This window comes from Diceros bicornis, chromosome 31, assembly GCF_020826845.1.
Source record: "Diceros bicornis minor isolate mBicDic1 chromosome 31, mDicBic1.mat.cur, whole genome shotgun sequence".
NCBI classification, from domain to species: domain Eukaryota; kingdom Metazoa; phylum Chordata; class Mammalia; order Perissodactyla; family Rhinocerotidae; genus Diceros; species Diceros bicornis.
In genome coordinates this window covers 19,116,164-19,188,252 of record NC_080770.1, presented here as the reverse complement: position 1 = coordinate 19,188,252, position 72,089 = coordinate 19,116,164, and the positions used below count along the sequence as shown (strand labels likewise).

At 35.5% G+C, this 72,089-nt stretch overlaps 4 protein-coding genes and 1 pseudogene across 4 annotated transcripts; all 5 read right to left on the bottom strand.

Annotated features, from left to right (window-relative positions):
• Positions 1 to 12,487: 12,487 nt before the first annotated feature.
• LOC131395697 (olfactory receptor 4A15-like) lies at positions 12,488 to 13,471 on the bottom strand. Its single transcript, XM_058527537.1, has one exon. The coding sequence runs from the start codon at positions 13,439 to 13,441 to the stop codon at positions 12,488 to 12,490; it is 954 nt and encodes a 317-aa protein (XP_058383520.1). The 5' UTR covers positions 13,442 to 13,471.
• A 14,914-nt stretch (positions 13,472 to 28,385) lies between these two features.
• On the bottom strand, positions 28,386 to 29,333 carry LOC131395696 (olfactory receptor 4A5-like). The gene has a single exon (XM_058527536.1). The coding sequence runs from the start codon at positions 29,331 to 29,333 to the stop codon at positions 28,386 to 28,388; it is 948 nt and encodes a 315-aa protein (XP_058383519.1).
• A 13,113-nt stretch (positions 29,334 to 42,446) lies between these two features.
• Positions 42,447 to 43,378, bottom strand: LOC131395695 (olfactory receptor 4A47-like; annotated as a pseudogene).
• Positions 43,379 to 60,280: 16,902 nt separating this feature from the next.
• LOC131395694 (olfactory receptor 4A47-like) lies at positions 60,281 to 61,225 on the bottom strand. The gene has a single exon (XM_058527535.1). It carries the CDS (start codon positions 61,208 to 61,210, stop codon positions 60,281 to 60,283), a length of 930 nt encoding a protein of 309 aa, XP_058383518.1. The 5' UTR covers positions 61,211 to 61,225.
• Positions 61,226 to 69,548: 8,323 nt separating this feature from the next.
• LOC131395693 (olfactory receptor 4A47-like) lies at positions 69,549 to 70,472 on the bottom strand. The gene has a single exon (XM_058527534.1). The coding sequence runs from the start codon at positions 70,470 to 70,472 to the stop codon at positions 69,549 to 69,551; it is 924 nt and encodes a 307-aa protein (XP_058383517.1).
• Positions 70,473 to 72,089: the final 1,617 nt, after the last annotated feature.

Sequence of the window (72,089 nt, the reverse complement as noted above, 5' to 3'; positions counted from 1 at the left end):
CTTTCTGTCAAAGGAGGAAGCTATAAACCCATCTATGACATGCATATGTATTTGTCTTTTGTTAACAAACTTAATTTTTGAAAAAAGCCCAAATTAATTCACAACAATGTCTTCTAATTTAGGTCAGTTGTTTAGCTAAGAAATACTTTCTTTGGTCAACTATGGAGTAATGATTTCTGTTTTTTTTAATATCCCTTATAAATGATCTTCTAAAGCAGTTTCAAAGAAGATTCCAGATTCAAGGAACTAAGTATAAAGCCAACTTTTTAATGGAAAATTATTTTTCAGATATTTTTACCATATGCTCTTGAAAAATACTTTAATTTAATTGCCACTAATGATCTTTAATCTAATAAATTGTCACTTCCTGTGGCATATAATCAATTTTGTGTGTGTGTGTGGGAGGACGATCAGCCCTGAGCTAACATCCATGACAATCCTCCTCTTTTTGCTGAGGAAGACCAGCCCTGAGCTAACATCTATTACCAATCCTCCTCCTTTTTTCCCTTTTTCTCCCCAAAGCCCCAGTAGGTAGTTGTATGTCATAGTTGCACATCCTTCTAATTGCTGTATGTGGGACGCTGCCTCAGCATGGGTGGACAAGCGGTGCGTCAGTGCACGCCCGGGATCTGAACCTGGGCCGCCAGTAGTGGAGTGTGCACACTTAACTGCTAAGCCATGGGCTGGCCCCTCTAAAAATATTTTTACTTGCCAAGCCTTGACCAAATATTAGTCCCAAGGAATTCTGTATAATGAAAAGGTCATAGGATGTAGAGTAAGAATATTTGAGTTCAAGACTGACTTACGTCTTCTATGACCTAGTTATTTAACCATTCTGATCCTTTATTTTTTCTGTAAAATAAGAACACTAAATTTCAATTTTACAAGATTGTGGTGACTATCTGAGAACACTTTAAAAAGTTCTCATTGGTTTAAATACAATTAATTTTTATAATCACTGACAATTTTTACTCAACAGAATGAGAAACCTAATATAATTTTTAGCATTAGGTATATCAAGTGTGTGCCAAGAGGGTATTGGCAAGTATCTTTTTCTTAATTATATTCCACACTGTCCCAGGTAGCAGGAAGCAAAACAGCTTTCTGAATACCAACATGCAGGCACATTATACAACTCTGTAATTAGAAAAGAAAGTGTTTCAATTTGCTGCAAAACAAGAGAGGTTTTGATATAAATGCTGCTTTTTTTTCTGATAACATTTGAAATGGTGGAAAGAGCATCAAATTTGGATTTAGAAGAACATAGACCTGAATACTAGCTTTGTCTCTGACATTAGGCTGGTTATTTAACTTTCTTGAACTTCATTTTCTTTCATCTGTAAAATAGGAATAATCATAATAACACCTACCTTGCAAAGGTGTTGTAAGTGTCAAATGAGAGGTATGGGAAGGGCTTTAAAGTAATAAAACATAAAAATCATGGTCGAAAAAAAATCATCTTGGGTCAGTGTCAGTTATTGTCTGAAATTGTATTTCCGTTTACTTACCTTCTAAAAATGGCATTTTTTACCTCTGCATTCCTTAGTGTGTAGATAACTGGGTTTAACATGGGAGTAACAAGAGGATAGAATACTGCTATGGCCTTATCCAGGGGAAAGGTAGCTGCTGGTCACAGGTACATAAAAGTATAGGGCATGAAGAACAAGACAAGTGTGATGTGGGAGCCACAGGTAGAGAGAGCCTTTTTCCTCCCAGCAGAGCTGTGAGTCCTCAAGGAGCACTGGATGATCACATAGGGTACAAATAGCATTACAAATGTGATCACAGGAATTACCCACCATTGGTAGCAACCAAGGAACCAACCAGGAAAGTGTCAGTATAGGCAAGTTGTATCAGGGGGATAATGTCACACATGAAGTGATCCATAATGTTGGGGCCGCAGAATAGAAGCCTGAAAGTAACTACAATCTCTACAATAGAGTGGAAAAAACCCACTGCCCAACACACCCCCACCAGGAGGCAGCATATGTGGTGGCTCATGTGATCACTATGTGGTCACATAGTGCAGAGGTCAACAGATGGCCATGTAGTGGTTGTAGGCCATGACCACAAGAAGGACAAGCTCTGAAACGCCTAAGAAATGTTCAATAAAGAGCTGTGTCATGCAGCCATGGAAAGAGACATTTTGAATCCAAGAGCAAATCAGCTGGCATTTTAGGGATTATGGGAGAGGAATAGCATACATCTCTCAAAGACAAGAAGGCAAGGAGGAAATACACTGGGGAGTCCAAAGTCTGGCTGCAGATTCCAGTAACCACAATAAGCAGGTTGCCCAGGACAGTGACAGTGTAGGTGATAAGTAACACCAAAACTAGGATTCTCATTAGAGAATCTCATTAGTAAGTCTCATTAGAATGAATTCAGTCACATTCATCCTGTCTTCTTTCATTTCAATGCTGATGATGAATTCAGAAGTAGGGAATTAACCTGTCAAGACAATATTTTCAACAGCAAGATGATGATAACTTTATATTTTGGGTTTTCAGATAAATCCAAAGCATTTCAATAACATAAGCAATTTTCTTTCACAGTGTGCCAGAGGAGAAGAAACATGTTACTTTATTTTTACTTTATAAAAAGAGTGGACTTTTGAAGCTGCCTAATTCAGTTTCTTACAAGGATGCTGAAATCCTTCTTCAACACCTTCTGACAGGTTGTCACTGGGCCTTTGCTAGAGGACATCCAGGCACAGGGAGCTCACCATACAATAAACCGGATTGCTTCTCAGGCAGTAATAAATGTTAAAAACTCTTCCTTAAATATATATAAAAAAAAAAGAAAACAAAACTCTACAACTATTGGCTGTGGTTTTGCACGCTGTTGATACACAGGTTAAGTCTAATTCACCCCCCTCTTCCATTTCAAAGTCCTTTAAATAAGTCACAGAAAAATAGGGCTGTGTCTGTCTTGTTCACCTCTTTATCCCCAGCACTTGGTTCAATATCTGACTGACTTATTTGTTCAATACATGAAGTGAATAAATAAATTGAATGACTCCTTACTTATTTCCTTTGTGTTTTCTTTTTTCCAGCTAAATCCAAAAAAAGTGTTCACTGTCTTACGTAGAAAAAAACTGACAATCTGTTGGAATGTGAACTACGTGTGCTCCTTTCACCCCTTCAGATCTGCTCTCACTCTCTCCACCTTGAGCAGCTGCCATCCCTAGTCGGCTCCCCTTACCTTCTGGCCAACAGGTAGTACCAGCTGAATGTTAGAGGGCCGATGAGAAGAAAAGAATGTCAGGGTGTTTATTGTCCTGGTTCCCTTCTGTGGTCTGTCAAAGGCTGGGCGCCTTTAACTGAGGCTGCACTCTTCCAGGAGGACCCTCTGGCTTCCTGTGACCACTCTCTCCCGTTCTCTCTCAGCCCCAGTTGTGGGAATGGCTCTCTACTGTTATCGGCACTGGGGTGCATTATTATCCTCTATTAGCTTCCCTTAACCCTCTCCATACCTTGATAAGTAATCATAATTACACTCTTTTTAATCTCTCTTGTTAAGTATGCTGTTTCAAGACTCCTATGCATGCAGAAAGTTCATATTTTTTTCCTTTGTAAATAAATAAAAATAAATGAGAAAATAGTTTTCACCTTGCATAAGTTTATTTTATTTAAAAAGCATCTGTACCTCTTTTGATGTTTGGCTACTAAATAAACTTAAATTTGTCAGGAAAAAATATTGCATAGGACTTTGAAAAGTAACATAAAGATATTGGGTGTCTTTAATGAAAATGTGTACATTATCTATAGCACTCTATTGGGGGTTTTACGATTCTATAGGCTTTGTACCTTTCACTACCTTTAAACTATTTTACAGCTCTCTCAGTTGTATAAAACTGATAACTCAAATAATCCTTGACCATAGGAATGCATATATTGTCTGGTAGAAATTCAATTGGTTTCTCTGACCATTACAGATACAACCAGTTTTGCATTTATTTCTAAATTAATTACGCGTCCCTGATTGAACAATGTAAGTGTGGTAGGTTGAATTATCCTTTAGACTAATTATAATATCTTATTAGTTCCCTCCTTAATTAATGGGCTAAAAAAATATTTGTCGTGTTCACTTTAGATTTGTATGAGAGTCATGATTTTACTTTTTAAAAAATTCTTTTCCCTTTGCATATTAGAAAAGAGATCATTATATTTTAGAGAGAGAAACTAAAAGACTTATAAAAATCCAGATATTCTTACACTGTGTATTATTTCACCATGGGTTTTCTGTTTTATTTTGTTTGAGACTTTTTTCCATTTATCAATTTATTAAAAATCTCCTTTAAAACTTGCTTTGAAATCAAATGGAAATAAAGTACTTTATTAGAAAGCATTTTCATTAACCTCCCAATTCCACTGCCACCCAGATTTTGCTAATAGGAGATCCTGATCAATCAAAATGAAACCAGGCTGTTGAACGAATTACGTCAATATGGCCATGGTGTGTGTATGTAAGTGTGTGTGCCAGTGTGTATATGTGTGTAGGGGAAGGATTATGTAATGGAGTACAGTTTTAAGCTCTATTTAGTCATTCATTTATAAGTTCATTTTCAAATATTTATTGATTATCTACTATGTGCTCAGTGGTCTAAGAAATGGAGATATAGAAGTACAAATAAAAAAAGAAAATTAAAAAAAAGATAAAGTGTCTACTTCAGGGAGCTTACATTCTAATAGATGAGACAGAAAATAACAAATAAAAAAGGAATTATATAGTATGTCAAACTGTAATCTCTGCTATGGGAACAATAAAGCAGGGTGAAGGATACATCAAGTCTGGGAAGAAGGATTATTTTCTATAGGTAGTTGGTGACGGCTTCTTTGAGAAGGGAATGCATAAGCCAAACTCGAAGGATGTGAGGAAGGAGCCACAAAGATATCTAAGGAAAGAAAGTTCCAGATAGGAGGATGAGCAAGTGAAAAGTCCCCGAGGAGGGAGCATGGCTGGTATAATTGGACAAAGCAGGCCAGTGTAGCTGGAGTGGAAAGAACAAGGACTAGTTGAGTAGATCTTGTAGAGCCTGGTAGAGCATTGCAAGAGAGATGATTTTATTCCAAGTGACAAGTAAAGCCATTGGAAGGTTTTCCACAGAAGAATGGCGTGTTCTGACTCAAACGTCAAGTGGATAAATCTGGCTGCTCTGTGGGGCGTATGCTATAAAGGAGCAGGCGTAGAAGGCAGACTAATCAGGAGGTTACTGTGACCATCGAGCTGAAAAGTAATGGAGGTCTGCACCAGGATGGCAGCAGAGGTGGATGTACTAGGAAGGTGGAGCCAATAGAATTTGCCAATGGACTTGACATGGAGGTAAAGAGATAAAAGAGTAAAAAGTACACCAAAGCTTAGGACAACATCATCTGAAGACAGTGCTTTCATTTGCTGAGGCAATTTCACATCTAGATTTCACAACTAACATGGTCAATATTTGCTTGAATGTTTATCAAGTGCCAGACACATTTAATCCTTATATCAACATTGAGTCAGACATTGTATCATCCTTATTTAACAGGTGAAATAACTAAGACTTGGAGAGGGTAAGGAAGCTGTTCAGTGTAAGTCAGTAGAGTAGGCTGCAATCCTTGCCTTATGTTGAAATAAAGAGCACAAAAATTCTATAAACTGTATTTAACTTTTGAAACTCTTGACCGTTTACTGTAAAATGAAGATAATTGGCTCAGAGTGTCTGAGAGTGAGAGGGCTAGTAGCTTAGTAACTGGCATAAAGTAGATACAAAGTAAGAAGCTGGCAGTATCAGCTATTTTAATTCTTTTTGAATATTTTTAGAAGAGTAGGTTATCATTACTGACTATGAAAATGGATGACATTTGACTATGACTATTAATATTATAGTGTTCTTTCTATAAGGTTCTATATGCCATCCAAAGCAATGAATATTAAAAAGAATGAGAACATGTTTGTCTATCATTTATCTGCATGGTTTTTAAACACCCAGCATGAGTCTTTTTTCTTCTTAACCAACATGACTATTTGTAAGCTATTTAACACACACACACACACACACACACACACACACACATTCTGCATGCATCAGAATTATTAGTTAATTGTGGTATTAGACAGATAGAGACAGTGTTTGTCACACATGATTACAGTTTTAATATGAATGTCAAGTGTAATATTCTAACATAAAGAAATAGATTTACTTACAAGTGTTGTCATTCACTGATACTCTCTGCTTCAAACCCATTTTTTCTATTTTTTTGCTCAACACCCTCTCTCCTCTACAAAAAAGATCTCTACTTGTTCACTCTTTCCATCCCCTTCTCATACCTCTAGATTTTGTTTTCCTAGAGTTACTTAACCTATAACAATGTGTACTCGACAAGTAAATAATATTTCTTCCCTTAGAGCCCTAGAAAACATCGCTTCAGTACCTTCTGGATAAAGCCTGGGGAGAATAATCTGAGAAGCCTCTAGTAGAGGCATAGCTACCAAGAGGGCAAGGAAATGTGAAGATCCTATACATGCCCATCAGCGACGCGTATAATAATATAGAAACTAAGATGGCTATACAGCTAGGACTCCAACTAGCCTCTTTTTTTCAGCCCCCAAGCTGAAAAATAAAGATATATTAAAAGGCAATATCACCATTGATTAGATAAGGCAAGATAACAATTTTTTTCTGTGTGATTCTGTGTGAGCCAGAGAGAGAGAACCCAGTTTAAAAAATTCAATGTTTTCTCTCTTGAAAACAGAGTTGCTTTGGTCTCTGGCTTTCACTTGCAGTGATATCATCTAAATATTCTGGAGAATTAATAGAGAAGTTAGCAAATAAGACATGGTTGCAGTATTATCACAACCAGATAAAAACCACTTGTTCCTTTTACGAAAAACACTCCTTTATTTTTCAGAACCCATTATTCGTTCATTCATCCATTGATTCAATTTCTTACTGTCCAAACTTTCATTGATTCGCATGCTAATTCAATAACCATTTATTAAGCCCTAATACGTGTAAGGTGCTGGAAGATTTCTACAAGGAAGGATGCAGAGACATGACCCTGCTCTCAAAGAGCTGCTGGTCTGTTATATGTACAACGTACATTCCAACGAAAAAGAGAGAAAACATTAAAAGAGTCAGAGACATGTACTCAAGTCCTGTCGAGAGGCCGTATAACCAAATGCAGACGCCCAGGATGATGCAGCACTGGATCACGTCCTTGCGACTAGCGTGCTAAGATAGGCACTTTAACATTTTGCACTGAAGATTAAGTGAACACTTAAAGTAGGGACTAGAATTCCAAATGCCTAATCTTGAAAGAACGACCCGAGTTTCCCATCACTTCAGAAAGCAAATGACTGCAATTTCTTGTGCAAAGGGATTAAGAATTTGGAAGCGATGAGGCTCCAATTATTTCCTATATTTTATCAAGTAAGATCATCTCAATTCTTGGAGAGAGGGACATCCTTAGGTTTGATTGTTTTCAAAAGTGGTACCAGAAACCACATATTCCACCAATAACCATGGTGTTTCACTAACCTCTCTCGTACAATAACACGTGGAACAACCAAGAGCACCTCACCCAGCAATGCTCTCTTTCATTAAGAACCAAACTACCTGTGACTCAAGAAAGAAAAGGCCTACTGAACAGTCTATTAGTACAAAGGCTATAAGTCATTTCAGCACATTTAGATAAGGCATCCCTTTTTGCCTTCACAAATTAAAGAAACATTTCTCCAAAATCTTTTAGCTTGATAGAAATAAACTGATTTACTACATTTTTAAATGTTATACATTTTTTGGAATAATATAAGCACAATTGCATAAATGTCTGCATGAAAAAATACAGAAAGTAAATAGGGCAAAACTATCATTTTCTAGGTTTATTGTAATGCTGAAACTAACATTTTTCTCTTTTTTTACTTCTCTGTATATTATATTTTTATTTGATGATTATTTACTATTCTAATTTTAGAAAAGACACTTTTGAAAGAAATTTTAGTACCCTTGTGAATGTTCCAACAGCTCTTTCTCACCTCTATTTGATTTTTGTGGTGTCAGAAATATTAAAATTATCTCAGGATAATTAAGGAAATTAAGCTTACTTTCATCTTAAGAGATGTGAATTATTTTGTAAATTATAGAGTTCTGTGGGAAGGTTAACCATTATTATTATAACTAATGATCAAAAACTAATATTGACTGTTTCATATATGCTAGGCATTGTGCAAAATAATTTACACAAATTATCTCATTTAATATATTTTAAAAAGAGTTATATGTGGTTGGAAGTTTCCTCCTATTTTACAGACATGAAAATTGAGATGAGTAGAGGTTAAAACTTGTACCCCAGGACATACAGTTAGTGAGGAGCAGACTAGAAGATATGATTCAAGTCTGCCTGGCCTCAAGTCTTGATCTTGATGTTGGTCCCACCTTACCTCCTATGTAAAAACTTACAAAGATGGTTAGCATGCTCCTTCTTTAATATCCATCTTTCAACAAAGGCTTTAAAAAGACATTTTCTCATTCTACCTTGTGGAGGCATTCAAAAATGGATTCACAAAACACTTGGGAATTTGAAATATGTCAACTTCTTCCTCTGAGAATTTCCCATCTTCCCTCTCAGGAGAATTTAGAATTATTATTACTTATTTATTTACTTCATTAAGTCAGTTAATAACATAATACTATGCCTGTTCACTTCTAATCTGCCCTAAATTTGCTATTAAAACGAAGCATCAGATATTGAGCACTTACTATTGCAATTCTCTTTCCTATTTAATCTCGAATAACGCTATGAGATGAATACACTTTGCCCAGTTCATAGACAAGCTGAGGCTTAGACTTCCACTTGTCCAGGATGGTGTAACTAGCAAGCGGTAGAACTAAAAGGCAGTTTCTTTCTTTCAGTTCCACAGTGTTCTCTGATCTCTAAAATCAGAAGTCTCTGGAAAGTGTTGAGCCATGTTTCAATTTAAGCAGAATAATAATCTTAGATTTCAATTTTATATTGTAATGAGAATATTCTGAGAATTCAAGTATATGGAGGCCATAATTTTATCTATACATAGATAAACAAATTAAAAAATCTTAGGCATTGGGAATTGATTGGATTATTGGAGAGTATCTGATTCACTCTATTTGCTTTTCATAGGAAGAAATTGAGACCCAGGAAAGAAAAGAAACATTCCCAAAATTGCACATTCAGATGGTGACAGATTCAGGATAAGAATTTAGGTTTCCTAAATCCTAAGCTGTTTATCTTTTCCCTAGATGGAATAGCTGGAATTCTCACTTGTTACACAGTAATTCAAAGTAAAGACATTGTTTTTTTTGCCTAATTGATCTGTATAATTTCTCCAATGAACCTCATAGTTTTCCAAGTGAGATCTGCCTTGGGAAATGAAGACGCTGAAAGATCATAAGGAACTGTAGCCTTTGACGCTCTCCTATAAGATTTTCTCATGTGAAGGCAAATCACAAAACAAAGATTAATGTTACAGAATTTTTTTAAGCTTCCATTTTCCACACAGATTTGGCCTGTCTCTCCATTTTATTCCTAAGCCAAACAAGTAAATTAAGTGGAAATGTGATAAGACTCACTCCCTGCATCTCTAAGATCTTTCTGGTACACAAGGATATGGAGCTGCTTTTTGCTTACTATTTTGGAAAGAAAGATTAGTTCCAAATACTTCTACACAGTCCTTCATGCCAAGATAACTTTACTCCAGTGATCAGGGACCCACTATGGAAATTTATGCCTCCTACAGAATACTTTTAGTCTAACGATATAGGTAGAACTGGCCCACTGTGATAGCTTTGGGCCAATATTCCTTCACTTTCAGTTGGCTTTCTGACTAGTGGACCATAGTGGCATTCCGCCACCCAGAAATAAGCGTTAGCTTAGAATCTATTTCCAGTAATATCCAGAAAGATTTGAGTATTTCTCTTTGCTCAGTGTGCAGTTACCCTAGTAAGTGGTCTCAGATCCCTCAGAGAAAGGTTATGATGAAGATTTATACCACCTATTTGTGGTGATGTCATAGAGTTCTTATTCAAGGATACCTGACAAATGACTCCTTCATTCAAAAAGCTCTGGATTTGGAAATTATTCACATCTGGTGATTGGATGAAAAACCATGATTTTTCTCAATTGAACCTGGTGATTCAATTCAGGGCTCTGTTCACCAAAACCAGATTATTTTTTATCATCATCATCATATTACTTGGCTTGGGCTGCCAAAGAAAATACCACAGACTGGGTACCTTAACCAACAGACATTTATTTTCTCACAGTTATAGAGGCTGGAAGTCCAAGATCAAGGGGACAGCAGGGTTGGTGTCTGGTGAGGCCTCTCTTCCTAGCTTGCAGATGGCCGCCTTCTCACTCTGTCCTCACATGGCCTTTCCTCTGTGCACACATGAGAGAGAGCGCTGGTGTCCCTGCTCTTCTTATAAGGACACCAACTCTATTGAATTAGAGCTATACCCTTATGATCGCAAGGAGTACCAGCTATTCCAGTCCCCACTGTTCAAGCCTTTCAAGCCTAGATGACTTCAGTCTCAGACAATTTTTGACTGCAACTTCATGGGAAGATGAGTCAGAATTACGCAGCTGAACTGATCAAATTCTGACCCACTAAAACCATCTGAAATAATAAAGTGAACGCTGATATTTTAAGTCACGAAATTTTGGGGATTTTTATACTGCAGTAGTATTTGAAACACTGCAGCAATATAGTATTGACTCAAGGATAGATACAATAATTAAACAAAATAGAAAGCTAAGAAATAGAATCGTAGAAATACAGATTTTAAATATGAAAGCAGTGGTATTACAGGGTACTGGGAAACAGAATGGTTATTCTATAAATGTGCTGGGAAAAATTATTTATCTTTATAATAGGAAAGGAAAATATATTTCTACCTCATACCGTACCTGAAAATTTATATCCTATGTGAGTTAAAGATGTAAATGTGAAAAGAAAAACTAAAACGCTTAAAGGAAATTATCTTTACAAACTCAGGGCATGAAGACTTTGAGAAGTGCGTGCAGCGATCTTTCACTCTGAGTCCAGCCTCCTCGTTTCTGCATCACAGCTCAGGTGGTGCATCCTTGATCCCAACCGTGTTCACTCCAGCATCCAGATGTCAGCTCCTCCAATCCTGAGCATTACGAAGTATTTAACTCACTGTACTGGATTTCTTCCTGATTAAAACATCTAGAGTACTTTTTATTTCCTTCACTGAAAAATAAATGAAACTTAATGGCTGGCATCTATTCCGTATGTATCAAATAAGTGGAGGCATTAACATTGCCATATACTAAATAAATGCAATTACAAATTGAGAAAGGATGAAGGCATATTTTCTGCCTTAGTATCTATGTCGAGAGTTGACTTCTAACAAAGAACATGTAATGCCAGAGCCTTAAAAATATGATGTTTCTAAAACGGTATTTGATCCCCAAAACTGCTATAGAGCAATTATACAGAGAGAAGACACCTTTTATTTATCACTTAGGCCAACAACATGTAGTTTACAGAAAATCAGAAAGGCATTCATTACGTAAAACAAAATAATCTGTTCCAAAATGTTAAACATCCATTTCATTAAAAAAAGCATATGCAGGGCCGGCCCCGTGGCTTAGCGGTTAAGTGCGCGCGCTCCGCTGCTGGCGGCCCGGTTCGGATCCCGGGCGTGCACCAAGGCACTGCTTCTCCTGCCATGCTGAGGCTGCGTCCCACATACAGCAACTAGAAGGATGTGCAGCTATGACATACAACTATCTACTGGGGCTTTGGGGGGAAAAAAAAAATAAATAAAATCTTTAAAAAAAAAAAAGCATACCCAGAGAGTTTAATTAAATGTAGGCAGACTCCGGGGCTCTACTGTGATATGAATGACTTAAATATGTATTTCAACTATTGGAGGAGGACTATTGATCTAGATGTACAAAATGAGGTTGAACAATTTAATTTTTCTGTCCAAAACTGGATCAGAATATACAAAATCAACTACATGCTACCATCACAGTATAAAATTAACCAAGTTCATTTCTCATGGATTTGTCCTCAGCTATGAAGATGTGCTGTGAAATTTTAAATTAATGAATTTGACTAAGACATTTGCTATTACAGTTAGTTAACATTTTTTAGCACCTGAATTTTTAATTTTAAAATTTTACTCTCTTTGAAGAAAAGGGAACAAGTTCCATTAGGTCACATTTTTTATGTACCAGGGAGGTAGCATACCCCACAAACAAGAACCTGAAATAAAACCAAAAACTTGCTGCCCACTAAAGATTCTTAACATAATATGGTTACCTTTATAAGAGATTAAACCTATACAATTTCTTGCCATTTGAGGTCTATAACATATTCCACTTAGATAAGATTAATTTATATGACTGTTTCAGAATAAATAAACAAAACAGCCTAAAGGAAATGATTTTAAATATAATCGCTGATAGTGAAAATAGTCCATGCTTCTGTGAAAGAATGAATATTATGTTCTGCATGAGGGATACAGCCCTCTTCCAACTAAAGTCACATTTTTGCTCCACAGTTTTCTCATGGCATTTTTCATTTCTGCATTTCTCAGAGTGTAGATTAAGGGGTTCAACATGGGAGTTATGAAAGTTAAAACCACAGTCATGGATTTATCAATGGGAAAAGTAGAATTGAGCCTTGCATACAGGAAGATACAGGGAACAAAGAATAAAATGACCACAGTCACATGGGATGCACAGGTATAGAAAGCTTTGTGTTTCCTTTCCAAACCATGACTCTTAAGGGAGTATAATATGACCCCATAGGAAACTAGGAGAATGAAGAAGATGACAGTGCAAATTGCCCCTCCATTAGCTATCATAGAGAGCCCATTGAGGTAGGTATTGGTGCAAGCAAGTTTCAATAAGGGGTACATATCACACACGAAATTGTCAATGACATTGGGGCCACAGAAAGGGAGCTGATAAATAAAGAGATATTGAACCAATGAGTGCAGAAGGCCTCCAGTCCAGGTCACCAGCAGCATGACAACACATACCCGCCTATTCATGATGATCAAATAATGAAGAGGTTTACAGATGGCTACATATCGGTCATAGGCCATCACCACCAGAAGAAGGACTTCAGCACCAGCAAATAAATGATCTACGAAGACTTGAGTCATGCAAGCCTGGAAGGAAATGGTCTTTTTCTTATAAAGCAAGTCTACAATCATTTTGGGAGCAATGGCAGTAGAATAAACAGTATCAATAAATGATAAGTAAGCCAGAAAAAAGTACATTGGGGCACCCAGTGACCGGCTGGCCAAGATGGTCACCATGATGAGCAGATTGCCCATTATCGTCACAATGTAGATGAGTAAGAATGTGACAAATAGAACTTTTTGCCCCTCAGGGCTCTGTGTGAGCCCCAGGAGGACAAACTCAGTCACATTGTTCCCATTTTCCATGTGATCTTCTGAAGGTGTTGAACTCAGGTGTCAGAGGCTGCAAACAAAAGGGGCGATAATGAATTTGAGGGGATCACAAGCTTTATATAAAAAATGTGACACTTTACTCAACAATGTTTGCTCCACAGGGCCTCACACAGAGTAACTCTTTAGAAAATAAGAGTTTGAAATCTCCTCCCACAATTACTCCATTCCTTTTCACAAATTTCATGCTTCAACTACAATGATTAGACTTCAGTACTCTAACTGGAAGGTATATGTGAGTGGGCGTGTCTGTGAGATGATCTACCCAATAACAAGAAAGCTACTTTGTCCCGAATATCTCTCATAAAGATGGCATTTTTGACATTATATATGATTTCTTTTATTCTTGAATGTTTTTTGGACTTCAGAGATCCTCCATGAAAACAACCTCATCTCTAATAACTTTATTTATATATTTATATAAAGTAATAACTACTGCATGGAACATGCAATTATAGGCCGATGTTTAAATAACTGCCTTTCTGAGTTGCTTTACTATGAGGACCAAGACTTGAAGAATAAGTCACCCACACAATAAAAAAAAACAGTCACATTGTGAGTGCTCGTTGTATGCTCGTTGAATTTTATTTCATTAAACTGAATATCAACTCATGAGAAAGCAACTGAGCAGACATAAATGTATTAATTTCTCCCCAGCCAAGAAAGTCCAATGAAAGCAATGTCTTGTTTGAAGATACATACACACACACACACAAACTAAATTTACATTCATTACAACCTAGGTTATTGGAGGAAAAAATGGATAATACAAATCAAAATGAATGGTTTGGGTGCTACATAGACATTTCTCATACTTTTCAAAATTGCTTGGAATTAATTATTGCTATCCTTAGCTCAATTTGGAATGCCAAAATAAAGATTTTAGGCAGAATCTTGGTGCAGTAGAAAGAATTCTATACTAAAAATCCAGAAGTATTATTTGGTTTTTCTCAGTCATCTTGGGAAAAATCACATCCCAACTTATATTCTTGTCTGAAATGCTATGATCTTTCCAGATGTGTGTTTCTGAATTCTTGTCATTGAAACTTTTATCCTAAATGACACGATAACACTTTTGCTGGTATGTTAATCAGGGTGAATTATAATGTGTTGAAGATGGATTATTAATAATCAATATATGAGACTAGTTATCTTTTTTATATTATTAGTTCTAGTTATCTGAGTCTGTGTTGAATACAAGATATTCATTTTCACTTGAGTAAAATAAATCACTTGTCAGGCCTTTTGGGAATGATCCAGCCAATTTTACATGTAAGGTGTGCAACTTGATATTCGCAGAATTATATTAAATGTGCTCTATTTCAGTGTCCACATTTGTAGATGATCATTTGTGAAGAGCAAGAGACTATTCTATCCTTTGTGCTTTTAGGCAAATTTGTACTCAAACATCAGAGAGAGAATATAAGTGTAGATGACAGAAAATAAGAGATAACAGAGAAAAGGCAGAAACCAGCAACAACAATAAGCTGAATGAAACATGCTTTGAAATTGGTAAACTGTTTGCTTTGGGGGGTTTGAATGAGTTATGAGTAGAAGAAATTTCAGATTTCCTGAGCTGTCCATCATGAGGTGGCCTGAAGGATAACTCCACATCTGTATCAGGACTTGCCTTTCAGAATATTATACTTCAAGAAAGTATGAAAATGAGAAAATCAAATGTGAATCAGTAGATGAGACCAGCTGCCTAAAGAAGGAGTTGCATTGTCAGGGCTTCTGGCAGTTCATTGCATATATACAGAATTAAATAGCTTCATTTACAGTTATGAATCTATATCTGCATTTACAATGGAAAATAGTCACAATTTATAGTAGTAGTCTGAGCATTCAAGAGATAGCTTCCAGTAGGAGGATCTAACCCCTTGACTTACCTGTTGAGTATTCACAACACTTACTTCTTGATAGTGTGTTTTCCCCTATCATCTGGTGGGTCTGTCAGGATAGTAAACATATCTTATTAATAATTGTATCTCCAGAAGCTACGAGTGTGTGTTATACATTTTAGTTATTAATAAATATTTGACTATTGCAAATGTTCTTATGAACATAATTATTACTCTAAACTATTGAAAACTATTAATTTGACTCAGAATGGTACAAAATTCTATACTTTATCAATATTGTATCTTATTAAAAATAGACATATCTGATTCAAATATTTATGAGAGTCTTCAAATTTCTTCACACATTCAATGAGAATAAATAAATCATAAATGAATGCTTAAACAACATAAATCCATGATAATGTGAAGTATCCCACCATGACAATTAAAATAAGATAAATTAAGTAGATCTACACTATGGCAAATTAAACAGCATAGGGCAGAGAAACAAACCATTTACATGGTATGCAAGGTGCAAAATACTTGGAAACATTTTCAATCAGTAAGATATTAGAAATTATAGACTGAAATTTTGAGTTTTAGTCCAGATCCTTTTGAAACGTATGATCACAATCCAAGCCTAATGGTGTTTCTATTTAACTATCTGTATAGTGAAACCTGTTTCCCATATAAGCAATAGCCTTTTTTAGATGATTGAGCAGTGATCATAAAAATGATGTAGCAAAAATTTTGAGGTCCTAATAAACGCCATCAAATTTTCTTAAAAAGATTAATTTTAAAGAAATATCATATTTTTCAAATCCATTTCTTCATGGTAATGGAGAAATGCTACCTCTAAAACCTGAATGTGGTTGAACAGACTTTAGGGACAAACACAAAAAAACAATAATCAGAGAGAGTGGATTGCCCATCTCATATATAGTCTTTGTCAGTTTTGTTTTGTAATTTTGCACAAGTGGGACCGGATGCCTGCATAGTATACTTTTTGAGAATTCAGAGTCTAAATTCTGCTTTGGAATTTGAGCTTCAGAATCTATAATTACCAACTGTATGACCTTCGGTATTCTACTCAACATCATCTGTGTAATGAGACTTATGATAGCATCTGACACATAGGATGGTTTTAAAGATTAAATACAATAATACAAATAAAACTCTCTGAATATTGTCTGACAAATAATAAGCACTAAATAAATTCAAGATATTATTTGTTTCCCCATGTTACTTTAGTGTCAAACCTCTACAATCAGTTTTACATGAATTTCCCCAAAGTCCACTCTCTTCCCTAATTATCCAAAGGAGCATTCCCTGTGGGATGGATGGAGTGACTGGGTCATTATTGCATACAGTTATGGAAGCTGTCCCTTCTTTACCCTTCACATTACTGTGTGGAATTTCCCTTGTCTGTCTTTCTCCATATCTCATTCTCGTCTTTGAAATGCATCATTAAAGCTAAAATTAATCTAAGGGATCTTCTTTTTATAAATTGAGAGGTGAACTGGGTTGCATAATGCAACGTGTCCAGTTTCTTTCACAATATTTTTAAGTTGCTAAAATGTGAGAAAATTCTATGCCATTAACCCACAGGCAGAAACAGATGTTGGCAATTTCTTTAAGATTCTGTAGATTGGGGCCAGCCGGGTGGAGTAGCAGTTGAGTTGGCGTGTTCTGCTTCGGTGGCCTGGAGTTTGCCGGTCTGGATCCTGGGTGCAGACCTACTCACCACTCGTCAAGCCGTGCTGAAGCAGCGTCCCACAAAGAAGAGCTAGAAGGGCCTACAACTAGGATATACAACTATGCTCTGGGGGCTTTGAGGAGAAAAAAGAAGAAAAAAGAGGAAGAGTGGCAACACATGTTAGCTCAGGGCCAATCTTCGTCAGAAATAAGAGATTCTGTAGATCTTGTCTCTAACAAAATTTATGAATTCTATTTCCACAGACACCAAAATTCACTTTCTAATAAGGTATAAGTACAGTTCAATGAGTCTAACAAGCAACAAAACTTCTCTGAACTCAGGTTTCCACATGGTAGATTTTGAGTTTCCCTCTGTAATATACAAGGGGCTTTTAATTTACATATCTAAATATCAGTTTTAGTATATATAAGAAAAAAGAAAGCAGAAACTCTAACAGATATTTGCACACCAACATTCATAGCAGCATTATTCACAAAAGCCAAAGGGGGTAAAAACCCAAGTGTCCACCAATTGATGAATGTGTCAACAAATTGTGGTATATACATACAGTAAAATAAATTATTCAGCCTTCAAAAGGAAATATATTCTGATACATGCTACAACACAGATGAAACTTGAAGACGTTGTTTCAAGGGCAATAAGCCAGACACAAAAGGGAAATATTTTGTGATTCCTTTTATGAGGTAACTAGAATAGTCATGTTCACAGAAAGTACAACAGTGGTTACCAGGGATTAGGAGGAGTAGGAAACGGGGAGTTATTGTTTAATGGGTGCAGTTTCAGTTTGGGGCAATGAAAAAGTCCTGCAGATGGATAGTGATGGTGGATACACAATAATGTGTTACGCATACTTTACCACAATAAAAAAATTACCAACAGAAATACATCTACATAGAACCAGAACATTTAAAGATACCATACACAAGGCAACAATTTATAAAAAGCTATGGTAATTCTTACTATTATCTTCAATATATTAAGATTCAAAATAAATATTTGTTGGATTCTCTAAATTATATATATCAATCTAAAAAAGTTATTGTTAAGACCATATATATGCCATGTTATATTGTATGTTTTGTTATATGTTATGTTCCACTCTACATTTTCTGTATTTCAGTATGCATTTAAACAACTGTAATATAAAATATTAGAGAAAATTATTTCCATTGTGCTTATTCCAATAATATTCTATCAAATGGAGAAAATACATGTGCTATCTTATTCCAGGAGCTTCTGGCATAAAACACTTGTGATAAAATGACAAAACTTCCTTCTTAAGAAAGACACATAGTTCATTCCAACTAAGTCTGTTTTGCCCCATTCTCATAGCAGTGAAGAGTGTTTGCAAATATGTTACCTGGGTTTTCTATTTCCTCTTCAGTTTCTTGTTCCAAACCCAAGCTTCTAAAATTCTATCTTTGGTCCTGGAAGATGATGGTTAAGTCTAATGAAGACAAGTCAGGATTGCCACCACATTGTGTATCGAGAGAAAGATCAGGGTACACATAGTCACTGCAGCTAGAAATGCTCTGTCACACACAGATGTCTCTATACCTGCACAAAGCATGACCATCATCAACTTTCATAAACATTTTACGGTTTGGATTATGGAATTATTCAGAGTTGGCTTTAAGAATATACTATTGATGTGAGGATGAATCACCAAATTTGAAAGCTGTCATTGAGAATATTTATCATGAATCAAATTTAAAACCTAATTATTGTGTTTAAATGACCAAATTAATTGAACAAATCTTTAAAAGCGTTTTTAGTCAATAATGCAGGGAGCTGGATAATCAAAGAAATGAGTTTTGTTTTGGTTATTTTTTAAAGCATTCATATGACAGTTTTAATGTGGTTCAGGTCTAGTAAGGTAATAGCTTTTATTTTACATCTTGATAGTAGCATTAATACCCAAGGAGAAATCTTCTCCCAGGTAAGGGAAGATGTGACTGGGCACTTAATCAACAGTGAACAACAAATCACTTCACCGAGTTGTTAAAACCATTTCTCCCCCAGGCTGCTTGTTCAAAATTAAATTCACCGAGGAATCATGCTCTAGAGAACTGAGGCCTTCCACATGATCCTTCGAGTGCATTCTATATTTTCAGAGGCGTGTCTTGGACAATCACCTTAGGAGAGTTAAGTGAAAAAATAGCAATCTAACAGCAAAGAGCCAGTCACTTGTTAATAGCAAAGACATAAGGTTGCACGAACAAGAATCATTTATTTTCAATTGGTCAACATATATTTGAAATCCTCAAATCCAAGAAGGCACTGGCATGAAGTAAAAAGATTAAGTCTTTGTGTATGGCAGACAGACTTAATGAGAATGGCACAAGATTATTGCTATCAATTTAGTAAAAGTTTCAATTCAACTCAGATGAGATAACTTCCACATATAAAAGTCCAACTTAGAAATTTTGCCCAAAAGAAAAGAATCTTTCTTAAAAAGAAATGTAGAAACAAGTACTAGGATGTACAATTTAAAAGAGACTTATTATAAAATAACATAAGAAAAAAAAATAAATCCAGAAATATTTGAAGCTTGATATTCAGATGCCTTTTATATAACAATGGCAGGTCCTTAAATCAGAATCTCTGTACATACACATGCTCTAAAAAATATAATCTCTCTTGATTGAGGTTTATTGATATAGAAGTTTTCTATCTCTTCATTGAAATTTCCATTTTATGCATACATGTTTTTCTTGACTTTTGCCACATCTTCCTTTATTTATTTGATCATCTTTAAGACTGTGGTGTTACAAGTTTTTATCTAGGCATCAGGTCTTTTTAGGGACAATTTCTGTTAGTTTATTTTTTCCTTTGAATGGGCCATAATTTCCTGTTTCTTTGTATGCTTCAATTTATTTTGAAAACTAAACATTTGAATCTAACTATGTGGTAACTCTGGAAATCAGATTCTCCCCTCTTCCCCAGGCTTGCTGAATTGGGGATCTCTTTTTGGTTTGCTGACTTTTGGTTCTTCTTTTTGATTTTGTTGCTGTTGTTATTGTTTTTTTTTTGTTGTTGTTATAGGTTGTCTCTGTGCCAAGGATCAACTTGAGGTGTAAACTTAAGTCATCCCAGGTCTTTTCTGAGCCTGTTCCTTCCTCTGGGAGTGCATGGGGACTTTCTAATTTCCCTGGTATATGCGGCTGATTTTGAATATTCTGTTCTTTGGTATCTGTCCCCTAAAAGGGAAAAAGGGAAAAATGAAGGCAGGGAGACATCTCTCCCTTTAAAACACCCTGGAACTGACATTAACCAGAGAAGGAGGAGCTTTCAACAATGGGGAGAGGTTCAAAACAGTGACCACCACTTCTTTGCGCCTGGGTGATCAGAAAGAGCAATCAGTGATCAGAGCACAGATCCTGATATTTGGAGAGTAAGGTCATTGTTTCCCATCCTGGCTCCCACAAGCTGTGTGCAAGCTGCTTCAAGAACACGTGACCAGCTGCCTGCCACAGGGCTGAGGAGCGTGGGGACAGATAGCCGCTACTGTGTCAAGGGTTGAAATTAACTGCAATTTATCATCCAAGCCTTCCCCTGAAAGCTGTAAGCCTTCAACAGACTCCAGAGTTCCAAAATAGTTACATCAGACAGATTCTGCCTGTGCAATTATTGTCTAGACGAAAAGATAGACTTCTGATTCTTCCCACTCTCTCGTCTTCCCAGAGTCCTCTGCCCTGGGTTTCTTTTTGGAATGAAGAAAATGTTCTGGAATTAGATAGTGATAGTTGTAGGACTTTGTAAACATACTGAAAACCACTAGATTATGCACTTTAAAATGTTGAATTTTATGATATGTGAAGCATATCTCAAAAAAAAAGGTTTTCTTTTATATAGCTCCATTCCCTCGCCTCCTCTTTTGTGCTGTTATCATCATACAAAGTACATCTTTATATATTATAAGGGCATTAACATAGATTTTGACTTATTGTTCATGCTGTTGTTTTTTAAATCATATAAGAAAATAATTAAAAGCAAAAATATATACTTATATTGAGTTTTATGTTTGCCTATTAGTTATTTTTACCAATGCTCTTTATTTATTGATGTGGATTCCAGATACTTTCTAGTGTCCTTTCATTCAGTACCTGTTATAAGGCAGTCTACTAGTAATTACTTCTCTTAATTTGTTTATCTGGGAATATTTATTTTCTTCATTTCTGAATGATGGTTTCGCATGATATAAAATCCTGGAATGTCAGTGCTTTTTATTTTCTTTAGGACATTGAATATGTTATCCCACTGCCTTCAGGCCTCCATGATTTTTGACTAGATGTTGGCTATGAATCTTATTGAGAAGAACGTTTAGGTAATGAATTGTTTTCTTCTTGTTGTTTTCAAGGTTCTCTTTTTCTTTGGCCTTCACAGTTTCATTATGATATATCTTGGTGTCTATCTCTTTAAGTTTATCCCATTTGGCATTTGTTGAACTTCTTGGATGTGTAGATAAATGGTTTTCATGAAATTTTGAAATTTTAGTCATTATTTTTGCAAATATTCTTTTTATCAATATCTCTGTATGCTTTTATTCTTGGACTTTCATTACGTATATGCTGTTATGCTTGGGGTCATCCCACAGGTCTCTGAGACTTTTCATTCTTCTGTTCTTTTTCTCTCCAGCCCCCAGACTGAATAATCTCAATTACCTATCTTCAACTTCATTGATTGTTTCGTCCACTTGCTCAGTTCTAGTATTGAGCCACTTGAGCGAATTTTTCATTTCAATTATTTTACTTTTAAGTCTAGAATTTCTTTTTGTTCTTTTTTATCATTTTTCATCTGTTTTTGGATATAAATCATTCAGTTGCTGAGGCATAGTTCTATAGTTCTTTGCTTTAGCTCTTTAGACATGGTTTCTTTTAGTTCTTTGACAATTTTAAAATAACTAATTTAATGTCTTTGTCTAGTAAGTCCATAATCTAGGCTCCCTTAGGGACAGTGTACTAATATTTTTTTCCTTTATATGATCCATACATTCCTGTTTCTTTGCATGTCTTGCTTATTTGATGAAAACTGGAAATTTAAATAATATATTGTGACAACTCTGGAAATCATATTTACCCCAAAACTACCACTCAGAATTTCTTGTAGTTCCTCTTTGTCATTGTTGCAAACTTATTCTTTCTTTGGCTTTCCTGAGCTAATTTTACTGTCTGCATTCTTTGTCATGCGTTTCCCCTCAAGACTTTGCTCAATTAGCTTAGTAGCCAGCTAATTATTGGATGGAGATTTTCTTAAACATGTTAAACCAATCAGTCTCCCAGCCTTTGTGAGGGGTTATATGTGTGTATTGGGGCATGCCTCTAATGCTCTAGTAAGAAGTTTACAGCTATAGGGCCGGCCCCATGGCTTAGTGGTTAAGTGCTCGTGCTCTGCTACTGGCGGCCCAGGTTCGGATCCCAGATGCGCACCGACACACTGCTTCTCTGGCCATGCTGAGGCCGGGTCCCACGTACAGCAACTAGAAGGATGTGCAACTATGACATACAACTGTCTACTGGGGTTTTGGGGAAAAAAAAAGGAGGAGGATTGGCAATAGATGTTAGCTGAGATCTGGTCTTCCTCAGCAAAAAGAGAAGGATTAGCATGGATGTTAGCTCAGGGCTTACCTTCCTCACACACACAGACAAAAAAAGAAGTTTACAGCTATACTTTACCATTCACTCCTTTGTATGAAGCCTCAAGGTTAGCTCGCATTGAAAGATTAGAGCTTTCTTAGGTAATTCCTGGGATTTCATTCAGGCTTGGGCATGCACATGGCCTTCTAGATTCCCAAGGATATATTGGAGATTTTCAAATTCCCCTAAGGATATCTCATTCCACAGATTTTTCTGTTAAGTTTTTTGGTCAGCTTCTTGTTTGTCTCATTTATTATTGTCACTTCAGGCAGCTGGAATGTTTAATGTTTTCCATTGAATTTTTCTTAGACAAATGTCGCAGAGAAAATGTTCTCACAGTGTGAGTTCTGAGTCAGATTAGATAAAGACAAGCTCTACAGACGAGGGATATAAGGTGCTGAAAGATAAAATAAATCTCTGGGAGTGAAGTCTGGAGGAGCTCTAAACCTGTTCAGCTGCCTCCAATGTATGTCAGACTACTGGTTTTCATGGGTATCATGATTGCAAAGATATCATGGTCCTGGGGAGAGGGTCATGCAATAGAGCAAGTTAAAATGCCACAAAACTCACTGTCATTACCAGGATTCAGCTGTCTTTTTTTTTAAATAAACAATCCCTGGATTGTTGAAAGCCTTTTATTGATTTCTAGATCTCTATAAAAGCTTATTTTGATCATTTTTACCAGTACTTTCATTGTTTTTATGAAGCGACAAGTCTCCCTTGACTTTTCAGATTCTGAAAGCAACATATTAAATATTAGATATATACCTCTGTTTATGCCCTAAAAAGTTGCAAATTTTGAGTGAGTTCAGAGTAAGAGAAGACTCTACAGAATGTCCTGGTTGTACTAAAAGTTACCCTGACAAACAGGCCTTGTGATGATGAAGATGAATCATACTGGAAATTTTTTATGTCAGAAAGTGATATAATATGGGTATCTGGCAAGCCTCCATAGGAGACTCACAGTGCAGACACTTAGGATTTTTAATGACTCAATACACTCTTCTTTTGGCAAAAATTTTCCCTTTGACAAAGCAATTCAAAGCTTGCTAACAGGCTTTGATACAGACAAAATTCAATCACGGGATTCCACGAGACGATGAGAAAGAAAATGTCTATCATTAAGGAGGTATTATTTTATCCAAAAAATTATAAAACTGTGGATGTATAACTGCTTGCTATTTTAAAATAGAAATTATATGTATATTTCTGGGCCCAAACAGGCATAGAAGACATAAGTAATTTGCTTGAGCACAGGCTCATATTCCCATATTAGCCAGGCTGGTACACAAGGAGCTTAAAACTCACCACTCCATCCCAACAACAAGTAAAAAGCTGAACAAAGCGAAAAATCAACAACTCTTCTAAGATCATCATTCTATGAGATTAGCATTACCTTGATACCAAAACCAGACAAAGATAGTATAAGAAAAGAAAACTAAAGACCAGTGTCTCTCATGAACATAGATGTAAAAATCCTCAACAAAATATTAGCAAATCAAATCCAACAATGAATAAAAAGAATTATACATTATGACCAAGTGGGATTTATCCTAGGTATGCAAGGCTGGTTCAATATTTGAAATCAATTAATGTAATCCATCACATCAACAGACTAAGGAATAAAACCACATGATCACATCAATAGATATAGAAAAATCTTCTGACAAAATTCAACATCCATTCATGATAAAAATTCTTGGGAAAATAGGAATAGAGGGGAGCTTAACATGATAAAGAATATTTACAACATATCCTATGGCTAATATCATATTTAATGTGAGAAACTCAAAGCTTAACTGCTAAGGTCAGGACCAAGATACGGATGTCCCCTCCCACCACTGCTTTTCAAAATTGTACTGCACATCATAGCTATTGCAATAAGACAAGAAAAGGAAATAAAACATAAACAGGTGTGAAGGAAGAAATAAAACCGTCTTTGTTCACAGATGGCATGATCAACTACGTAGAAAATCCAAAAGAACTGATTAAAAAAAACTCCTGGAACTCTCAAGAGATTATAGTCAGGTTGGAGGATACAAGGTTAATATACAAAAGTCAATCAGGTTCCTATATACTAGCAATGAATAAACAGAATTTGAAATTAAAAGCACATTATCATTTACATTAGCACTCCCCCCCCCAAAAAAAATGAAATACTCGGGTACAAATCTAACAAAATATATATAAGACTTGTATGAGGAAAATTATAAAACTCTAATGAAAGATATCAAAGAGGGTAATTAGTAATTATCTCATTACCAGGAATTATCTCAATAAATGGATAAATATTCCATGTTCACGAATTGGAAGTCCCAGTATTGTCAAGATGTCAGTTCTTCCCAACTTAACCAATAGATTCAATGCAATCCCAATCAAAACCCCAGCAAGTTCTTTTGTGGATATCAACAAAATGATTCTAAAGCTTATATGGAGAAGAAAAAGACTCATAATAGGCAATTCCATATTGAAGGAGAACAAAGTTGGAGGACTGATAACACCTGACTTCAAAGTTTACTATAAAGTTACAGTAAAGAAGACAATGTGGAGGCCATCCTGGTGGCCTAATGGTTAAGTTTGGCGTGCTCTGCCTCGGCAGCCTGGGGTTCACGTGTTCGGTTCCCAGGTGTGGACCTACACCACTTGTCAGCCATGCTGTTGCAGTGACCCACCTATAAAGTAGAGGAAGATGGGCCAAAAATGTAGTTCAGGGTGAATCTTCCTCAAGCAAAAAGAGGACAATTGGTGACAGATGTTAGCTCACGGCAAATCTTCCTCAGCAAAAATTAAATACATACATACATACATAAAAATAATCAAATAAAAAATAAAGAAGACAATGTGATTGTGATGAAAAAATATGCAAATAGATCTGTGGAACAGAACAGAGAGCCCAGAAATAGACCCATATAATTATAGTCGACTGATCTTTGACAAAGGAACAAAGACAATACAATAGAGCAAAGATAGTCATTTCAACAAATGGATAACAACTGGACACACACATGGAAAAAATAAATCTAGACACAGACCTTATGCTCTTCACAAAATCTAACTCAAAATGCATCATAAACCTAAATGTAAAAGCAGGCCTATAAAACTCCTAGAAGATAACATAGGAGAAAATCTAGATGATCTTGAGTATAGCAATGACTTTTTAGTTACAACACCAAAGGTGGGATTCATGAAAGAAAATATTGATAAACTGGACTTCATTAAAATTAAAAACATATGCTTTGTGAAAGTCAATGCAAGAGAATGAGAAGACAAGCTACAGACTGGGAGAAGTATTTGCAAAAGATATATCTAATAATGGACTGTTACTCAAAATATACAAAGAACTCTTAAAACTCAATAATAAGAAAACAAGCGACCTTCCGAGAAATGAGGAAAAGGCTTAACAGACACTTCATCAAAGAAGATATACAGATGGCAGTAGGTATATGAAAAGACGTTCAACAGCATGTGTCATTAGGGAATTGCAAATTAAATTAACAATGAGATACCACGACACACCTATTAGAATGGCCAAAACACAAAACACCGACAACACCAAATGCTGGCAAGAATGTAAAGCAACAAGAACTCTTCATTCCTTGCTGGTAGGAATGCAAAATGGTGAAGCCACTTTGGAAGATGTTTTGGCAATTTCCTACAAAACTAAACATATTCTTACCATATGATCCTGCAATCGTATTCTTTAGTATTTATCCAAAGAAGTTGAACATTTACATAAACAAAGTCTTACATGGATGTTTATAGCACCTTTATTCATAGTTGCCAAACCTTGCCATAATTTACAAAGCAACCAAGATGTCCTTCAGTGGAAGAATGGATAAATAAACTGTGGTATATCCGGACAAGGGAATAGTTGTTCAACACTAAAGAGAAATGAACTATCAAACCATGAAAAGACATGAAGGAAACTTACATGCATATTACTTAGTGAAAGAAGCCAATCTGAAAAGACTACATACTGTATGATTCTAACTATATGACATTTTGGAAAAGGCAAAACTATGGAGACAGTAAAAAGTTCAGTGTTTGTTATCAGTTAATGGGGAGGGAGGGATGAACAGGCAGAGCTCAGAGGATTTTTAGGGCAGTGAAACTACTCTGTAGAATGGTACAATGGTGGATTCATGTCATTGTACCTTTTTTCAAACCTATAGAAAATACAACATCAAGAGTGAATCCTAATGCAAACTATGGACTTTAGGTGATCATGATGTTTCCATGTAGATCCATCAAATGTAACAAATATACCATTGTGTTGTAGCATGTTAATAATGGGGAAGGTCATGCCTATTTTGGAATGGGGGTTTATGAGAACTCTATATATTCCACTCAATTTTGCTGTGAACTTAAAGTTGTTCTAAAAAATAAAGTTTTTTTAAAGATTAAATCTTGGTAATCTATTTTTAAAGTTCCTTATTAACTGCTCTTTTTGCTTCATCACTTCTCCCTCATTCACATCTGGGACATCAAAAAAGGTCACCTAACAGAGTTAGATGTTTTTTTAAGATAAAAAAATCACTTATATGGATGGGTTTACACACTGTGCTGACTTCAGGAAAAATATTATTGCATACAGTCGTACAAAGGTGGTCCTGAAAGGAAGTAGTGAAAAGAAATATCCCCAGTGGGCATTATTTCAGGAGGCATATGTGGTTGTGATCTTTGCAAAGAAAAAATGACCTGAGGCATAGATCTACCCATTCGTGGTTTGGCCAGCTGGTCAGGAACCTAGAAAGAAAAATATTGAAAGTTTGGTGACAAAAAGGTATGGGAGATAATAAGGCAGTGAATGGACCTCGGGGAACCAGCATGATGTGTAAAGATATTTGTTCCACATAAACACCCACCAGATATCAAGAAGAATACTCTTGATGAGGAAGTTGACAAGAGGACCCATCTCTGAATATCAGTCAGGCTCTTTCTAAGCTCTCACTGCTTGCTAAATGCATCCATGTGAAAACTGGATCTAATAGCAGTCTAATATTATGCATGGGCTTAACGATATGGATTTGTCCTCACCAACATTTTTCTGGCAACTTTTGCAGCTTAATGCTCGACCTAGCATCAATAAAGGCCATTGCAGAGAACACAATAAATCACCAGTCAGATATTTGGTGTTGGGCTTATTATATCAGGCCCAGTTGATCATGAAAGAGGCAGTGATTTCTCTACACAGGAATAGACACATTCTCTTTATAGCACTCCTGTACTTGGATTCACAAAACTCTTTTATTCCTTGCCATTAAATCCCACCTAACATTACCTCTAACCAGGGAGCCCATATCACAGCAAAACAATGGGCTCATAGTCATGAACGTCAGCCCCAGAAATTTGTTCTAAGCATTAGCCAAATTGCTTTCTCATTAATCTGAGTGAAAATGAATTTTCAAATGTAGCTTGTTTTTCACTTTTGAAAAGAAAAAACTCCTTCTTCTAAAGTCTCATTTTATTATAAACTGAGAAAAATAAAGTTACAAGGTGATCTTAGTTTATTTTTCCTTGTAATAGGACAAACATCTGTGCCTTTTATTGATTCTCCAGAATTTCTCTCTTAGATAAGTTCTAACCTCAAAGGACAATTTATTCTGCTTATTTGATGCTTTTGTATAAATAAAGAAAACATCCCTAGATAATCCATTGAATTCGCTAAGTCATCCATTTTAGAATTTACCACCTGTTTGTTGCATTGCAACTAGTAACAAATGTGTTCAGCATGGAGGACACATTCTTATTCTACCAAAGGTTAACTTTTTACACCAGAGTTTTTCCATAGCAATTTTCATCCCCGGATTTCTCAAGGTGTATATTAAAGGATTCAACATGGGAGTGATAATCGTATAAACCACAGTTATGGATTTATCAATGTGAAAGTTGGAAACAGGTCTAACATACATGCAAACACAGGGAACAAAAAAGAGGACAACCACCGTTATGTGGGAACTGCAGGTAGACATGGCTTTGCGCCTCCCTTCCAGACTGTGAGTTTCAAGGGAATTCAGGATGACTCCATAGGAGATTAGTAGAAGGATAAAGATGACCATACAGATTGCTCCGCCATTGGCAGCCACAGTGAATCCTACAAAGTAGGTGTCAGTGCAGGTAAGCTCCAATAATGGGTACATGTCACAGATGAAGTGGTCAATGACATTGGGGCCACAAAAGGGGAGGCTGTACACAAAGAGAACTTGAAGCATAGAGTGCACAAAACCTCCAACCCAGGCCACCACCACCAGCAGGATGCAAACCTGTCGATTCATGACGGTCAAGTAGTGCAGCGGCTTACAGATGGCCACATAGCGATCATAGGCCATTGCCACAAGAAGGAAGACCTCAGCACCTCCAAATAAGTGTTCTAGAAATAGTTGACCCATGCAAGCTGGGAAGGATATTGTCTTTTTACCACAGAGTAAGTCTATAATCAATTTGGGTGAAATGACAGTGGAATAAACTGCATCCATGAGGGATAGATATGCAAGGAAGTAGTACATCGGTGAGCCCAGAGAGGGACTAGCAAAAACAGTCACCACAATGAGCAGGTTGCCCACCATTGTCACAATGTAGATGAGTAAAACCATGACAAATAATGTTTTTTGCCCCACAGGATCCTGAGTGAGGCCCAGGAGGACAAATTCTGTTATATTGTTACCGTGTCTCATTTACTCTTCTATAAGGCCTGTTTCAGGGATGAGAGCTCAGAAGAACGGGATCTGTAATGAAATTGTGAACACAGCCGTGAATACATCCATTATGTTATGGAGCACATCTTCATCCTTATGTCTTCTAAGTGGTTTACACACAATAAACATTTAGTAAATATCTATTGAGTTCTAACAAAAAGCCTATTACCTCCTCCTTTGACAATTCTACTTCTCCTCAGATGATTTTGTTGGGCTACAAGTAAGATGTTCTATCTGTAAATTTTAGCAGATATTCTGTAAAGAAGAGTAATTAAAGGTCCAACAGTCAGTCATACATATAATAGAACTTTATTTAAACTATGTCAGTTCTTGGCACAGAAGTCAACAATGACAAACAGGAAAAGGGTTCTTACTCTCCAGAAACTTAGTCTCTGGTTGTGATGTTAGACCATAAATAACCTGACACAGAGTCAGACCTTTGAGTTGGTAGTATTTGTGGTGAGTGCCTTTACAATATGATATATGTAGCACCAAAAATAACGTCTCTTCTGGAATAATTCACTTCATACTATGATATTCCACTATCGGATGTTCAGTCCTCATGTCTCAAAGGATGTTCAGTCTTCATGAATCTCTCGCTAAATTTCAAGAAACTAGACATTGCACTGTATCAAATAACTACAAAATTATTTAGCACATTTTTCCCTGAAGTAACTACTTGGTCTGACTCTCTGTCAGCTTTTTAAGCTGTGATTCTCTCCATTTAATCTTTGCCTATCCCATAACTCTTAACACACATAACACTACCTAAATTTTCAGCAAATATTTTTGAACTGAACAGAACTGAACTGACTCACGACTATCACCAACTATTACATTAGCAGATAGTACTTTTTTTTTTTTCAATAACTCTTTGGGTGAGAAAGCTAGTGAGGGAGGAGAAAATAGACACTGGAAAGAGAGGAAGAGGACAATGGGACATGGTTTTATTACAATGCTTCTTAGGGTCTGAGAGAGCTCAAAATAGAACTTCAGTGCTCAGATTCTAAAAAGCAACAGACTCAAGGGAAAAGTCCAAGCTCAGTGTGAAAAGGCATGGGTCTAAGTCATTTTCAAAATGTAATTACAGGCCTGTCTCAGTTTGCTCATTAGAAAGCAGAAGGATTGATCTAGAGGTTCTCAGAAAGCGCAGCCCCACCTTCTTCTATTCTGCTGACAATTTTTTTCTTTCTTCATATTTTTATAACTAAATAAAACTTTCCAAGCTTATCACCGTTACTTGAAAATGCTAGCCAGTGGTAACTGGATTTGATAATTACAGAGACCAAATAATGGCTACAAGTTTGTCATTCAGTGTGTACCTATTTAAGAGCCAAAACATCCTCGGAGAGAGAGCGAGCACAGTGGTGAGTAATGAGGACTCTGGAGCTGCACTGCCTGTGTGCAGCTTTCCCAGCTACCTAGGTGACCTTGGGCAACTTAACAAACCTCTCTGTGGCTCAGTTTCATCACTTTTAGAATGAGGATATCAATAGTGCCTACCCCTTTGGGTTGTTGTTTTATTACAGGTAAAGTGCCTAGAACCTGGTAAGTGCCTGGCCCCTGGTAAAGGCTCAGTGAACGACAGCTATTATTGTTCTTGAGTGCTCTACTATGAACACTGCATCAGAACAAACCATCTGGAAGTTTGTCAATTTGATAAGAATTACAGACATAGTCCAAGATAAACGAATATTTTACCTATAATTCATGAACCCCTATTTGGGCCTAGGATAAGATTGTGTGTCTTAGGAATTATCTGTGTTATTGCGCGTGAGTAGTGATATTTACCTATCATGGAATACACTTTGACTAGAAGCAAGCAGACTAGGAAAAAAAAAGTAGAAAATGAAAGAAAAGAAGGATCAAATCAAGAAGGAGAAATTATATTTAAGAAACGAATATCTACAAGTAATAAGAATAGTAATGTGATGATTAAGTGAGGTCGTAGTCTCAAAAAAAATCTTCGGGGCCGGCCAGGTGGCACAGCTGTCAAATGCGCACGCTCTGCTTCGGCAGCCAGGGGTTTGGCAGGTTCGGATCCCGCGCGCACCGCCGCACCGCTTGTCAAGCCATGCTGTGGCGGCATCCCATATAAAGTAGAGGAAGATGGGCACAGATGTTAGCTCAGGGCCAATCTTCCTCAGAAAAAAAGAGAAGGATTGGCATCGGATGTTAGCTCAGGGCTGATCTTCCTCTTCCCCTCCCAAAAAAGATCTTCCGTAGAAAGATTTCCTTTAGTGAGTAAGTGCGGGAAGCCCAATTCCCTGAGACTCTGAGGGGTTACTTATGAGGCTTCTTGGAAAACCGCAACAAATAAACACAGAGAAGATCCTAGTAAAGAAAAAGAAAGTCAAAAAAAAAAAAAGCATTGATTCCACAGAGACCCTACATCTGATGGTAAGGACAAAATTAAACAGGAGAGAACCTTTTAACTACAGATACAAACCCAAACACTCAGATTATTCACTGCTCAAAATTTACAGGATTAGTAAACCTCGAATGTAGACAAGTTGATTCCATTCACACAGATTTGGTGGGTGGAGGACATGAGCAGGAGAGTCTGAGCTTTCTTGAGAAGCCGCTGTGAGGAACAGTCCACACTCACGCTCATTCACATCACTGCTCCCACTCGATCCAAATGTTCTGTCGTCTTGGAAGCTGCAGATCGATAAAAGTGCACCTGTTGAAGAACATAGGGGTATACGGTAGTCTATATCCAATTATTTGTTTTCACTCCTCACTTTCTGCACGATCTAGTGCTCTTACTCTTATTAATCAGCAGTGTTAGATTTCACCAGGATACATCTTTCATTAGCCAGTTAAATTATTTACATGTGAAAATTAGGTATATAAACTATTCTCCATAGTTTAAGTCATCAAAGATTTGATACTGTAAACCAAAAGATAGTATTACTAGGCTTTCAACTTAAACCACGAAGTTAACACTTTTCTATTTAAAAAATGTAATTTAACATAGTGTCAAGAATATGGCTTTGTAAAAAGATAAATTAAAATCCCATACGCAGAAAAACACTATAGTACTTTACGATTACAGTTTTATGTCTCTCTAAGCGACAGGAAGCAGGGTAATTCCCTGAATATGGGTTTCTTTATGAATATGTGCAAATGTGGTTGGTGTGATAAGTTTAAAAATTTCACACAAAAAGCTTATATCAAGCTTCCAGAAAATAATAGACATTTATTCCTTTATATATTTGATAAGATACGTGATTTTAAATTCTCTAATTTAAATCTCTAAAAGTAATTATAAATATTGATGTATCATGTGAAGTATAATAACTCATGAATCAAGATTATAAATTTATTAGTTTATTTGAAATGCATTACATGTTTCTCCTTGTTATTTGGCAAGATAAGCAATAAACATCTGTCAGGCTGTGATATTAAAGCAAATATATTTTGGTATATTCTGGTTAATTTCTATGTTTTGCTAGCTTACTTTATTCAATTCAGACTTCCTCCAATGAAAATATATAATATTTAAGTAATAGCTATATTTAAATATATCTACATTTAAATATATGAATTTTCAACAAGTATCTGTTGTTGGTTGTTTCAAGAACTCACCTCTTGGGTGTTTTCCTTGGTCTTTAAAATCAGTGCTTCCTTCCCTGAGAGTAACTTCATATATCTTATATATATAACTTCATATATCTGAGACACTTCGTATATTTATATGTGACCACAGAACACATAATAATGTATGACTGATCAGTGGTTTCAAGTGGCCACACTTTCCATATTTTCACACAGGCTCCCCATCATCTCAGTCTTTTAGATAAATGTAGAACTATTCAATGTGGATGTCTAGAATCTAAAGACATTTAAATAAAACATATACATTTACTGTGCAAAGATAGTTGAACATTCTCACTTGCTGGGAAAATTTGTTCAAAGGAAACAAAGTTGCTATGCAATGACTATCTAAAAACTGGCCTAATTAGTGGAAATTAACTTGACCACATCCATTATTTGCCAAGGCAAAAACCCCCAAAAATTTGAAACACTGAAATTAGTTATTTGAATGTCCCTCTCTCAGTCACTTATGGTGAGACAACCAAAAGGTACTTTACTTTGAGGTTTTAGGATAACATTCGTATCTCTATCCATTAATATATCTCTGTGCCTAACAAGACAAATGCTAGGATTTAACTTCCTAGCATAGCCAATGACTGAGCATTCCCACAGGAAATAGTAGAACTCTTCAGCCTTTCAATGATTCAAATAACTTATCCCCAAGGCTGCTTCCTTCCTAATTAAAAGTACATCTCTACTTCTCCCCAACTTCATCCCAGAACAGAAAATTAGGACCTTCTGCAAATTTCTATGAGCAATGAGGGATATCTATGAAAAGGAATATGTAACAAGAAAACATCTAAAGGAGTAGATACCAGTTGAAGATAGACTCTAGCCTCGGCGGATATTTGAGTTTTCATAAATCTGTTGGGCCATTGTCTCAGGAAAGTAATTCTTCCATTTATATGTGCAGACACAGCCTACGGTATTTATACCATTGCTGTTTTAAATGAAAGAGAATGCAATGTCATTGTAGATTAGTCCACTAGACTATTTGGAACAAATTCAAATAAAGTAACCTGTTCAGGACAATTTTATCCCTTAGAACAAGGAAAAAAGATTTGGTTGTTGCCAAGAAAATGTAGCAAACAGCCAAATATGTCAACAGCTTGTAACTTGAAAAGAAAAAATGTTAAACAAAGTAAATAATAAATGGTGAGTTTCATATTAGGAAACATTTGGGTAAAGCAAATAATATTTAAGCCAAAATGAAAGGAAATCCAGTTTCAATATCCCCAGCAAAGGAAGTCCTTACTCTAGCTGTTAGAGCCTCTGTTCAAGAGTCCCTGAGGCTGAGGCAGAAAGCCTTGAGACTGGGGAAGTAATTGAGGTTGATGTTTCAATTCTTGAAAAGACAAGTGATCACAGACCTGTAGTTCTGGGCTGGAGTGGATGTTGTTGATCAAGGCCTGAATTTATGTCAGGTGGAACCATAATGATTTTCAGTCCACTAATTCAGCCCCTTAATTTTAGGCGGGTATCAATTGAGTAACTGTTTCTACAAGAAAGGAATTATTTCCCAACAAGAGCCTGCCTGTACATCAAATCTCTGAGAGTTTCCATGGTTATTTGTCTTAATATGGCTTACTATGGGCTCCACTGAGCATTTCATCTCTACATATATGTAGTCTAATATTGCATTTCCTAGGTCATAAGTGTCTTAGGTAGAGAGTCATTAAATTCCTATAGGAACCAGCTGAAGATCTTTATTATGTGCTAAGCCCCAACAAAAGTTGGAGGTTTTCAGCTTATCTAATAAATGGAGGAAATCCAGCAACTCCAAATGTTGCATCATTATTTCTAAGATTTAAAGAATACATCTTAGCACTGTTCCTCTCTTACTGGTGAATGGCAAAAGATATAGAAGTTATCTTCATTTTAGGAGAACTATCTGATATGATCAAGGTTACTGTGAACTAAATTATGACTCAGAGCTGGAGAAGTAACATATGCATAGGTATAGTTCTCTATGTCCCTTCCAGCTGAATGCAAAGAACTACTAAATCTTTCTGTGTAACTGAATGAAGTGAAAGAATTTGCTAGACTGATGATGTCTACGACAGCACAGAAGCTGAATTTATATGCTCCAATAAAAATAATACACTGAAAATATTAACTAATATAGACATTGCCTCCAAATAAGTAATAATGCACAGTAATTCTCTATAAGCCACATCCATTGCCAAACTAGAAGAGAGATAATATTTGCCACTGGAGAAGCAAGAATGGCTTGTTTTGCACCAAATCTCCCAATAAGAACAACCAGAAGAGCTAGAAAAATATAAAATGCGTGTGTTTGAGGGCATGAGAGATCTAACAAGGAATCGAGGATTTGTAGGGTCAATATTTTGAAGAGAAGATAAGCCAGAGAACTAAACTCTGCATTTGGAAGTTTCTTTTCTCTAAAGATGTGAGCTAATTCTAAAAACCACTAATGAAAAGCTGAGTGGAAGTTCTTTCAAATGCTTTACCCTAGGGGAAAACAAATGGAATTCAAGTTCTACCAAGAAGAAGAGGCCACTGTAAACAACCAAGCTTTCATCTGAGACCACAAAGGGCTTTCTTTCCTCTTGGAGTTAGAGTGAATAGAAACTAGAGTAATCCTCAGAGAAACTCAAGCCCAGCTTAAATTATCTAATTTCTTGATTAGATTAAGGTTATCTGGAATTTTGATTACCCCAAGCTTACCTGCCAGCTAGAAACAAAAAGAAATCCTCTCTAAAAGACAAAAACATCATAAAAATCCTTGAAATATCTCTACAACTTTAAATATAAGATCTGGCACAAAAATAGCAAAACATAGGAGAATACAAGGCCTACTGGAAAAACAACAGAAACCGAAACAGATATAGATGATTCAGACTATGAAAAAACAAGCATTTTAAAATGAACTTACTGTGTTCAAATAATTAAGGCACAAGATGGATAATAAATTGAATCAAATAAATTTGAAAACTAAAATAGATAATAACTGCAATTAAAAACTCGATAATTGGGTTTAATAGCCAATTAGACACACATGAATAGAGAATTAGTAAATGGAAAGAAAGATTAGAAGAGAATATGCAGACCAAAGCAGAGAGAGATAAAAGGATAGACAATGCAGAAAATAGCATAAAAGACATTTAAAAGGCACAGTGCATAGTTTCAACTTACATTTAATTTAATTACAATTCAAGAAAGAGAAGAGAAAGAGACAGAGTAGGCAAAATATTTGAAGAGATGTGGCTGAATTTTTTCCAAAACTACTGAAAAGCACTAAGTTGTACATTCATGCAGAGTTACAAATTTCATGATGAGTAAAATTTTTAAAAGATAAATTTTCCAGAAAGAATAAATAGAAAAGATATAGCATAATAAAACCAAAGACAAAGAGAAAACTGTGGGAGATCAAGATCTGGCCATCCTGAAATCTATCTCTTTACCTTGATTGTTTTCTCTGAGGGACATTTGACCTCCCTCACTAACTGCCTAAAGAATTTGACATGGTGGCTCCTTCCTGGAACAGATCTGCTATCATGATGGCTGTAAAGATAATGTAGGATAAATGTTACAATAGGAAAGGCACCAACAAGCCCATCTTATCGGAAGTTCTGTCTCTCTGCCCACATTCTCTAGATGGCCCTGCAAGGAGTTGCCAGACAAACATTTACATTTATAAGGGAAATCTCCATTTGTAAGGTATCTCCCTCTCTGTTTTGGGAAGAGGGGGGATGGCCTCATTTCTGGAGGCTTATCAATGTGGACGGTGAGGCCTTAAAGCTGCATAATAACCTTAATCTTGTTTACTGTGCTTTAATGGTAATCTCCTGTAACTGACTCCCCCCACCCCCAACATCCTCCTTTGTCGTTGGCTGAACATGGTATTTAAGACGAGAATTTCTGCTATTGTGTTGAGAAACGCAGTGTCCCTGCTTTCTCCCATGTATACATGTTATTAAACTTGGTATTATTTTCTCCTGAATGATAAAATCTGAATCAAAATTATCCAGCGGAGTTGTGGAGCTGGGGGAGGGGGGTATAAATGAAACAAGATTGTCTATGTGCTCAGTATGGATCCTGTCAAGGCTGAGATGGAAATTCATCGTACTAGTCTCTCTATTTTTTTTGTGAGGAAGATCAGCCCTGAGCTAACATCCGATGCCAATCTGCTGAGGAAGACTGGCCCTGGGCTAACATCCGTGCCCATCTTCCTCTACTTTATATGGGACACCACCACAGCATGGCTTAACAAGCAGTGCATCAGTGCATGGCCGGGATTCGAACCGGTGAACCCCAGGCCGCCTCAGCAGAGTGCCCGCACTTAACCGCTAGTGCCACTGGGCCGGCCCCCAGATTCTGCTTTTTAATTGAATAGATTATTTCTTTCTAAAACAGGACTGTATTTCCTACTTGGGCTCTACTGTCACTTGAACCTAACTATTGATCTGGAGGCAATGAGGGACTGCTCTGGGAAAGGGCGTGAGGACTTCGATGAGGTGGCTTTCTGCAGCTTATGTGAACCTTGAAGAAGCTAATCTTGAAGACATTGTCTATTAACAGCACTCCCAGCAACAGGAGCAACGAATTCTTCTTTCTCAAAGGGATAGCGGGGTAGTACATCACCATACACACCACAGTCCACCACCTATGCCATTTGAATCCATTTCTTCATATACATTATAGGAACAGCAGCTTTAGGATCCTCTTCCTGGGGGCTGATCTTAGATTTGCCACTTCAGCCTATCACCTTCCAGCACTATCAATTCTATTCTCACTTCACTTTCTGCTAGCACCGTGACTGGTCTCAGTGATTTACTTAGAGATGTAGCCCAGAACTTCACCCCCAAAAGGTTTAATCACCTCTTCATGATGCCTTTCTCAGACCAGGGTTCCTGTACTTTCTCATTTACTGTCACAGTTGGATGAAAGTAGCAAGAAGTAGCCAAGTAGGTCACCTGAAAGACAAAAATATTCTTCCTTGCCACCACTGTACTATAGCAGCTCCATTCCCACCTGTTAATCAGGGTCAATTTTCTCTACCAGAGTTATAGAAAGAGCCCTTTCTCTGAATTGTTACAGAGAGCAATCCTTCTAGTGATAGGGAAGCCAGATTTAAGATAAATCCAACACTGTGACAAATGGGACATGGTGAAAAAACAAAAGGTCTCCTTTATAATAACATATTTTATTCATTTTATCAACTAACTCTGAAGCTTTCAATAATTTTGAAGTTTGTGGTTATGTTAGCCAGTCAACAAATATCTTTATATCTCAAAACAATTTGAGTTGAGTTTTCTGTCATTTACAACCAAAAGTATCCTAGCTGAAACACCCTCATTTTCAATATGTATGCAAAATTGGGTTAATTTTTAAGTCCTTTTATTCATTTATACATATGTTTTTGGAACAAGTACCACATGATTTTAATTGTTGTAACATTATAATCTGTGTTATCATCTAGAATGGCTTGTTATTCTTTCAAAATTTAATTGCAATTTGCATATCTTTACACTTCCAGATGAACTTTTAGAATCTAAAGAATGTCAGGCATAGTTTGCTTTGATGTGGAAAGGAACGTAATATATGATTACCATTTTTTCCCAAGAATATATATTTAACATAACTGCCGTATACTTTTCAAATGAAATTTAGATATGACCATACTTAAAGTAAGCAAAGATAAAGATAAGACCAAAAGTCAATAAAATAGTAAACATAAAATGGAGAATATCAAAATAGCCAAAAGTTGGTACTTTTATAACAAAATTGATAAACTTCCAGCATGAGTGGTCAAGAGAAAAGAGAGAAAAATCCAAATTACTAATATTAGAAATAAAAGAGGAGAAAACCACCATACAGATCCCTCAGACTTTAAAAGAATAATTAAAATTGTTGTTAAAAATATTATTCCAATAAATTTATAACTTAGATAAAATAGATAAAATATAGGAAAAACACGTACTTCTGAAAATGACTCAAAAAGAAATTGAAAAGGTAAATACTCCTGTATCTTTCCAAGAAATGAACTGTTATTTTTTAGTTGACGACATGATTGTTTCATAGAAAATCCGAAGGAATCTAAAGAGATTACAAGTAATAAGTGAATTTAGCAAGTTTGTAGGACTCAAGGTCCAAATAAAATATTCAGTTGCATTTCTATATATTAGCATCAATAACAATTGGAAAGAAATGTTAAACATCTTTTACAATAGCATCTGAAAACATAAATATTTAGGTAAAGATGAGCAACATCCCTACACTAAAAACTATTTTCCAAAGTAAGTTTGGAAAATAACTAAATAAATAGATATATAGTGTTCAGGAATTAGAAAATTCAAAATTGTTAAGATAGTATTCACTGCAAAATGATCTATAGATTCAATTCAATCTGAATGAAACTCCCAGCATACCCTTCAGAGATGCAGATGATGGTATTTTCCAAAAATGAATACAACAATATCTCCTATCACACATACTGTTCTGCAGTGTGACTTTGCCACTCCTCCATCAAATGTTATCATCTATTTCTCCACCACTTCAAATCTGGGCAGGATATGTGACTGCTTTGACCAATAGAAGATTATAAAAGTAACAGTAAGATATTTTCGACATAGCCTTTAACTGTCCTGACACCTTCCACTTTCTACTGCTGGAATCCCTGAATGTCACACAAAAAGTCTGACTATCCTGTTTGTGGTCCTGCATCTAAAGGGATAGAGAGAGACACTCCACATGTCCCTTCTCAGTCAACACTTCCAAGATAGCATGAATGTGAATTAAGAGGTCCTGGATCCTATGGACCACCCAGTTATCAGTTGAAAATATGATATTAAAACATGCCGGGCTGGCCCCGTGGCTTAGCGGTTAAGTGCACGTGCTCTGCTGCTGGCAGCCCAGGTTCAGATCCCGGGCGCGCACCGACGCACCACTTCTCCAGCCATGCTGAGGCCGAGTCCCACATACAGCAACTAGAAGGATGTGCAACTATGACATACAACTATCTACTGGGGCTTTGGGGGAAAAATAAATATTTTTATGAGAAACTTTAAAACTTTACAAAATGACCCTAAAATTTATCAGGAAAAATCATTATTTAGGAATGGTAAGAAACTCTTGAAAAAGGTGAGTAATTAGGGGAAACTACCCCTAGTAAGTACAAGCACACATTAAAAATCCTCAACAACTGACATAGTATGTTAGTGGTAGGAGAACACACCATAGAAGCAGAAGGAACATGAGGATAAGGAGGTGGAGGAGGAAAAGGAGGAGAAACGGCTCCAAAATTAAACCTTCCAAACGTATAAAACTTGACATATTACATAGAAAAACTTCAAATTATTGTTGAAATTAATAATAATGTTGGCCGATTGTTTTACCTGTTTGTGGAAAATAGGCTTAGATATTTCCTATTCACAACCAAAATTAAATTCTAGATGGATTAAAAAATAAAGATTTTAAAAAAATTATTAAAAAAGTACAAGAAGTTAACTTTATCAGATTAAAGAGCTTCTGTAAGACAAACGAAACCAGAATCAAGATGAACAGACAACTCACCAGCTGGAAGAGAATATTTGCAAAACATACATCTGACAAGGGGTTGATCTCCATAATATATAAAGAACTCACACAACTGAACAACAAAAAAACAAACAACCCGATCAAAAAATGGGCAGAGGAAATGAACAGACAGTTCTCCAAAGAAGATATACAGATGGTGAATAGGCACATGAAAAGATGTTCAACATCACTAATCATCAGGGAAATGCAAATCAAAACAACACTAAGATATCACCTCATGCACGTTAGAATGGCTATAATCACCAAGACAAAAAAGAACAAGTGTTGGAGAGGATGTGGAGAAACAGGAACCCTCATACACAGCTGGTGGGAATGCAAACTGGTGCAGCCTCTATGGAAAACGGTATGGAGATTCCTCAAAGAATTAAAAATAGAGATGCCCTATGACCCAGTCATCCCACTACTGGGAATCTATCCAACGAACCTGAAATCAACAATCCAAAGAGGCTTGTGCACCCCTATGTTCATTGCAGCGCTATTCACCATAGCCAAGAAGTCACGCAACATAAGTGTCCCTTGACTGACAATTGGATTAAGAAAATGTGGTATATATATACAATGGAATACTAACTAAGCCATAAAAAAAGACAAAATCGTCCCATTTGCAACAACATGGATGGGCCTGGAGGGTATTATGTTAAGTGAAGTAAGCCAGAAGGAGAAACACAAACACTGTATGATCTCACTCATATGTGGAATATAAACCAACACATGGACAGAGAAAACTGTATTGTGGTTACCAGGGGCAATGGGGATGGCGGGTGGGCACAAGGGGTGAAGGGAGACATATATATGGTGATGGACAAACAAAAATGTACAACCCAAAATTTCACAATGTTAAAAACTATTAAAACATCAATAAAAAAATACAAGAGGTTAAAATTTATAAAATCACTGAGGAAAATTGAATTTTCCAAGAGTGATGTGATAGAAGAAATCAAAAAGTAAAATAATATTAAAATATAACATCTTTATATAAAACATCCCCATAGTTACAGCATAAATAACATAAGGTTAATATTTGTAGCAAATATATATGTTTAACATAGAAAGAGTTCATCAAAATTCATCAGTAAAAATTCTCACTCCAACAGAACAAGAATTCAAGGATAAAATTAACAATAAAATTTACGTCCCAGACATAATGCAAGATACAGAGAGCACAAAGACAGCTAAGTAACCTTCCATGACTTCAGATAGCTTCTAGACCAATGAACGTAGGCAATGGATAAAGATTTTAATCTCATTAATTGAAATAACTAGACAAATTTGAAAATTAACTAAATGTCAATCTTAGTCCATTTGGGTTGCTATTACAGAATACCCTAGACTGGGCAGCTTAAACACCAAACATTTATTTGTCGCAGTTCTCAAGGCTTGGAAGTCTCAGATCAAGGTGCTGGCTGATTCTGTGTCCAGTGAGGACACACTTTCTAGTTTATGGACAGCCATCTCTGTTCTGGGCAGAAAGGTCAAGTGAACTCTCTGGGGTCTCTTTTATAAGGACACTAATCCCATTCATGAGGGTTTCACCTTCATATATATATTTTGAACTAGTTAATGATGAAAATCTTAGAAATATATTTTGATCATGAGATGTATTCACATAATAAATACTTTTCATCATGCCCAAGTTATTTTTTATTTTTATTTTTTTGTGAGGAAGATCAGCCCTGAGCTAACGTCCACGCTAATCCTCCTCTTTTTGCTGATGAAGACGGGCTCTGAGCTAACATCTATTGCCAATCCTCCTCCTTTTTTTCCCCCAAAGCCCCAGTAGATAGTTGTATGTCATAGCTGCACACCTTTCTAGTTGCTGTATGCCCAAGTTATTAAACTTGAGGAGAAATGTACTCAGTTAAATAATCGCACATGACTCTCCTGGAAGGAGCAATTCTTCATTGAAAACAGTTGATACATTTCTCTGCCGCCTCATTTTCCTTTTCTGGTCCAGAGCTTTTCATGGCATTTTTCATCTCTCCATTTCTCAGAGTATAGATTAAGGGGTTCAACATAGGGGTGATAATGGTGTAAAACACAGTCAAGGATTTATCAATGGGTAAGGTAGAAGGAGGTCTCACATACATAAAAATACAGGGGACAAAGAAGAGGACCACCACAGTGATGTGGGAGCCACAGGTGGACAAGGCTTTGTGCCTCCCTTTCTGACTAAGATTCTTCAGGGAGCGCAGGATGACCCCATAGGAGATGAGTAAGAGAATGAAGATGACTCCACAGATTGTCCCATCATTGACAATGACAGTGAGACCAATAATGTAGGTGTCAGTGCAGGCAAGTTTTAATAAGGGCTACATGTCACAGATGAAGTGGTCAATGACATTGGGGCCACAGAAGGGCAGGTTGTAAACCAACAGGAGTTGAACTATAGCATGCAAAAACCCTCCAACCCAAGCCAGCAGAAGCAGGAGACCGCACCCCCGTTGCTTCATGACCGTCAAATAATGCAAGAGTTTGCAGATGGCCACGTAGCGGTCACAGGCCATGGCCACTGGAGTACAATCTCAGCACCCAGATAAGTGCCCTGTAAAGAGCTGGCTCACGCAAGCTTGGAAGGAAATGGGTCTCTTCTCATAGAGTAAGTCTATAATCATATTTGGGGAGACTGTAGTAGAATAAACAGCATCCGTAAACGATAAGTAGCCAAGAAAGAAGAACATAGGGGCATCCAGGGTTGGACTGACCACCACAGTCACGACAATGAGTACGTTGCCCACCATTGTCACAATGTAGATGAGCAAGAACACAACAAATAATATTTTCTGATCCTGGGGGCTCTGGGTGAGCCCCAAGAGGACAAACTCAGTCACGTTGTTTCTTTGTTCCACAGGTTCTGTATGTCTCATTTCAGAGTTCAGGACAAAATTACCTGTAAATATGATTATTATTAGTGACTTCCTGAAATCTTAAGATAATTTATTTATTCATTCAACAAATAAGCATTATGATTTATCATGTTCCATGACATTCAGAGATTATAAGAAAACAAAGCTGCTTAAAACATGGTCCCTAACCTCAGTAATCTTGCAGACTAATGGAGAGACAAGTAATTAGAGACATATATGGAGAAAGGACACAGTATTAAATAAACAGGTTGCCATAACTAGCTTTCCATTTGGAAGCTAATAAAATTGTACATATAGCTAATATGCCTTAAACAAAAATAAAATAAAAATGGATTAAAAGTTTAATGAAAAACTAAAGCAAAATTTAACTTATATTTACTTTCCAGTTAATAAAGGAGACGGCTTTCTATGTTCTAAGGGTAGAATAATCTTCTTAACTAATAATTGAAATCTGAAATAGACATATTTGACAATTTCAAAAAATTTTAACAATTTAGGAAAAGATACCATGATAACATCAATAGACAAAAGTAGTTTGGAGAAAATATTTACATTTTACAGGACATATACAGAATTAACGTCAACACAGAGAGAGAGCCCTAAGCAATTAACAAACAAACCAACAGCAAAGTCGGCAAATCCTATAAACAAGCAATTGAATGAAGACTACATCCAAATGGCCAGCAAACATATGATAGGATGCTGAAACTCTCCTGTGAACAGAAAAATAGGAACTGAAGTAACATGCTACATCATCCTCTAATTTTTAACAGATTAACAAACAATGTTTAGAGAACATATCAATGGCAACTATCATGAGATTTAGAAATACCTGCCCTTTAAAATGTCCCTAAATAGTTACACTTGAAAGTACTTTTGAAAAATACTGATGTTGAGGGGGTGAATTTATTTTGAATCTTTATAATATGAAAATATGGAAAGGAGTATTACAGAATTGAATCAATCCCCACATATTTTAGTAATCACAAAGGATCCCTAATATTGCTGATTATCAGAATTACATAGGAGAACTTTTAAAAGACTGTGAATTCCCACACCGCCAATGCACTCTTGGAAAATGTAAAGCCTAGTTCAGAATCTTATGTATAAATACACTTCCTGGTTTACCTGCATAACGAGACAGTCATTCCAACCAAGTTCCAAGTTACAGTGCCTTCTCCCTTGTCCTTCATGCACTGCTGCCATCTCTGTGAGCAAAGAGAACAAGATAACACGTGCACCGTCACTGGACTTTGACCTGTTTCCATGTAACCAACTCTTTCCATGCATTCAGGAAGTCTGATTCATTTCAGTTTTTCAGAAAAATATTACCTTTTTGTGTGTGTGTGTGTGAGGATGATCAGCCCTGAGCTAACATCCATGCCAATCTTCCTCTTTTTGCTGAGCAAGACCAGCCTTGAGCTAACATCTATTGCCAATCCTCCTCCTTTTTTTCCCCATTTTCTCCCCAAAGCCCCAGCAGATAGTTGTATGTCATAGTTGCACATCCCTCTAGTTGCTGTATGTGGGACACCGCCTCAGCATGGACGGACAAGTGCTGCGTCAGTGCGCGCCTGGGATCCAAACCCAGGATGCCAGTAGTGGAGTGTGTGCACTTAACCACTAAGCCACGGGGCTGGCCCCATTTTGCAGTTTCTGTTTTATACCAACAAAAGTGAAATAGCGAAATAGCCTTTACAACGTTTCAATTCTCAATCAGTTATACTGGCCTGTCTTCATACAGCATCATTGAATTTGGGTTGCTTGAAGGATGGAGAATAATTTTATATACATACTTTATTATGGTCTGAATCCGTCATTTCAACTCCTGAAAAACGAGTCATGTAAATACTGATACAGACAAACCTCTCTGAGGTAAAGGCAAAGACCTGTACGCACTTTGTTTACATTTGAACCACGGCACATATTATTCAGTCATTCAGTTGGTACATCTCCAAGGATGGTCTTCTCTAATTAAATTCACTGGGACCCTAATCATAATTTTGAAGTAGACTGCATCTCCAGAGACGCCACCAGTGTAATCACCATGTAGAAGAGGACTTACTGAACCATGTCCTCTGGGGGGAAAATCGTAAAAGAACAGCTTGAGGTCAAATCACCAAAAGGGAAAAGTTCAGTCTGGGCAGAAGTGAAATATGTATAAACTCTATTGTTTAATCATGACCTTCAAAACAGGCAAACCTATTTAAGTTTGAGCCATATCTTTGCAGATGACATCTGAACTGACTTCTAGAATATGATGAATGTGAATTTCAGAACAAGTCATTTAAAACGTTTCAAATGCAGATGAAGTTTGTCACATAGTTTCAGACACGCAAGTGGATAGAATCTGTGTTCTTATGGGAGTGGGGAAAGAGAACACAGTTGTAGGACTTTTCCATTTGTCTCAAAGTGCCCATGGAACGTTCACCAAAATAGGCAATACACTAGGCCATAAAAAGTTGTGATGCATTTCAAAGGACTTAAATCATACAGAATATATATCTTAGAATAATGTAATTCAATTAGAAATTGTTATGAAAAATATAATAACATTTCCCAATTATTTACAAATTAAGCGACACAGTCTAAATTAAACATGATCATTTTTAAAAATAAATTTTTGACAGAAAGATAATGATATACTATATGTATATAAAAGATATGAAAGATATGGGTGAAAGATATATGAAAGATTATATACATATCTATATATGTTTACTGGATGCAGCTAAAGCAGTGCTTAAAGAGAAATTTAGAGCTTTAATGCAAGCATTAGAAAACAAGAAATATTATAAGAAATGAACTAAGCTTCCATCTCAAGAAGCTGGAAAAGGAAAAACAAAAAAATCCTAGAGAACATTGTAGAATGGAAATAGTAAATTGAAGACGGAAATCATTGAAATAGAAATTAAGTGAAAAGTAGAGAAAATATATAAACCCAGGAATCGATTCCTTGAAAGATTAATAAATTTGATAAGTTCCTAGTAAAATGGATTAAGGAAAAATAAGAGAAAAAACAAATTATCAGAATCAAGAATGAAGAGAGTGTCATCACTGCAGATTCCACAGATCTTAAGATAATAAAAGATAATAAAAGGATATCATAAATGAACTTATGGCAATATACTTGCCGACTAAGAGGAAATGGACCACTGCTATGAAAAACACAATTTTCTAAACACATACAGGAAAATAATTCAAAACAGCAATAATCTAATAAATGTTACCTAAATCAATTCTTTAAAATCCTTCCCCTCCCCAAACAAAATTCCATTGCCGTATAGCTTTACCAATGAATTCTATATATCAATTAATCGAGAAATAGTACCAATCTTACATAAACACTTTCAGGGACAAGAGGAAACTGAAACACTTCCTAACTCATTTTATGCACCCAGCATTACCCTTACACCAGAATGAAACAAGGGCATCACAAGAAAAATAATCAGATCAATATCTCACATTAACATACACACAAAACTCTGACTACAATATGTAGTTTGTTTCGGATGTTTTCTTTCTGGATTTTTGTTGTTGTTGTTGCTGTCACGGTTTATTAGGAAAGTCTGGAGTAGTGATCAGTCTAGGGCTAATTGTGACCCACTACTGAAGCAAGATCTTCCTAAGCACTCAAGTACTCAACCCAAAGCCCTGCCCTGTGAACCATGAGCTTTTCCAGATGGTGAGAGGAGACACTATTCCTGGCCCAGTGTGAGCACTGGGCACTCTTCTCTAATCCAGCTGAGTAAAACTTCCCCCGCCTCAAGTAGTTTCCTCAAATGCACGCACTGAGCAGCACTCTGGTGAATAGTTGAGGGGGATCCTCTGCAGTTCTCCAGTGTTTTTTCTCTCTCTGTCTCTCTAGCTCTGTTCTCTTCAATATTTTACCCTCAGGATTCTAGCTGCCTTAGTGCCTTGGTCTCCCCAGACTCTCAGCTGCGTCTTCTCAGTTCAAGGAATCTGCCAGGATCTTCCCAGGTATCCCACTCTGTACCACGACATGGAAACTTTTTAAAGGCAATAAGCTGAGAAAATTCTAGGGCTCAGCTTGGTTGTTTCCTGTCTCTCAGTTATTACTGTCAATTGTTTCTGACATCTAGTGTCTTGAAAACCATATTCCATGTATTTTTCCTGGTTTGTTTGCTTGTTTTAGGCAGGAGGGTAAATCTGGTCCCTATTTCTCCATCTTGGCCTTAATTATCCTTCCAAGTACAATGGTAATTAAATATTTAAAAATTTATCAGTATGTCATGAAAACAGGTCAAGGAAAAAATATGATCATATTCATAGGTCCTTAAACACGGTTAATTAATTCCACCTCACTTTCTGAAAAAATATATTATTATGAGAATAGATGGCTTTCCTTACTATAAAATAAAGATATAAATCTTAAACCCCAAATCAGTAACATGCTTAATAGTGAAACACTAAAAACTGTCTTTTTTATTTCAGGGTAATTTTAAAAGCAGAATTATTCTCCTCTTTGTGTGAGTTTTATGCTTATATCATAACAGAAATACGTGAGATACAACTAGGATAATAATGTTTATGAATGCCTCTGATCCTCTTCAGAACTAGTAGTAAAGAAAAGGTACGAACCGTAGCCAAAAAGCAGAATATAGGATATGAATTCTGAAAACTCTCAGCAAAATCTGTATGCCTACACTGTGTGAGGTGAGGAAATAGGACGTCATTGTGACTGTTCCAGGCCTCCAGCCTCCTCTCCTCTGGTCAGCATTTCTGTCCGAAGAATTCAGTGCTCACAACATGTGCTGGATAAACAAGCTGCATGTTCCGTTATTTATTCTGTCCAGGAGGACAGTTGACTATTTTGGGGGCAAATACTACTTAAAATAAAAATATATATATAAAAATAATAAATGCTAATAAAAATATAATAAAAGCTAGGTATGATTGTTACTCACAAACCTTGAAAGAGAACATCATCCCAATGCTGCTTAAATTGTTTAAGGAAGTAGATTATTTTAAAAAGTAAAACTCCTATTCTCTCTATAAGGCATTCACTCAACTATTTACTGTGCCTGGCACTATCATAAGTGCTAAGGATCCAACAGTGAGCTTACATTCTAATGGGAGAACAGATAATACACAAAATTTTTAAGTAAAATAATAGTGTGTTAGCTAGTCAAAAGTGCTAACATTAAGAATGAAAGAAAGCCTTAAGTGTGACAGAGAGACATGGAATGTCTGTATGTATTGTAACTTATGAAAATCCATGCAGAAATTATTTTAAAAAGTTCTGACAGAATCCAGCAATATAAAAAAATATATAACACTGACATAGCAAAGTTTATTCCACAAATGCAAATATGATCCATTGCAATAAAATACTATAATATAAATACTAATCACATTAATATATTTAATGAGAAAATAATGCAATTATCTCAATGACGGCTGCAAAGGCATTTTGAAAAATAGCACCATTCTTGATATTTAAAAACTCACTACAATACAAATTGCAGGAAATTTCAGCTACTACCAGCATTATTTGATATTATGCTGGGTGTAGCAGCCAAGGGTGTACCTCCACAAGAGAAATAAATTACAAGCATTAGAATCTGGAAAGGAAGAAAGGCAGAAGATAGTGCAAATGATACAATTACGTACCTGGAAAAACAGAAAGAGAAAAAGAAGCAAGTCCTAAAATTTGAAAAAAAAACAAATGAACAAGTGAGTATAACTTACATAAGGTTGGTGGCATAACAACAGAGAAAAATGGATATCTTAAGTAAATTTTGAGCCCAATATTCTAACAGTAAATCACTACTGGAATATATTCTATAGGCAAAAAGAACTGCAAAGAAATCTTAAACTGCTTTGAGTAGTAGTCATATTTTAGTAGTAATATTATTATTGTTACTTTAAAATTATATAGGTATACTATAGGATAAAATAAATCAGTAATATTGCAATAGATTAATGAACTAAGATTTGTCATATTGTAAATCAAATAAGTTAATAAAAACATCAATATGGAAAGTCACATTTTAAATTCTCTCTAATAATATTTATTTTAGCCCTACTCACTGAAAATGCCTAGAAATAAGAAAATCTAATAGCAATACAAAAACTAATACTCGGGTTGTAATCTCTAGAAATGATTCATCACTATAAAGAATCAGGACTCTTTAGAAAAATAGTTAATTCCAGGCACAGTGCAGAAAACGTAAAAGATGAGGCTGGATATCTTGTGGTGTAAGAAAACAAGAAAGCTCTCAAACACTAACATAGCCATGTCAAAAAGACACAGAGGACACATTTGAAAGGGTTCTCACTAGGCTAAGGTAAATCAACTGTGCAGTAAAATGGATGAGTACAAGGAATTAAACTATATCCAATACATGAGATACTAAACCCATTGGTCACTACTGAAAGCCACTAGGACACCAAATCATTACTCTGAAATTTGTTAAATAAAGTGAAATAATTAAGAATATATTTTCTCTTTCCTGTATGAACTTTCTGTCAGGGAAGTGAGTAAAGTATGAGGGAAACTCCTTTTTTAAATAAGAAATCCAGTTAATAAAAGAAGAAATACTAGAATCACAATAGCACCATTTTAAAACTCCTAATGATGTAATAGATATAGGCAATATAACCAGTGGATATGGAAACTATCGGTTTCAGGTTAATGGAGAACTTTATAACAGAGAAACAAGACTGACAACCTGAACCTACAGTTCAAACTTAATATCAACATGTACCTTCTGCTATGATGTAAAAGGAAGTAATCACACCACCTGTGAAGACTTAGTGCTAAAAAAAAGTTGAACTTGAACCCATTCAAGCCTTTAGTTATAGCTACTACTAACTCATAGGAAGTACCAAAAAGTAAGGAATGACTTAAACGATACTAGAATCTGAACTCAAACTATTTTAAACTTTTGAGTATTCTATAAGACAAGTGACCTGGTATCCCATTAAATGGACCATTTGAGAATGAAAAAATAGATTAAATCACTAAATTATATTAAAATGAGAGAGGTGAATATTATAAAATAAAAGTGACCTAGGAGAATAGCAAACAAATACATGACTGGATCTTGTTTGTATGATGATATAAACAACTTTACAACAACTTACAACAAAGTGGTAAAGAGACCACTTTGAGAAAATGGAATCAATAATTCTATTAGATACATATGGTCTAGGGTGCTGGCCCGGTGGTGCAGGGGTTAAGTGCATGTGCTCCACTGCGGCGACCTGGAGTTCGGATCCTGGGTGCACCCACGCACCGCTTGTCAAGCCATGCTGTGGTGGCATCCCATATAAAGTAGAGGAAGATGGGCACGGATGTTAGCCCAGGGCCGGTCTTTCTCAGCAAACAGAGGAGAATTGGCATCGGATCTTAGCTCAGGGCTGATCATCCTCACAAAAAACAAATATATATATATATATATATACACACACATATATGATCTAAACACAGGAAATAAAAGACAAAGATTTTCAGGTTGGATAGAAAGCAAGACCTAATATGCTTGCTGTCTACAAAAAAAATCAATTGAAATATAAAGACATAGATATGCCAAAGTGAACGAATGGACAACATTATACCATGCAAACACTGATCAAAAGTGAGCAGGCGTATCTTGAAAAGCAGACCTCAGAAAAATAAATATTAATAGGAATACAGAGAACTATAACATAATGATAAAGGAGTCAATTCACCAAAAACATATAACAACCTTAAAAGTGTATTCACTTAACATGAGAAATTCAAAATTCATGCAGCAGAAAATAATAGAAATAAAAGCAAAATAAACAAATCCACAATTGTAAATGATGAATTCAACTCCTTTGTCCCATTAATCAATATAAATGTCAACAATCAGTAAGGAGATGAATGGTACTGAATAACACTATTAACCAATTTGACCTTAACGACAAAAACAACAGAATACACATTTTCTCCAAGTTCATATGTAATATTCACCATTCACCAAGATAAACCATATTGTGCCTAACAAATGATGAATTTTTAAGAATTCTTTATTCCTTAGCAAAAAAGAAATTAAATGCAAAATCAGTAACAAAAACATCTATAAAACCTCCCAAATATTTGGAAGTTAAATGACAAACAGAATATACATTCTCGTCAAGTGAACATGGAACATTCCCTAAGACAAATTATGTTCTGGGCCATAAAAAACAAATGTAAAAGGATTCAAATCATACATATTATATTCTTGGATATTAATGAAATTGAACTAGAAATCAGAAAAATATCAGGAAAAATCATCAAATATTTGGAAATTAAACACAAATTTATAAATAAACCAAGGCCAAATAAGAAATCAAAAGTGAAATTCAAAAACATTTTAAATTAATTAAATATAAAAAAAGCAGCATTTCAAAATCTGTGGGATGCAGCTAAAACAGACGTAAGTTACAATTACTCAGGTCTTAGTTTTGTAAACCAGCATTAAATGCATACATCAGAAAAGAAGGAGCATCTTAAACCAATTACCTAAGTACTTAGCTAAAAAACTGAAGAAAAAAGAACAAATTAAATCCAAGCAAAGAAAACAAAAGAAATATTGAAGAGCACAAATCAATGAAATTGAAAACAGAAAAAAGATGGAGAAAAACAGACGAGATGAAGAGCCAATTCCTCAAAGAAATCAATAAAATTGATAAACTTCTAGCAAGACTGATCTAGAAATAAAAAGAGAAAACATAGAAATTACAAATATCAGGAATGAAAAAGAAGACATAATAGAAACCCACAGACATTAAAAGGAAAATGCAGAAATACGATGGACAGCTCTATGTTCATAAACGTGACAACTTAGAGGGAAAATTCTTTGCAGCACACAAGCTGCCAAAGTTCCCTCCAAAAGAACAAGACAACATGAATCTCCCTTTTGCTATAAAAGAACTTGAATTTACAGTAAAAATCCTTTCAACAAAGTAAAATCCAGAGGTAGATCATCTCATCCATGAATTTTACTAAATACTTAAGGAAGAAATAATATCAATGCTATAGAAATTCTTCCAGAATATAGAAGAGTATAAAACACTTCCCAAATCAGTTTAGGAGGCCAGAGTTACCTTGACACCAAAACTAGACAAAGAGCTTAAAAGAAAAGGGCAAATTCTTACACGAACACAGATGCAAAAATGCTCAACAAAATTCTAGCAAATCAAAATTATTCATGATGACCAAATGGGATTTATCCTGGGAATGCAAGGCTGATTCAATATTTGAAAATCAATGTATGTAACTGCTGGTGGGAGTGCAAACTGGTGCAGCCACTATGGAAAACAGTATGGAGATTCCTCAAAAAATCAAGGATAGAACTACCATATGATCCAGCTATTCCACTGTTGGGTATTTATCCAAAGAACTTGAAAACACCAATTTGCAAAGGTACATGCACCCCTGTGTTCATTGCAGCGTTATTCACAATAGCCAAGACTTGGAAGCAACCTAAGTGCTCATCAAGGGACGAATGGATAAAGAAGATGTGGTATATATACACAATGGAATACTACTCAGCCATAAGAAACAATGAAATCCAGGCATTTGTGACAACATGGATGGACATTGAGGGTATAATGCAAAGTGAAATAGGTCAGAGGGAGAAGGTCAAATACCGTATGATTTCCTTCATTAAGTAGTAGATAATAACAACAATAAACAAACACATAGGGACAGAGATTGGATTGGTGGTTACCAGAGGGGAAGAGGGGAGGGAGGAGGGTGAAAGGGATAATTCGGTGCATGTGTGGTGATGGGTTGTAATTAGTATTTTGGTGGTGAACCTGATGTAGTCCATGCAGAAATCGAAGTACAATGATGTACACCTGAAATTTTTACAATGTTATAAACCAATGTTACTGCAATAAACAAAAAATTTATAAAAATAAATAAATAAATAAAATATACAGATCTGCGTGATGGACATCTATGTATGTGAGGCCTGTGAGATCCAATGGAATAGCAAGTTAATAAATCATGCACCTGGGTCTTGAACACATCCTATATGTATACGATAACATACAATAGTGTACTCTACATGGCTGGAAATTAAAGATGATTTTATTTGGCAAAAAAAATAAATAAATAAACAAATAAATAAAAAATCAATGTATGTAATTCACCATATCAACAGACTAAAAGAGTAAAATCATATGGTTATCTCAAGAGATGCAAAAAATACTGAGACAAAATTCAACTCCTGGTTATGATAAAAAGCCTTTGGCAGATTAAAAATAGAAGATAACTCCCCCAGTGTGATACCAGGCATCTCCAAAGCCCTATAGCTAACATCATGCTTAATCACAAAAACACAAATGCTTTCATCCCAAGATCATGAACAAGAAAAAGATGGCCTTTCTCACCACTCATGTTCAACACCAGATGTAGGTCCTAACTGAAGCCATAAGGCAAGAAAAAGAAATAAAATGCATCATATTGGAAAGGATGGAATCAAAATGTTCTTATTCACAGACAAAATCGTTATAGACCTAGAAAAATCTCAAAGAATCTACAGAAACAGCTACTAGTACGAATAAGTGAGTTTAGTAAAGTCACAGGGTATATGGTCAGAAATTAATCATATAGGGGATGGCCTGGTGGCATAGTGGTTCAGTTCCCATGCTCTGCTTTAGCGTCCTGGGGTTCATAAGTTTGGATCCCAGGCACAGACCTACATACTGCTTATCAAGCCATGCTGTGGTGGTGACCACATACAAAAATAGAGGGAGATTGGCACAGACGTTAGCTCAGGGACAATCTTCCTCAAGTGAAAAGAGGAAACATAAATTTTATAAACATTTATAAGATTTATAAACTTATAAAACTTATAAATATGTGCTGTAGTGTGCTACAACTACAAAATACTGATGATAAATATCAAAGGAAAATGAAATATGTGGAGACATGTACCATAGTCATGAACTGGAAGACTCATTATTGTTAAAATTCAAATTTCCTCAAATTGATCTACAGATTCAATGCAATTCTAAACAAAATCCCACTACAGTTTTTTTTAGGTAGAAATTGACAAGCTGATTAAAAAATTTGTATAGAAAGGCAAGAAAACTAGAATAGCCAAAATAACTTTGAAAAGAACAAAGTCAAAGGACTCACACTACCTGCTTTCTAGACTTAATACAAAGTGCAGTATCGGAGAAAGTTACACCTGTAGATCAATGAAATAGAATAGTCTAGAAACAGAACCACACATTTGATGATTTATGACAAGTGCTAGAGGTAATTCATTGTATAAATGATAGTCTTTTCAATGAATGGTGCTGCAATAATTGGATATCTATTTGTAAAAAATGAACCTTGATCAATACCTCAAGCCATAAATAAACTATAATCAAAAATGCTCATAGAGCTAAATGTTAAACCTAAAAATATAAATAAAATTTTTATATTTTATATTTATATATATATGAACATATATAAATATAAAATATAAAACTTCTAAAAGGGAACATCAGAGAAAATCTTTATGATGTTGGGTTAGCCAAAAATTTCCTAGATGTGACAATAAAAGTGTTATGCAAAAGAAAAAAATGATAAATGGGGCTCCACTAAAACTGAGAAAATCTGCTCTTCAGAGGGTATTTTAAAGAAAATGAAAAGACAATTCACAGACTGGTAGAAAATATTTGCAAATCACATATCTGATAAAGAACTTCCTTTCAGAATATATAAAGTACTCTCAACTTTCAATAATAATGAAGAACTTAGTATAAAATTGTCAAAAGAATTGAACAGAAATTTCACCAAGGAAGATACATGAATGGCAAAAAAGCACAGGAAAAATGCTCAACATTATTAGTCATTCAGGAAATGCAAATTAAAATCACAAGATATTACTAATGACCTATAAGAATGGCTAAAATACAAAACTTGACAATACCAAGTTCTGACAAAGGTGGAAAAAACCTAAAAATATCATTTATTGCTAGTAGGAAAACCATGTACTATACTTTGGAAAACAGTTTGAAAGTGTTTTATGAAATCAAACACACACTTACCATAAAACCCAGCTCTCCCACTCCTGGGTATTTATCCAAGTGTAATGAGAACTTACATTCACACAAAATTCTATACATGAATATTTATAGTACTTTTATTTATAAATTCAAATATCTGGAAAAAATCAAAATATGTCTTAATTGAGAAAAGGATAAACAAACTGTGATACATCTATAAAAGGGAATACTAGTCAGCAATAAAAAGAATGGACTATTGATGAACAAAATAATATGCGTAAATCTCAAATGCCTATACTGAGAGAAAGAAGCCAAATTTAAAAGATTACATACCGGACATGATCTTAAATATAGAAAACCCTAAAGACTCCATCAAAAACTCTTAGAACTAATAAACAAAATCAATGAATTCAACAAATAAATAAATTAGTATATTATATATACTAAGAGCGACCTATCCAAAAACAAAATTAAGATAATCTCACTTACAACAGCATCAAAAAATAATAAAATATTTAAGAATAAATTTAACCAAGGTGGTGAAACAGTCGTACACTGAAGGGTATATAACATTGGGTCCGGTCCGGTGGCGTAGTGGTTAAGTCCGCATGCTCTGCTTCAGCGGCCCAAGGTTCGTGGGTTTGGATCCTGGGCACAGGCCTATACACTGCTCATTAAGCCATGCTGTGGCAGCATCCCACATACCAAATAGAGGAAGATGGGCACAGATGTTAGCTAAGAGCCAATCTTCCTCAGCAAAAAGAGGAAGATTGGCAACAGATGTTAGCTCAGGGTCGATCTTCCCTAACAACAACAACAACAACAAATATATATATATAACATTGATGAAAGAAATTAAAGGCACAAATAAATGAAAGATATCCCATGTTCATGGATTGAAAGAATAAATATTGTTAAAATGTCCATACTGTCCAAAGCAATCTACACATGCAATACAATCCGTATCAAAATTCCAACGACATTTTTCACAGGAATAGAGAAAATCAATCATAAAATCCTTGGAACCACAAAAGATCTCAACTAGCCAAAGCAATCTTGAGAAAGAAGAATAGAGCTGGAGACATCACACTTTTTGATTTAAAAATATATTACAAAACTATAGTAATCGAAACAGTATAGCATCAGCATAAAATCAGATGCACAGACCAATGGAACAGAATAGAAAGCTCAGAAACAAACTCATGAATATACAGTCAACTGGTCTTTGAAAAGGGGCCAGAATACACCATAGGGAAAGGAAAGTATCCTCATTGTGTTGGGAAAACTGGATATCCACATGCAAAAGAATAAAATTGAACCCTTGCTATGGTTTTACTGTTCGAGTAACCCAAAATTCATATGCTGAAATCCTAATGTCCATTGACAGCATTAGGCGGTGAAGCCTCTGGGAGATGATTAGATCATGAGTGCTGAGCCTTCACAAGTGAAATCAATGCCCTTGTAAAAGAGATGTGTTGGCAAGGATGTAGAAAAGTTGCAACACTTGTACACTGTTGGTGGGAATGTAAATTGGTGCAAGCACTATGGAAAACAGTACCAAAAATAATTAAAAATAGAACTACCACATTATCCAGCAATCCCACTTCTGGATATATATCCAAAGGAAATGATATCAGTATCTCAAAGAAATGTCTGCACTCCCATGTTCACTGAACATTATTCACTACAGCCAAGATATGAAAACAACCTGAATGTTCATTAGGTTTATATGTGCCCCATTTCTTGACCAATGAATGAAACAATGAAATATTATTCAGCATTAAAAATGAAGCAAATTCAGCCTTTTGGGACATGGATGAATTTGGAGGACCTCAAGAGAAATAAACCAGATACAGAAAGAAAAATACTGTAAGATCTCACTTATATGTGGAATCTAAAAAAGTCAAACTCATAGAAGCAGAGACTAGAATGTTGATTGCTAGGGACTGGAGGGTGGGGGAAATGGGAGATATTGCTGAAAGGGTAAAACCTTCCAGTTGGAAGATAAATAAGTCCTGGGGGTTCTAATACACAGCATGGTGGCTATAGTTAATACTAGTGTATTGTATACTTGAAATTTGATAGGAAAGTAGATTTTAAGTCTTACAAAAAAAATCGTAATAATATGAGGTGATGCATGTGTCAATTAGCTTGATTGTGGTAATCATTTCACTATATATATATATCAAATCATCACATTGTACATACTAAATATATACAATTTTAACTTGCCAATTATACCTCAATAAATCTGGGAGAAACAAAGACTACATACTATATGATTCAATATATATGACACTTTGGAAAAGACAAAACTATAGGGATAGAAATGGATCAGTGTTTGACGGGATCTGGAGGTGAGGGGAAAAGATGCCTACAAAGGTACATGAGGAAGTATTTTTTGTGATGAAACACTCTGTATATTGATTGTGACGGTGGTTACATAAACTGTATGTATTTGCCAAAACTGGCAGAACTTAGACTAAAAAAGGATAAATGATGTACTGTGAAGATTATATATTATTAAAAAGTAATAAATAAAACAGCAGATTTCCTACATTGAAAAAACAGACACTCAGAAAATATAATAGAAGATAAGATCCTATTTACAAGAGCACCATAAAAAAGAAACTCAAAAAGACTAAATTTACAAAGAAACATACTAGATCTATATGAACATAAAAAAAGATTTGTTAAGTGAAAAGTCCTACTCAGGTTGTGGATAAGAATTCTCAATTCTCTAAAGATATAAACTCTTTCTAAATCAAATCTTATTGAAAATACTAACTAAATTTAGTTTTTACTAGATTAACTTATTGAAATTTAATTTTAAAACATTAATATGCAAGAATAGACATTGTCCTGATAAGGAATAGTAATGAAGGAGTGCTAAACTTCTCAGATGTCAAAGTGTGTTATAAATCAAATGCCATTACATCCTCTGTTAAATGGCACAGGATTAAAGAGATCAACGGAAGATAATGGAGCCTTGTATTGGATCCAAACATATGCTGTATTTTAGAATACAAAGTTGGCATATCTAAGCAGTGGGGAGAATAATTATGCATCTATAAAAATGACCATAGAGAAAAATAATTAAAATGTAATCTTAACTCCTTACATCCAAATAAAACGTAGAGGGAGCAAAAATTTAAACATAAAATATAAAACCACAAAAAGATTAAAAAAATTATATGTTAAAAAATGTGGAAAGAATATTTTGATAACACTGAAATAGAGAAAGTCTAAATGACATAAAGGCCAAAGAATATATTGAGACATTTGATTTTGTAAACATAAAAATATTTCTACACAGCCAAAAATATTCTACATAGTATAAAAACATCAAAACGAATCAAGAGCTGAAAAATAATAATTACACATACATGGTAAAAGAGATAATTTCCTTAGTGTATAATTAAATCATAAAAATCAGTATGGAAAAGATCAGCAATCAAATAAAATAGGTAAATTCATTGAAAGACAATTCACAAAAAAGCAATACAGGTCATTTTAAACATGGGAATAGATGCTCAAATTCAATTATATTTATTGAATGTCGATTAAAGTATATAAGTGCAACACAATTTCTTTAATCAGATTGTCAAATACTATAAATGTTTATCAAGCACTGACTGCTGAGAATGTGGTCAACAGGCATTGTACAGCCTGAAGGCACTAGTGTAGTTCAGCACAAGCTCCTGGATGGCATTTTGGCAATAACTCTGAACATCAGTGTTGTAAGTACATATACCAATTGACTCAACAATCCCACTTCTAGGAACTCATACTTACAAAATTTCATAAAGACTTCATTGCAGCATAATTTGTCATAGAAAATGACTGAGAGAAACATGAAGAGAACTAAATACATTAATTTTAGAGTATCTTGATAAAGGAGTATTAAGCAATATGAAGAAATTGAGAATGACATCAATCTATATAGACTGCTATGGCAAGATCTTCAAGAGGCTGAGTAGTAAAACTCAAAATTTACACACAGAGACATAAACTCAAACATGTATATGAAAATATGCTTTTGTTTGCAAGAAGAATCTTACAGAGTTCAGTGATTGCATCTGGAAGAACGGGGAGAATTTGGTGAGGGATGAGTAGGAGGTTTATTCTACAGTATTACCATTTAGCATGGATTCTATTTTTAAAATTTATTATCATCTATTACACTTTCAATTTTTTTTGTGTGTGTGAGGAAGATCAGCCCTGAGCTAACAACCATGCCAATCCTCCTCTTTTTGCTGAGGAAGACTGGCCCTGAGCTAACATCCATGCCCATCTTCCTCCACTTTACGTGGGATGCCGCCACAGCATGGCCTGACAAGCAGCGCATTGGTGCGCACCCGGGATCTGAACCCGGGGCGCCAGCAGCTGAGTGTGCGCACTTAACCGCTACTCCATGGGGCCGGCCCCTCAATATGTTATTTAAAAAGGTAAAACATTACACTAAAAATTTCATATATAATGCAATGAAATTGAAAAAAGAAAATATTCTATAAATCACTGGATATTCTAACTAGTACAATAAAAGAAGATAAAAGACAAGCATCCGACTAATAACAAAGCTAAGAAGGAAAAAGAAAGTAACACAAAGACATGCAGAAATTAATGAAAAATTAGTGTAATGATAAAAATTTCATTGACTAATTCATTATGTATTATTTGTTGACTCCCTATTGTACATGCATTTCACTTTTCTAGGTGTGGTAATAAACAAGATATTATACAACTTACATTCTAGCAGAGAGATTTTTATTAAGAGCACAAAGATATAGTTCATCCTGTAGTTATAATTATAAATCCTTTGGAGAAAATGAAAGTTGGCATCAGATTTATGAAGACTTTCACACTCAAAGGAGATAGCCGTAATGTCAAATTATTTTTTCAGGATAGATGATGCACTTACTTATTGGTTGATATGACTTTTTTTCTCCAGAGCTTCTTCATAGCACTAGTCATTTCTGAATTTCTCAGAGTATAGATTAATGGGTTCATCATGGGAGTTATAAGTGTATAAAACACGCTCAATGATTTGTCAATGGGAAAGGTCTCTGCAGGTCTTACATACATGAAAATACAGGGAACAAAGAAGAAGACAACAACAGTGATGTGAGAACCACAGGTCTGGAGGGCTTTCCACCTCCCCTCCTGACTAAGGTTCTTTAGAGAGTGCAAGATGACACCATAAGAGATGAGTAAGAGCAGAAACACAATAGTGCAGATCAGTCCTCCATTGGCCACAATTAAGATGCCAATGAGATAGGTGTCAGTACAGATGAGTTTCAATAAGGGGTACATGTCACACATAAAGTGATCAATGACATTGGGACCACAGAATGGGAGCCCATAAATAGTGCTAAGCTGAATTACTGAGTGCAGAAAACCCCCAACCCAGGACACTACCAATAGCACAACACAAACCCGCTGCCTCATGATAACCAAATAATGCAAGGGCTTACAGATGGCCACATAGCAGTCATAGGCCATCACCAACAGAAGAAAGATCTCTGATGCACCAAAAAAATGCTCTGTAAAGAGCTGGGTCATACAAGACTTGAAGGATATAGTATTTTCCCCAAAGAACAAGTCTGAAATCAATCTGGGGGAAATGGAAGAGGAATAAAGGACATCCATTAATGACAGACTAGCTAGAAAAAAGTACATGGGGGAGTCCAGGGTCTTACTGACCATCATAGTCAGAACAATGAGCATGTTGCCCACCATGGTCAAAATGTAAAAGAGTAAAAACATAACAAAAAGGACTCTCTGCTCCTTTGGATTCTGCGTGAGGCCCAAGAGGATAAAGTAAGTCACATTGTTCCACGGTTCCATCTAGTCTTTATAGGTGCTGACTTCAGAGATTAGAAGCAGTTTACCTACAAAACAAGGGGGAAAACTTTTCAATGCATTATAATTTTAATCTTTTATTTATTCATTCAATTAAAAGAATGTGTATAGAATATCTGCGTCAAATGTGTCACATCGTGATTACCAAGTTGAATAACACATAGTTCCCTACCCTCGGTGATATGATGCATAATGAGAGATCAGTAAAATCCACGTCAATGTAATAAGTGCCATTATTAAAATAGTCACACGATGCTAAGGATTACAATGCAGGAATATATCAATCAAATGGAATCAGACAAGGCTTCCCAGAGGAAGCAATGCTTTAGCTGTGTTTAATAGGAAAAGTGAAAGAACACGAGAAGATGAGAAGGGAATCCTATGAAAAGGTGCACCATTTGTAAAGTTACAAATGTGTAATACTTGACGCTCATTTAAGACAATTTGCATACTCAAAATGAGTAATCAAATTATGAATGGAAGGTCATTGTCCTGGATTGTCTCCAACCTCATCGAGACCTCTTTCTTAGGATCTTTAGATGGGTATTCTACTTTTCTGTGACAAATAAATTCTGAAGCACTTCAATTTGGGGTCTCTAGCCCCTATCTCTCCCCTAATTTTCAGATTTGGATATGCTACCTCTCCAATTTTGGACATCTTCAATTGTCTGTCAATTTAGTATTTATAGAAGTAGATTTTTCATTTTCCGTGATAAACATAGGTGTTCCTCATCTCATTAAATGGTACCACCATCATGTCATTGTTCAGACAATAAATCTGACAGCATCCTTCACTCTTTTATTGCTCTCAAATTACTTAGTGAGACCTTAACAAATCGTGTTGACTCTGCTTTCCAATATATCACAAATTTGATCATTCCCCAATACCCATTTCCTTCCTGGCCCACTGCAGTCACCTCCTACCAAGTTTCTCCAATTTAAAACTCTATCCTCCAATAATTTCCTCTCCTGAAGCAGCACTTTTTAGATATGATTGTGATTATATCACTCCACTGCTCAAAACTCCTACAGTGGATTCCAATCATGTACTCACAATTTAATGTATCACATTTAATATTTATGGTAACAAGAACTGTAATCCCCATTTCCCAGTTGAAGATACTGAGGCTCAGAACATCTAATTAATTTCCCAAAGGTCATATATTTTTAAGTGAGAAAACCAGGTTTGGAATCTAAGTTTGATTTATTTCAAAGTTGTTTAATTTCTTACAAAATGAAGAAATTCACACAACTGTGAAGCCTGGTTCCCGCTGTTTACTGTTACTCTTACCTTGTGGAGGCTTGTTCACAAGCTGAAGGAAGACTTTTTAACTAACTCATAGGGACCTGGAATTCTTCATTCTCCAGTATGACAACAGAGGACAAAAAGCCACATTATAACTTGAGGATATATTTTGTTACATTCAGCTGTCTGTCCATTTTCTCCATGGAGTCTTCTGATTATTTAGAAGATTGTTTTCATTTGCACTGTAGATTATTTAATAGGAATTCCATGGTACACACAGAAAAACAAATTTACCTTGCTATGATAATTTAACAAAAAGGCAAGCAAATCCTATGTTAACATAAGAAGATAGCACTCAGCCATTTCCCCGGGAAATTTTTCTGGAGTGACTTCTTTCCTACTAACTTCAAAATAGAAAAATACCACTCAATTGTTTAGCCCTTCTCATTGTACCATGTTGGTATAGCCAGACTATTTGACTTGAGATTTTGAGAGACATTCTTGTGCTTTTATTTACGTCGTACTTTAAAGCTAACAATGTACCTCCTTATACATTTATGTCAGTCCTTAAGAGGATATCATCTTCCCAACAGGGGCAAAGATCAGTGGTCATTTTATTCCTTCTAACCACATTTATCATTGAGTCCTGGAATTGGAATATATCCAAGATTAATTCTAGCTTAATTAAATTCACTGGGATTTGCCACAAAATTTAAAACTACATCTATACGTAAACATACTACCAGGCCAAATCACACAATTAGGATCAAAAAGATGTAACGTGGAGAAAAAATAGCTTGCGAACCACTGTGGTACTATTGGCAGTCAAGAGTAAAATATCTGCTGAGTCATTTTGATCCAGTGAAGATTAATTTATCAAGTATTCCCTCATTTGCCATAACAAGTGTTTCTTTCCTTTTATTTAATACTCAATTTATTCTGCCTTGAAGTGTGGTTAGATACATTAAAAATTTTATCACCAATTTAGATAAAATAACTAATTATTTATCCAATTTTTAGTTATTTAAAAAAAATAGAGCCTGCATTTTATGCCAGGAACTGTGCTATGAGTGAAGACACAGAACTAAAAAAACGTGGAAAAAGTCATGAAAAAGACCCTGCCTGCATTTACCTTATGCTCTTAGATAGAGACAGATGATAAATAAGGGGACTTTTTAATAAAGTAATTATAGTCTTAATCAGTGCTTATAAGACAACAAACAGGGTACTGTGAAAGAAAATAAGACAGAGAATTCTACTACGGAAAATGTAATCAGAGAAGGCCTCTCCTAAAGGTTATGTTTGAGCTAAAACCCAAAGAAGAGGAAGTTGCTTCAATGGGAAGCATTGTTACATGTAGAGTTTCAATGTTGAAAAGAGCTTAGCAAGTTCAAGACACTGAAAGGTCAGTATACGTGGAGGTAATAGGGAAGGGAGAGAAGAAAACAAACTGAAATTGAAGAGATGACTAGGGACCGTACTCATCAGGGCAGCACAGAGCTTAGTGAGGAATCCGGATTTTATTTAAAGTCTTTTAATGTGAGAGTAAATAACTTAGACAATTTTTTTTTTAATTAGGGAAATCTTCCATCTAAAATATTTCAAAGTTTAGATAGAAGAGCTTTTTTACAATTGGTACAAAATACTATCCTGGGAAGGTTAAGAAATATCAGTTATTTTTGTTTCTGTTTGAGCTCTAAGCACAATGCTTACAGAGTAGATGTTCAGTAGAAATTAAATCAATGTATCAATAGCTCTCTACACTATCAATATTTTTTCTGCTAACAAAATTACTTGTGGTCCTTTGTGTCTCCCTTCTTTCTTACATGTAGGACAAACAGAAACAGGGACAACTATCTACCAGATAAAATAAAACACTTTACACAAGACTCCATCCCTAGCTGTAGTGAAAATAAAAGGTGTGTGGCTGCACAAAGTCTTTGAATGCTCTCAGACATTTTGTTACTGTCCCAGAGGATGTAGTATCCACTCTCCTGACGTAAAATCCAAAGGACTACATTTTCCAGATCTCCTTGACAATCAAATGCAGACATGTGACTTGGGTTCTGCCAACAAGGATTATCTGTGCAAGTCTTTAAATTGGAATTAGTTATTTGAGGCTAGGTTCTGGCACGTAATCAACAGTGTCAATGGAGTTCCAAGTCAAGGCAGTGATGGCACATTTGCAGTTAGCCAGTGCCAGCATGGTCACGGTGTCAGCAGAGGCAGCATCTCCTGTAGCATTCCAGTCCTGTCAGGTGTGCTTCTGCAAACTGCTCCTTGTCACTCTGCCTAGAATTTGTGATTCTAGCCCTTACAAAGATTCTTTATGCTATAACTTCATATAGTAAGTCCCTTCTTCTTAATCTCTCTAGATATGATTCTGTCTCTTCAGATAAGGATCCTGATATATACCAAACTAATCTGAAATTTTCCATTTCAATTTATCACCAAGGTGGAATGTCATCAATTTCAGAATGATTCCAGGTAACAAGCCATCTTTTTACAAACATGCTTATTCTAATAAGTGTTACATGGAGATGATGGCAATTTATTGAGTAAATATTTATGAAGCATTTATTCTGTGTCAATCTCTGTTCTAGAAGCTTAGAGATATGGTAGTGAATGAAAAAAGTAATGCCTCTACTTCTACGGAGTTTATATACTACTTGGAAGAGAGAAATAAGAAACAGATAAATCAGATTGTGAAAATGCTATGGAGAAAATTAACAGAGTTGTTTGATAGACGTTAACTCAAGGAGAAGGAGGATGGCTTTAAGTGGATAGTTAGGAGAGACCTCTCGTAGAAGGTGGCAGTTGGAGTGAAGACTGAGTAACGATAATGAGCCAGTTATGTGGACCTCGAGAAGACAAGCATTTTAGGAATAAAGAAGAGCTAGTGAAAAGGCCTTAGGGCAAAAACGAAGCCATTGTGTCTGAAACATAGGTAACATGGTACAATGTGATATTGGATAAGTTTAAGGAGATGTGTGTTGCAAATAATACATCTGATAAAATTTGAATATACAGAATATACAAAGAACCTCTGCTTCTCAACAACAAAAAACCAAAAAAATGGATTAAAAATGAGCAAAGAATTTGAATTGACATTCTCCAAAGAAGATACGTAAGTAACCAGTAAGTACAAGAAAGAATGCTTAACATCACTAATCATTAGAGAAATGCAAATCAAAACCATAATAAAATACAGCTTAACACCAATTAGGATAGATATTATTAAAAAAAAAACAGAAAGCACACGTAAGAGAGAATGTGCAGAAACTGGAGCAGTGGTGCGTTGCTGGTGGGAATGTAAAATGGTGTAGCTGCTGTGGAAAATGTTACAGTAGTTCCTCAAAAATTAAAACAAAGAATTATCATATGATTCATCATTTCTACTTTTGCATATATATCCGAAATAATGGAAAGCAAAGACTCAAAAGCCTTGCTATTTCTACACCAATTTTCTTGGCAGTATTATTCACAATAGCCATGACATAGAGGCAACTGAACTGTCTACTGACAGACAAATGTATAAACAAAATGTGATATATGCAAACAGTGGAATATTATTCAACCTTGAAAAGGAAGGAAATCTTAACACATGTTACAACATAGATTAATCTACAATACATTGTGCTAAGTCAAATAAGGCAGTCACAGAAGGACAAAGATTGTATCATTTCACTTACACGTGGTACGTAGAGTAGTCAAGCTCATCAACAGAAAGTAGAATGTTGGTTGCCTGGGGCTCAGAGAGGAGAACAGGGAATTATTGTTTAACGGATGTGGAGTTTCAATTTGGGAAGATGAAAATGTTCTGGAGATAGATGATGGTGATGTGTGCATAACAATGTGAATTATCTTAATGCCACTGAACACAACACTTAAAAATGGTTAAAATTGTAAATTTTATGTATATTTTACCAAAATTTTAAAAATAAATTTAAGGACGAAGATGACTGCATTAATAGGCTGAGGATGTGAACATAAACTACAGCAAAATAGCTTAAAATGTGTGCAAAGATCATTGACTTCAGATACATCTGGGTAATTTATTTAAAACATACATATGTCAATACAACAACAAAACTACTAATTTAAATCTCTATTCCTGTGTCATAATAATCTGCCTTTTTCCAAGAACCCTAACTAATTTTGATATTACGTTAAAGTTCGACAACAAATTGGGAACTACATAAATCCACATAGGATATTTTTACAATGATAAATAATTTCCTTCTTGGATGTTTCCTTGAAGGGGGGCCTATATGATGACATCAACATACTTTTGACAAATAGTCTTCATTTGGCCCGAGAACTGTATAAATTATCTTATTTTCTCTTCTCCATTTAAAGGATAGAGTCATTTTACATTGTTATGATTATTTCTCAAAGTCACTGTTTTACTCCAGAACTTTCTCATAGCATTCTTCACCACTAAATTTCTGAGTGTGTATGTTTAACATATTTAACATGGGAGTTATAACATATTTAACAAGCCACAGTTTTATCAATGGAGAAGGTGGTGACTGGGAGCAAACATATAAATATGCAAGGCACAAAGACTAAGATGATGACGGCAATGTTAGAGACACAGGTGGAGAGAGCGTTGCATCTCCCCTCCAAGCTATAGGTCTTTAGAGAGTACAAGCTGATCACATAGGCGATGATTCAGAGGAAAAACGTTAACAGGCAGATGAACCCACCGTTGACAGCAACAAAGAGATCAAGGGTATGAGTGTCACCCATACAGATGAGTTTTGACAGAAGGTTTTAGTCATACACGAATGGTCTATGACACTGAAGCCACAGACAGGCAGCCAGACTGTGGAGAGGATCTGAATAGCTGCAAGGACAAAGCCTCTGGCTCATACCACTCAAAAGAGGAAGGCACATCCCTGTCACTCATGATGATTTCATTGTACAGGGGTTTGCAGATGGCCACACAATGGTCATTGGCATCCACCATGGGTAGGATGATCTCAGCAGCACCAAAAGATGCTCTTCAAAGACTTGAGTCATGCAATTCATGGAAGAGATGATTTTTCTTCCAGTTAAGGAGTCAGCTAGCATTTTAGGGGTCATGGGTGAAGAACAGCAGCTAGCTATAAGGGATAAGTAACACAGGCAGGAAATGGAAGCACTGCCCAAGGGTATAAAAGATGACTTGTTAAATGAAAAGATCAATTCTTTTCAGTATTCTAAATATATAAACTCTTCCTAAATTAATCTTCTTAAATTGAATCTTATTGAAAACAATAACTGAACTTTGTTTTGTTACTAAACTACTTTAAACTCATTTTAATTGTAAACTTACTTTAATTTTAAACATATTTTCTTATTTAAACTTAAACTTATTATTTTATTTTAAACTTAATTTTGAAACATACATATGCAAGACTAGACATAACTCTGAAAAAGAATAGTAATGAGGGACTGCTAAACCTACCACATATCGAAATGTGTTATATATCCAATCAATAATATTGTGTGTCAATTGATACCTGAATAAAGAGATCAAAAAAATAGAAGTGTCCTGAATTTGATCCAAATACTTACAGGACTTTAGAATACAATAGTCAGGATTTCAAATCAATTTTTCAGCAAGATACCAAAACGAAAAACAAATTAAATACAATAAGTAAAGAAAAAAATTTTACATGCCAAAAGCATTCTACATAGTATAAAAATGTCAAAATTGTAACATAAGCCAGAAAAATAATAAGGACATATACAATAGTAAAAAGACTCATTTTTAGTACATAATTAACTCATAAAAATCAGTATGTAAAAGATCAACAATTGAATAAAATAGGTTTAAGATATTAACAGACAATTAGTAGAAAAAGAAATACAAATTATATCAAACGTGAAAAGATGCTCAAACTCAATGATATCAAAAAGATTTTCATTAAAGTATAAAAAATGAAATAAAATAACTTTAATCAGATTGTCATATGCCATAAATATTTATCAGGTACTGGTTGTTGAGAATGTGGACAGAAGTATTCTCCTAGATGGTGAGCAGGAGTGCAGCAGTTACTATAACTTCAGGAATGGCAGGTTGGCAACAACTATGAATACCAACATTTCATATACATACAGTATCTGACCACTGATTCAAACACTTATATGACAGTTTCACTTCAAGGAATTCATACTTGCATATATTCAAAAACATATATTTATTCCAAAATTATTTGTCATAGGAAAAGATGAGGGACAACATGAAGAGAGATAAATACATGTAATTTTAGTACATATTTATAAAGAAGTATTATACGATATGAGAAAAACTAAGAGTTAGACCTATATGGACAGCTATGGAAATATCTTCAAGATGTCTCACAGTAAAAGTAAACGTTTACATACACAGAAAAAAAACCACAAATATATTTGAATTCATTTGCATTTGCAAAGATTATTACCTGATGAATCTTAAGAAACAGATTAAGTGACTGCCTCTGGGGAAGAGGACTGGAGACTATCCTGAGAGGTAAATAGAAAATGTATTCTATATTTTATCCCATTTTGTATGGTTTTCATTTTTACTACTCATTATTATCAATCACACTTCAATTTTTCTTAGAAAACTAGAAATATTACACTAAAATGTTGTATATAATGCAACTGAAATTTCATAGAGAAGACAGAGTATGCAGCATTAAATATTTTAAATACTATAATAATAAGAATTAACTTAAATGACAAGTTATCTAAAGAGAAATAATAGTAAGTCTCAGAAAGTAGTAAAAATGAGAAGTGCATAAATTGATTAAAAATTAAGGTAACTGTATAAAAATGTCCTCATTACTTCATTATATATTATTGACACCTTGCTATATAGGCATTGCAGCTTTCTAGGTAAAGTGATAAACAAGTCATTACAGACCTTACATTCTAGCAGGGAGAGAAACAGTAATTAATAACACAATCACATTGTTCTTTCCTTAACTATAATTATCAAATTCTTTGAAGAAAAGAAAGTCAGAATCAGATTTAAGAAGACTTCTGCATTCAAAGGATTGGACCCTAATGTCAAATGACTCTCTTCATGGTAGACGATGCACTTATTTACTGTAAGATATGGCATTTCTTCTCCAGAGTGTCTTCACAGCATTTGTCATCTCTAAATTCCTCAGAGTGTAGATTAATGGGTTCAGTATGGGGGTTATAATTGTATAAAACGCTCAATGATTTGTCAATGGGGAAGGTCTTAGCAGGTCTCACATACATGAAAATACAAGGAACAAAGAAGAAGACCACCACAGTGACATCGTAACCACAGGTCTGGAAGGCTCTCTGCCTTCCTTCCTGACTAAGGTTCTTTAGGGAGTGCAAGATGACACCATAAGAGATGAGTAAGAGCAGAAACACAATAGTGCAGATCAGTCCTCCATTGGCTGCAACTAACAAACCAGTGACATAGGCATCAGTACAGATGAGTTTCAATAAAGGATACATGTCACACATAAAGTGATCAATGACATTGGGGCCACAGAACGGGAGCCCATAAATAGTGGCAAGTTGAATTACCAAGTGCAGAAAACCACCAATCCAACACACTACTAGCAGCACAATACACATCCATTGCCTCATGATGACCAAATAATGCAAAGGCTTACAGATGGCCACATAGCGGTCATAGGCCATCACCAACAGAAGAAATACCCCTGATCCAGCAGAAAAGTGCTCTGTAAAGAGCTGTATCATACAAGATTGGAAAGATATGGTATTTTCCCCAAAGAATAAGTCTGAAATCAATCTGGGGGTAATGGAAAAGGAATACATGACATCCATTATTGACAGGCTAGCAAGAAAAAGGTACATTGGGGAGTCCAGGGTCTTACTGACAGTCATGGTCACAACAATGAGCATGTTGCCCACCATGGTCAAAATGTAGAACAATAAGAACATAACTGAAAGGACTTTCCGCTCCTTTGGATTCTGTGTGAGGCCCAAGAGGACAAAGTAAGTCACATTGTTCCATAATTCCATGTAATCTTTAGAGATGCTGACTTCAGATATTAAAAGCACTTGACCTACAAAGCAAGCAGGAAAACTTTTAAATGTATTAAAATTTATATTTTATTTGTTCATTCAATTAATAGAATGTTTACAGAGTATGTCTTTGGGCCAAATGTGTCATAGACATCGTGATTACCAAATTGAGTAAGAGATAGTTGCCTACCCTCAGTGATTTGCTACATAGGGAAGGATCAGGCAATTCTAGGGTAATAAGTACCGTTATAAAAATATTCACACAATGCTAAGGGTCACAGTGTAGGAAGATATCAGCCAAACTAGAATCAGAGAAGAATTCCCAGAGGAGGCAATGCTTTAGCTGAGTTTTAAAGGAAAAGTCAAAGAACAAGAGAACATAGGAGGGGAATTACATGAAAAAGCACCATTCATAAAGTCACAGACGTGTAATACTTGAAACCCCTTTAAGATAATTTACATATTCAAAGTGAGTAGATCAAATTATGGCTAGAAAGTCACTGCCCTGAATTGTCTCAGATCTCATTGAAACCACTATTTTTAGGGTCTTTAGATATTTCACTTTTCTGTGACCAATAAATTCTGAAGCACTTCAATTTTGTGTCTCTAGCCCCTATCTCTCCCCTAATCTTCAAATTTGTATATGCAACATTTCCAATTTTAGACATCACTAATTGAATGTCAATTTAGTATTTATTAAACTAAATTTTTAATTTTCCACAATAAACATTGGTCTTCCTCGTCTCATTAAATGATACCACCTTCAATGTAATTGTTCAGACAACAAATATCACAGTGTCCTTCACTCATTATTGCTTTCGTATTATTTGTTGATACAATTTACAAGTCCTGTTGACTCTACTTTTTAATATATCACAAATTTGATCGTTTCCCAACACCCATTTCCTTCCTGGCTGACCGCAATAGCCTCCTGCCAAGTCTCTCCACTCTCATTCTGCCCTCCAACAATTTCTTCTCCTGAAGCAGCTCAAATGATCTTTTTAAAATCTTATTGTGATGATACCAACTACTGCTCAAAACTCCTACAGTGGATTCCCATCACACACACAATTTAATGTACCATATTTAATATTATAGTAACAAGAACTGTAATCCCCATTTCATAGTTGAAGAAATTGAGGCTCAGACATCTAATTAACTTCCCCAAGGTCACTCATTTTTAAGTGAGGAAACTAGAATTAGACTCTGTTTGATTTATTTCAAAGTGATTTAGTTTCCTATATTATGAAGAAATTCACATGACTGTGAAGTCCGGTTCCCACTATTTGCTGTTACTCTTACCTTGCGGAGGCTGGTTCACAGTCTGAAGGAAGACTTTTTAACTCGCTCACAGGGACCTGGGATTCTTTCGTCCAGTGTGACAGCAGAGGACACAAAGCTGCACTATGACTTGAGAATATAGTTTGTTTCATTTGGCTGTCCGTCCATTTTCTCCACAGAGTCTTCTGATTATAGAGAAGATTGTTTTTATTTGCACCACAGATTGTTTAATAGGATTCCCATGGTGCACACAGAAAAACAGAAGTTTACCATGTTAGGATAATTTATCAAAAAAGCAAGCAAACCCTAATTTTACATAAGAAAAGCTACTAG

Bases quoted from the DNA above. Each gene is read 5' to 3' on its own strand.
- LOC131395696 (XM_058527536.1), bottom strand. From the start codon at position 29,333: ATGAGACACGGTAACAATATAACAGAATTTGTCCTCCTGGGCCTCACT.
- LOC131395697 (XM_058527537.1), bottom strand. From the start codon at position 13,441: ATGGAAAATGGGAACAATGTGACTGAGTTTGTCCTCCTGGGGCTCACA.
- LOC131395693 (XM_058527534.1), bottom strand. From the start codon at position 70,472: ATGGAATTATGGAACAATGTGACTTACTTTGTCCTCTTGGGCCTCACA.
- LOC131395694 (XM_058527535.1), bottom strand. From the start codon at position 61,210: ATGGAACCGTGGAACAATGTGACTTACTTTATCCTCTTGGGCCTCACG.